Here is a 72,089-nt window from a genome sequence, read left to right as displayed (position 1 = left end):
ATAATGTCAGTTACGCATTCTATCCCTTTACACTTTTATCTGTGGAACTAACATTTTTCTGCAAGTATTGACATATTGTTGAGTGTCATTTATGGCCCTCATTTGGCCTCTTTTTGGTGAATTTCATTTGCTTTTCTAGCTATTTATCTCTTTTTCCTTAGTTTTATCCTTTATTTTTTTAGTTTGGTTTTTCTTTAGTTATTTTTTCATTTTCTTGCATTTCTTAGTTTATTTCTCCTTTTTTCTCTTTTATTTGTTTGTTTTCCTTTGATTTCAAGAGAAAAACGATATTCGATGTTCCCCAAGTCTCTTTCTCAAGGGTTTACAACGCTTATGATGCAAGGTGTCTCTCCTTCGAAGCCCAAGTATGGAGATGTAAAAGTTTCAAGTTTCCTAGACTATGCACTCATGCTGCTTGGACACCAAAATGTGGTGTTGAACCCACCGTGGGAGCCCTTGGAGTCTTCCATTTCCAGTGTTCATCAAGTGAAGCGCACGGAAGCATCAAAGATCGCACGAGGAGGAAGCCCCCCACTCCCAAGCGCGGGCGCGCACGTCCCTTGAGCGGCTACACAGTCTGCCTCCCCTGTTTCGTACCCTTTTCTTCGCGGTCGCGCATTTTGAGGAGAGGGCGCGCATGTACGGGTCCTATTGGACGACTAACTAATTTCTCCTTTGTTAGTTTTACTATTTAAAGTTTTCTTCTATTTTCAGAGGTAGAAGGAATTAGAGGTTGTTTTTTGGCAAATTTTAGAATAGATTTTTAGAGAGAGAAATTGAAGCTTGAAGTTCTTGTTCTTAGATTCTAGAGAGTGAAACTTGGTAATTTGATGATTTCTCCCTTTTGATCTTCATTCTCTTTGATGTTGATCAAAGCTTTTAAGGATTTCTTACTCTTTAATGCAATTTCAGTTGATTGATCTTTGATATATTGTTGAATCTTTAGTATAATTGTTGATTTGATTGTTGAACTTTTATTGCAATGTTGATGATGAAATTTGTGATTAGTTTAGTTTTGATCATAGATTCTACAATGTGTTGTGAGTAGATTCCTTGCTAGGGATGTGGTGAAGCATGTATGAATGATAGATCATAGCTAATTGGAGGAGTTTGATTGATTTGATATTGTGATTAAATTGGGTAATGTAAATTATGCATGTGTATGATTCGTTGAGGAGTAGCTAATCTTGATTGTCATGCTAGATTGCATTATGATTCTTCAATGATACGGACCATTGATTTGGAGATTACATTTATCGATTGAGCTTAATTTGTGATGTTCCTAGTTAGTCATTCGTAGAGACCACTAGTTTGACCTCTAGGAAATAACTCTTTGAGTTCTCTTGATTGCAATTACTATTTTCCCTTGCAATGTTTGATTGATCAACTTCCTATCCAATTAGTGTGTCTATTGTGAATGCATGTGGATCCTAAATCCCTGTGCTTTTGATATTGATTTCTAATTCTTATTAGTTGATTGAACTTAGACGAAACCAAAGCTTTTTAAACCTTTTGGAATAGCTTAGCATAAGAACTTAGCACACCATTCCTCGTGGATCGACCTGGACCTACCCTATACTAAGTCTAGGTGTAATAGAGTTTATAAATTTTGTTGATGAGATTTGAGCACTTAACAACATGATTAGATCACCCATCACGTATATAGAATGATTTAGGACCGCATAACGTCTTAAATCATTCTCCGTCCCAATCAACTACTTTGACTATCGTTTTCGAAATTGACGTTTCTACAACCTCAATCAAAGTGGGGGCTTCTGTAGACACCTAAAACTGTCTCCCCAAAACCAAACCCGATGATGAACAACCTTTCAACACCATTATTGGTCGAGTTAAGTATATAATCTTTGGAGTGCTTAATCCATATTTCAATTCAATACATTTCATAAACCAACTTAATTCTTAGCCCATTTCCCCACACCATAACTTACTTTCCATTTTTCGTATCCACATCACAAAAGCGAGAGAAACTAATTTTTTGGCTATATCTTTTTGATCAAATTATTATTTGGTTTGATAGGCCTTTCAATAAGCTTTCAAACAGTACATCATAACCCAATTCCGATTTAAAATGAAGAAGATATGAGCAAAACACTAAACTCGGCCCAAAACTGACCTCCTTTCACTAAAACGACCATATATTAACATCTACAAATGATTTTTACCTGATTCGAATTGGGTGGGAAATTAGACTTGATAAGCTTTCCAACGATATATTATATGATTTATTCCGAGTTACAGATCTTAATTTATCATAGTTTTAAGAACGCATAAAAAACAAGAATTACCTCGCAAGAGCTAAAATACCGCGTCGCGACAATAGCTGACGTGTCACGGTGCCTTGAACCATGACACGGTATTCTGTACTGTGTCATGGTACAGATACTGTGACACGGTGCTTTTTTCGTGTTTTTTCCGCGGTTTCTCACCCGTTTATGAATCAAGACGCATTTTTGGACTAACTGTACACCGCAACACGGTGTACTTAATCGTGAGACGGTGCCCAGTACCGTGTCATGGTGCCCAAATTAGGGTTTTTCAGCGGCCGTTATGTCTTCTAGGGTTCTGTGCATCTCCCTATTCGTCTCCTCAATAAATATAGACCTCATTTCTGCAGTTCGGGGCGCAAAATCATTCTCTCTTCCTCTCTTATACATCAAATAATTCTCTCTTCTCTCTCTCTTGCTCTAGCCTAAACCCTAGCTACCATATTCTTCCATAATACTTTTTTAAGCACTCCAAGGAGTCCATACTTGACCCGAGGTTCCGTCCTTAAACCAAGGCGTGAAAGGTATAATTATCTGAGGGTTTGGACCAAATCAACTCTACTTTTTATTTAATTTAATTATTTCAATTTGATTTATATTTTTATTGAAGTTACTAACAATTTACTTATGATGTATCAATTCAAGGAAGCACGGAAAATGAGTAATTAATCACTTAATTACTCTTATTATTTCTATTGCTAGTATCATGATTAGGGTTATTATTATTTGATTTGGACTAACATTATTATGGTTAAATTGCTTCCAATGTTGATGTTTATTCTATTATTATTATGATCACCATATTTCATGTTTAAAGGGAATATGTAATTGAAAATCACGACTAATAAGATAATGTGGACAACCGGTTTAGGTTCCTTTTTAATCTTGTTCTTTCATCAAGTGGTCACAATATTATAGAATTATATGTTGCATTAATATTCAACTAATTTAGCATAATAAAAGTTTGGAGCGAATTGAACGTTTTGTTTGTATGCCTTTGAGATCACATGAATGCTTTTCACTATAAGAATCGAGTAGAGGCTAATACGGGCGAATGTGACTCCATGACTCACTTCGTACCATCATCCTCAATCCTCCTTTCATGGTTCAAAACCATATGGAGTTAGTAATCTCATGGATTATGAATGGGGTGTAACCTTCACGGGTCAATCGTTGTTGCCTATCGTTGTCCCTCAATCGTGGTTGCCTTTATGATCCATGAACGGTGTACAAGTTCCTTAAAAACTTGTTGACGGCTCCCTACTTTCCTTCTCCATAATCGTGTCCCTAATCGTATTATATCAATTCCCACTTCCTATGAGTTCCAAGCATATTCACACATGCTTAACGTATGCGCACTTCGAACGACACCTACAGTTAGCAATAATTGGCTAAGTAGAAAGTATAAGATTGTCGACTGTTTGTAGACATCTACTTTTGGCCTCCTGTCCTGACAAGAAGTTCTATGACGATAAATAAAACCATCTTTTTGTTGGATCAACGTGAAGAATGCTTATGGACAACTAATTAAGTCACAAGAATGCAAAATGACTAGCCTAACCCAAAACAAAATGAACTAAGGTATAAACTAACTAAACCCGATCATAATTAGGCTTAAGCCCGAGGTTAAAGCCTAATATGAGGGATTTAGAGGCGCCTAGGTTAAAATAAATGCTGCAGCAGAGAAATCTGGGCGCATCTCAACGAGTCGCGCTGGTCTGGCGCTTGCAACTTAATCAGTTGTGCGTGGCACCCAGCGCAACTGCTAGTGATGCGCTTGCAAAAGATTTAGAATTTCAGAAAAATATACAATCGAATCGTACCATAATACTGCGCTGCTATGGGCAGCGCATTTGAATAAGTTGCGCGCGACACCAGCTGCAAGAGAACGCTCAAAACACTAAACGCATCCATTCCCTATAAATAGAGGCTTAATACGAGGCTTAAACAGACAGAAATTAACCTTAAACTCTGACAGAAACTTTGTGAACTTGTGAACTACCAACCCACTAGTCCTAAACACTCACCCCCTTTTATACTTGTTACTACGGTGAAGGTTACCGAACAAGAAGAAGTCCATAAGTGTTCTTGACGAAGATCTAGTAAAGAGAAGTGGTATATTCCTGAGCACTTAGATCAATCACCTTTATTTTTCTTGTTTAAATAACTTTTAATCAATTAATTAGTGTTGTTTGATCATTGTAAACAAAATTTTAATTAATTAATTCCACATAGTATCTTGCATTAAATAAAGAATAAAATTGAATAATTAATTGTTGATTGATCACCTAAGCCAAGGTGAATCTTGCTTACTTATTGTTCTTTTCACGAATATTGATTAAATAAGAATAACGACTTTTGCAATGTAATTCCTATGTGATTGACGTGTGTAAATAAAATCAACTAACTTAGTTTTTAGGTATCACGTTGCATAGATTGTTTGGTGATGAAATTGTGAAAAAGGAAAAGCTATTAGAGACCGCACTAGGGTTAGGATAGCGATTCCCCCCTAAAGAGAACGTTATCTTGGTACCCTCGCTCCCGAACTCATTTCTGGTATACGTAGACCAATTTGGGCATGGGTAAACTTACGATTTGTGCTAAATATCCCTTGAACTCTACTTGGGAGAAAGGCATGAACGAGGTTTATGAGTTTTCCTAAAACTCATTGGCGACTCCTTACTTGTTTCTTATAAAAAAGCGTAATGATAGGATCAACTCTAATTCAAGGTCCCCTAAACAATCAGAAATTCAAATCCTAATACACCCTAACAAGAGCAAAGTCATATGCTTTTAAAGGGCAATGGGCATTTAAGGAGAAGGATCCCCTACGATGGGCCCACCCTCCTTACAGTGGCAACTCAACTGGGGACTTAGAGGTTATAAGATTAATTTTTAGTTATGGTCCAAGGTTTCAAACACTAGGTTGCTAATGGGTTGTAACTGGAATTAACGTGGATAATCTCTAGCTAAAGAACAAGACTTGAACACATAATATCTTCCTTTTTAGCAAAAGTAAAAACCAAACAAGCAACATTGCATCATGCATAATCATAGCAAACTATAACCCTTAGGGATTGGCTCATTGACTAGGGGTTGCCAACACTAGGCTTCTATCCCAAAATCAATAACAATCATCCCACCCATATCGCCAACAAAATGTTGGGAGGGCTATGTCATGAGTCAACACGTTGAGTGATTGATTTATGCATCGTTTTTTTTAAGATATTGTACCTTTGGACACCCAAGCTTGCAACCTTAGAAAGGCATTGTGTGAATCTTGGCTTATAGTATGCTTATGTGATTACATGACTATGTGTGATGTGTTTAGGATAGCCTTTTTTTTAGTTTGGTTTAGGTTCCCAATAACGAAGTTGTCCCTTCGTAATTTTGAGTCGCATTCAAAGGGTAACATAAAAAAAACCGTAAAAAAATGATGATGAGACACAAAAAAAAATGTTTGAAAAAAAAATTTGCATGAGCTGGTGGCGCGCGCAACTCATTCAGTTGCGCGACCACTACCAGCGTAAGAGCCAGGGATGCGCGCGCCTTCCGCGCGCAACTTAGTTACTTCCGCGCGCCTGCTGTTACGAGATCTTTTTTATTCCTCAAGAACAATTGACTCATATAAACAATATCATTATTAATGAATTGTTTAAAGGTAATGTTATTCATTCGAATGCATCTTGCGTCTTTTCTTTCTTCCTTTCTTCTTCTTTACCTAAACAAGTGTATCGATTTACTTAACCTTTCGTACTTCTTTTTTGGTCGGTTTCCAAACTTGGGAACGAAGACTCCCATGCGCTTGCATTCTACGTTTATTATCAAACAATTCACCCCTTTCAAACCATAGAGAAACTCCAAGAAGAGATTGTTCGCTTGAGAGAGGAAAAGGCTCAAGAGGCAGAAGAGAGAAGATTAAAGAAACTTGAAAAAGCTGAAAAGAAAAATGCCGAACCTTTGGATTTGCAACAAAAGATAGAGGAACTATCCATCAAAGAAAAGTCGTTGGAGAAGCTTGTTCTTTGTTCCACAATAGGGAACAAGTACATTGATGCAAAAAAGTTTGCTTCTACTATAGGACTCACTTTACCAGAAAAGTTCTTAGCTACGGACTTGCCAATATTCAAGGTGACCAATAATCCAAAAAATCATTTAATGAGTTTTACTGGCACCATGGCTTTAAAAGGAGTTGATATTAAGGTTTATGCTTTGACTTTCCCTTTATCTCTAGACCCAGCCGTTAGAGAGTGGTACTATGGGCTAGATGCTAAGTTCAAGACATCATGGGAAGATATAGTTTCGGCTTTCATCACCCAATATGAGAGTAACGTAGAGTTTAAATCAACTTTGTGTGAACTTGAAATGCTTAAGCAAGGCGACGATGAAGGTTTCCTTGCTTTCTATGTAGATGGAGAGAAAAGGCGACCCACCTTGCCCAAAGGCCAACTGAACTCGAGTTAGTACAAAAATTCATTGACAATTGTCATGAAAAGTACAACAAACATCTACGCTACCTTGGTTTAGACACTTACAAAAGTTCTATTCTGTGGCTACTAGGATTGAAGATGATCTTGCTAAAGAAAAGGCAAACAAGCCTCATCATCATCAACCTAAGAACAACTACAAAAAGGGGAATGCAAACACTTCATCCTCTATTGATGTATTTGCGACTTCCACGCAATATAATAGCACAACGCGATATAATGATACTCGAAGGACATGGACAAGAGAAAGAAGGTTTACACAATTTCCTGTGAGCTATAAAGAATTACTAGAAAAATTAAATGAAAAAGGATTGCTCGCACCTACAGGACCAACACCACCCACTTCTCAAGAAAAAAGAAACCCTCAATGGGATGGCAATGCCTATTGTGCTTATCATAGAGGTATTGGGCATGATATTGAACGTTGCTTTGTCCTAAAGCACAAAAAGTCAAGATCTAGTAGACGATGGGAGAATTCCCACGCCTAAACCTAATAATAATGTATCCCCATTGGGGAAATTTCACATTGATGAGGATCATATGGGAAGCGATACGTTCAATCCTTTGAATTTTATCACTTCCATAGGGAAGCCTCTAACCACAACACTCTTAGGGGCAACTAATGAAGTGTGTGGGTTATGGGACGACGACTTCCAAGACTTATATGTCTCTATGTGTGCCGCCGTCCCGAAACAAGTGGAGCGCTTGATTGGGATCATTTCTTGGGGGAATCACAAGATTTATCAAATCTCTCCTTGGATGAACAATGGCATCAAGCACAACTCATGGAGCATCTTGAAATGGAGGCACACTGAAAGCCTCTAGAAGAAAGTTGGTTCACGAGTCCTACAACTAACCCAAACGAAATAGATAATCTAACTCGTTCTAGACGAGTTTATCAAAGGCAACCAAATGGATCTTTGACCACTCAAAATCAAGATCAAAATCCAGTACCACCTCCACTTGAGGTGGAAGATCCATTGGTAAAACAACTTCGCTAATCTAAGGTGAATGTTAGCATTTGGGAACTCCTAAGTACTTCTAAAGAACATAGGAATTCTCTTATGAATGCCCGAACGATTTTGTTTGTAAGTACGGACACAACTCCACAGGATCTCGTTAGCTTGCTTACTAGCGAAAAATCCGACAAATCAATCACCTTCACTAGTGATGATTTTCCCTCAAAAGACATACCCACAGCAATGCATTATACCTAACTGTAGGGTGCAAGGGATACAACATCCCTGTTACTTTAGTTGACAATGGGTCTGTCATAAACGTATGCCCATTACGAACTGCAAAAAATTTAGGCCTTAATCCAGAAAAAGACTTTCAATCAACAACACAAAGCATTAAGGCCTATGACAATTCAAGGAGATCGGTGTATGGGACTGTTAATCTACCAATTACCACAGGCCCAATACAAAAGATGGTTGAATTCCATGTCATGGACATTAAACCTACATTCAACCTTCTTCTTGGACGTCCTTGGATACATAAGCTTGGAGCAATACCATCCTCGCTCCGTCAAATGATTAGGTTGAACTAACAAGGTCTTCCTATGACTATACATGTTTCTTCTCTTAAAATAGCAATAAATTATCAATCACTTTTGGAAATAAACCATGATAATGATGAAGAGGGTATGTGGGGATTTGCCGCAGAGGAAATTTGCACTCTAGAAATGGAGGAAAGCCTTGAAGAACCATTCAAGCTTGATCCATATTCCACCCCAATAGTAAACAACATCTTATTCAAGAGTAATTACTTTCCTAGGATGCCTTTAAGAATAGGAATAAAGAAATCTCTTTTAATTCCTATCCCAAAGAAAAGCTTCTCTTTTGGATTGGGATATAAGCCAACCAAAGAAGAAATCGATCGAGTCTCACGATGCTAAGCTCAAAGCATGTAGAGACAATAATAAGAAAGGGATAATCTCTTTACTCCCTTCCTACAATCAAACACTCAACGGTCAATTTGTTAGGGTTGGAGAAGATTACCTATGTTATTACTTTCCAGAACCACTATTCTAGAAGGTAGCAAGAAGCTTGGGTTCAAAATATTCCACGATTGCTATTTCTTGAATGAGGATTTCGAAATCGTTTAGTCAAAACACCTAACTCTAGGGTGTTATGATAGGCAAGCATTCAACTTGCTATTTGGACTAGAGCAAAACCATGTTGCTACAAAGACTAATCAAAATTCCATCCAAGATGAAGCTTTTGACCCAACCTCGTTGATCACCTCTTTTAAGGTAACCTTTGAGCATGGATGGAGGAAGACTTTCAAATGGATTAACCATAAAGGTGACAAGCTGAAAATCACCACAAGCGAAGGGAAGATGTTTGAAGAATCTGACGATGAGTTTAGTTTAGATTTTAAGAAAGCTGAAAGCTTAGGCCTTGTGACCATTACTGAGTCTTTATTTTCTAGTTCTAAGGACGAAGATCCCAAAAAGGGTTCTTCTCTTGATGTACTTTCTTTTGATTACAATAATATGAGCTCTATTTTCGAGTATATGCCTACTCTTGAATCTTTTGAATGCTATAATAATCAATCTAATGAAGATGATAACACTAACAAAATGGTTGAATTAATGAATGAACGAGAACAAAAGAATCTTGTAATTGAAGAAATTGAAACAATCAATAAAGGAACTATTTAAAACAAAAATGAAGTCAAAATTGGCTTAAACTTAAATCCGGAAGAGCGATCGATCCTCATATTGACGCTGAAAGAATTCGAAGACATGTTCGCTTGGTCATACAACGACATGCCTAGAATAGATAGGGAAATCGCGGAACATACCATTCCCTTGCACCCTACCTCTAAACCAGTAAAACAAAAACTTCGACGAATGAAACCTAACGTCACTTTAAAAATAAAAGAAGGACAAAAGGAATTAGACCCAGGCTTCATTCGCGTATGTAATTACCCAGAATGGGTAGCAAACATCGTCCTTGTCCCTAAAAAGGATGGAAGAGTTCACACGTGTGTCGATTTTAGGGACCTCAACAAGACTAGCCCTAAAGACGATTTTCCTCTACCTCATATTGATAAATTGGTAGATAACACGGTTGAACATGTGATGTTATCCTTTATGGATGGATACGCAGGTTACAACCAAATTTTAATGGCAAAAGAAGACGAAGAAAAGACATGCTTTATTACCCGTTGGGGTACATATTGCTATACAGTCATGTCATTTGGTCTGAAAAATGCAGGTGCTACGTATCAAAGAACGGCTACGACTCTCTTGCATGATATGATGCATAAAGAAATAGAATTATATGTGGATTATATGATCGTGAAGTCCAAAGATAGAATGGGACACATAAAAGCTTTACGCAAATTCTTCACTCGCATAAAAGAATATAAAATGCGATTGAATCAACAAAAATGCGCCTTTAGAGTGACTTCCGGCAAGTTACTCGGATACGTAGTAAGCACACGTGGTATTGAAATCGATCCCTCTAAAATAAAGGCAATGTTGATATGCCTCCCCCTCAAACAAAAAAAAGAAATTAGGGAGTTTCGTGGCAAACTACAATACATTAGTCGATTAATCAATAAGTTGACGATGACTTGTGAGCCAATATTTAAAAATTTGAAAAAAGAAGAAAAACATGAATGGGACGATCAATGCCAAGAGGCCTTTGAGAAAATCAAAGATTATCTCAAAATTCCACCAGTTTTAGCACCACCAGTACCCAAACTACCTCATAGGCTATACATCATAGTTACAGATATTGCCACAGGAGCCATGGTAGCACAAGAGGTAGAAAAAGTCGAGCGTGTAATATATTTTATAAGTATAAAATTCATCCAATATGAAACAAAATATAGCACCTTGGAAAAAACTAGTTTAGCATTAGTATGGGCTACTAAAAAACTACGACATTATATGCTAACCCCCCACCACTCATGTGATTTCACAACAAAATCTGATAAAGTATTTGTCTGAACAACCACCCATACAAGGAAGAATATCCAAAGGGTTGGTAATGTTGGCCGAATTCGAACTAAAATATATTCCTGAAAAATCAATAAAAGGAAAAGTAATATCCGATTTTCTGGCTCAACATCCTATTCAAAGAAGTCATGCAGAAACTACTCATCTTCCGGATGAAGAGATTCTCATGACACAAGATGACAAATGGGTAATGTACTTCGACGGTGTATCCAATCAAAAAGGATATGGTGTGGGAGTGTTACTCATAAGTCCAGAGGGAGCACATACTACAATCTCTGTCAAACTAGACTTTGAGGTTACTAATAATGTCGCGGAATATGAAGCGTGCATTATTGGACTTGAAGCAGCAGCTAGCATAGGTGTGCAAAAATTAGGGTTTATGGAGATTCTAGCTTGATAATAAATCATATACTTAAAAAATGGAAAATTAAGAACTCCACAATGATATTGTACCAAGCACACCTAGAGCAACTCATCGAGCATTTTGATTATATTGACTTCAAATATCTCCCAAGGGATGAGAATCAATTTGTCCATGCGCTAGCAAAATTAGCCTCAATGATTAACATTCCAGATCACTTAAATATGATGCCATTATGCGTTGATATTAGAGGCGAACCAACTTATTGCAACGCAATAGAGGAAATAAATGACATCAAATGAGAAAGTCCTTGGTATGATCATATCCTCCAATACATTACTCATGGCACATATCCTGAAAATACTTCACCAAAAGACCAACGAGCTTTGCGAACACTCGCAGCTCAATATGGCTTAGTAAATGGTCAATTATGCAAAAAGGGACCCAATGATCAAAGCTTATTGTGTATAGATCAACCCGAATCCACGCGCCTTATGGAGGAACTCACAAAGGTGTTTGTGGACCTCACATGAATGGAAAAATGCTTGCTAAAATAATCTCACGACAAGGGTACTTTTGGTCCACTATGGAACGTGATTGCATAAAATATGTCAAGAAATGTCCAAAGTGCCAAATATTCGCTAATTTACAACACCTTCCACCATCCGAACTATATAACCTCACTTCCCCTTGGCCCTTTTCGACTTGAGGAATTGACATAATCGGTAAAGTTTCTCCAACAGGAGCAGGAGGACACGAGTATGTACTAGTAGCCATCGATTACTTTACTAAGTGGATCGAGGCCGCTTCTTACGTTAACATCACTTCTAAACATGTTGCAAAGTTTCTCGATGAAACATATTTTGTAGATATGAAGTTCCACATGAATTAATTAGTGATCAGGGATCTCAATTTAAAGCAAAAGTTAAGACCCTCTTAGCTCGTTATAAAGTAAAACATCATCATTCGTCTCCATATAGACCCCAAATGAATAGAGCAGTAGAATCGGCGAATAAAAACATAACAATCTTTTTTAAGAAAATGGCAGAAAATTATAAAGACTGGTCGAATAAACTACACTTTTCCCTATGGGGTTATAGAACATCCATACGAACATCAATAGGGGTAACTCCATACTCCTTAGTTTTCGGAATGGACGCACTTCAACCAGTTGAACTAGAAATTCAATCCCTACGAATCGTACTCGAAAGTAAGCTACCGGAAGCTGAATAGGTACGAGCGAGGTATGAAGAGCTTTTATTTCTCGACGAACGACGATTAAATGCTTTGCATCATGTACAAGTCTACGAACGACACATCGCGCGACACTTTAACAAAAGGGTACGACCTCGTGATATTAAAGAAGTTGACTTTGTATTAAAAGAGGTTAGGGTTCCACCAACCGATCCAAGAGGGAAATTCAAACATAATTGGATAGGACCATACTGCGTAATTGAAATTATATTAGGAGGAGCTGTCCGATTAATGGATATTGGTGGCGATGAAATCAGTCAATTAATAAACATTGATCGACTTAAAAAATATTACATATGAAAAATCCGGATAAACTTGTTCATCCATAATTAACAATCATGTCTCTTAACATTCAAATAAAGATTCTAAGTGTTATGTGCTTTACCGAATCACACGATAAAGCTCATAACACTTGGGGGAATAATAAAAAAAACACATACAGTTCAAAGTGTTCAGAATTTTTCGAACATCACGAAAAAACTCTTCACACTTGGTGAGGGGGGTAATAATATGATTAAAAAAAATTTAACACTCGTAGCACAAGTGTCGCTCGCAATTAAATTAGTTACGCCCGGATGTCACGCGTAACAGAATTAGTTGTGCGCAACAGGCACGCGCAACCTTGGATGTTGCGCTCGCCACCTGATGACGAACTACGAACCCAGAATTTTACGCTCGAATAAAATTTCGATTTTTACTCGCAATAAAATAAGGGCGTTTTTCAAACATTATGTATACTCGGAAAACAACAAAATTAAACTTTGATTTAAGTTATTAAACAAAGTTTGATTAATTTTTTCATTTAATTTCTACAAGTAGAATTAAAGAAAAATTACAAAAAAAAATATATCTTTTTTGCAAAGAACTATGGAAAGACCTGATTTCATAATACGAATACGTAGGCAATCTTTATGATTCGGTCATATAAAAAAAAAGAACTCATTTTTATTCCAATCAAAATTCAAAAGACATTATAGAACTAATCAAATTCTTGTAGGATTGGCCAATTTATGAGCTTTTCCCGGCCAAATAGGCAAATTAATTGTGTTTTATGTGAAGTGGATAAGTTGAAATTGATCAAATACTTGTGGCATTGGCCAATTTATGAGCTTTTTTCGGCCAAATAGGTAAATTGAATGTGTTCTTTTGTTTTTTGGATAAGTTCAAATTGATCAAATACATGAGGGATTGGCCAATTTATGAGCTTTTTCTGGCCAAATAGGCAAATTCAATGTTATTTTTGTTTTTTAGATAAGTTGAAAATGATCAAATACATGTGGGATTGCTATGTATATATTGTTTATATTGATCAAATACTTGGATGTTGTCTACTTATTGCTCGTAGTAACAAACAAAAATCATGTCAGCTTAGCGATTTGAATTCACAATGGATAATCATCGAAGGTTACGAAATATGGTTATTTGAGCAAGCTACTCATTGCTATCTATTGTAACAACACATAACTTGATTTGCTAATGATTGCTATGAATTGGTAACAGCCTCTTCCAAAGCGTATGAGTAAATAGCTAAAAGACGTATGGACTAGGAAGAAGGGTTCAGAGGATGTTATACGCCTTCACCGGGGTACTGAGAACATATTATACATATTATACTTGGTGCATTTGACCCATGTTGTTAAGGGTGGAAGTATAGTTGAAACTGTTCTAGGTGAAGGATGGAGGGAGTTTGTCAGCTCAAACAATTTACGCCTTGAAGACCGTATTCAGTTTGCCTTAAGGACAGGGATGAAATGTTATATCGGGTTAGGATTTGGCGTGACGATACAGAAATAACAGTTGTTGACCCTTCTATACTCATAGAGAACGACCGATTAATCAGCGATTGCGACACAGTGGAGTATGTGCCCATGGAGGTTCTGTTCAAACAAGCCTCCTTCAAATTCAAGTTCGGCAAAGGCAATATGGGCAAAACTGGAATTTTAAGTTGAAATTTGTTACTTGTTTTATTTGTAATTGTTTTATTTTATACTATCGTATAATATTGAAATCCATTTTTGGTGTAGAACATTCCTGTACCCTTTGCAAGAGCATACTTCCAACGTCTTGAAGACCCCACTCCAGTCGAATTGTTGGTTAATCGGAAGTGGAAAGCCAAAATGCGCATTAAGTACGATAGAAATCAAAAGATTATAGCTTGCACCATAAAGAAAGGAGTTCAAAAGATGATTCTTGGTGAACGGATTGAAGTTGATGAAAAGGTTGAGGTTGAGTTAGAAGGTATGGATCCCCCGATATTAAGCTTAACATTTATTTGATGGTGTATATGATTGCTATTTAGCTTGTTTTCGGATATTATTCGCAACGTTTGGTGTTTTTGGACTTTTATTCCTCCAATCGAGCATGTTATTGCTTTTGGTTGTGTAATTAAAATAACATGTAGCCATTCTAATTTATATTATTAATGTAGCCATTCTGGTTATGTATTTAAATGACTGTGAAACATTTTCCATGTTGGTGAAATCATCTTTCTTGTATTTTGACTTAATGTAACGCATTACTGTAATGACTTAAAGTAAAATCATCAGTTATGGCCTACATTGGGCTCATCATAACAATATTTCATAACAAATAGTGATTGAATTTAGCCTATCATTCTAAATCAAAACAATTACTATCTGATAATTAAGCCTCATTATAATTAAGCGTAGGACATATACATGGGACAATCAAGGCCATACCAAATTGGGCTTACATGACGAAATGCCCATAAACACTAAATAACTAATACTGAGTTGTGCCAATAAAGCATCTTGAACACAAGAGGCTAATTCCAACTAAAGGGCCTTACATGACAAAAGGGCCCAACAGACCAAATTAAGGCATCTAAACAAGATTGCCATTACTATCTAGGATTCCCATGACAAAATGGGCCAACCAAGGCTACATAAGAGATTAGGCCAACTAAAGGGCCAACCAAGGACACACAAGAACTACACACCTAATACTACATAAGCTGCTTCATTATAACAAAATATTGGAGTAACCTCACACATTCAATTTCCTGGAAACACAATGATATAGTCGAAGTTCTTGATACGAGCTTCTAAAATTGTTTGACGTCTGGTGAGCTTCCTATCTTGATGCATCAACTGCAAGCACCTAGGATCCTTGTGAATTTCTACACCCCACTTTTCAAACAAATTCTTTAGCCTCGAAGTGAGTTTTCCATAAACCCTAAGCTCATGGGGAGGTGTACATGTGTTCCGGATGTAGAACAACTTCACATGTGTGTTCATACTATTTCCTAGAACCTACAAATAAGTTCATAACAAGAGTTAATTGAATATTTGTCACACATGTTAATGAATAACATACATCGTTCAAATTTTAAAATACATACCACACCGGACACACCAATTAAGTCACCGGTTTTGATCCTTGCAGCAGCAGCAGTCTGAGTAGGCGCAATAGGGATGCTACCTTTCTTCAAGATGATATCCGGAGTTGAAAGATACAAATGGGATGCGTAATCTGTGTAGATTGCCTCGAATGTTTCGTTATCTCGCGGTTCATAAACAACTCCATTGTCATGACGTTAATTGCTCTTCACAATTATGGTGTGGGTGTTAATGCCACCCCCTTCACTCACTGGCTGTTGCATGACACCCACATCCAACACAGGAAACCCACTTAGATCAGGGTCATTCTTGTCATTGGTTGCCCGACCCTCTTGCACCCTAGATAGAGCTAAGCCACCAGCCATCTCCCGTTTGACTTTTTTAGAGACACCAACCTGCCTTGTTTCACCACCCACACCCCTGTGAAATTTCCTCATAAAGCAATTAGTGGCGTTACGAGTCAAAGTGGAAACCATAAGGTTACATGGCTTTTTAAAGGCCCTATTGAAGCGACGTTTTTTTGGAGGGTTTGGTTTGGGAACAATGCAATCAATAGGGAGTTTGTTTTTCTTTGGGAGAACCTTCGTTGAGATTTTTGAAGCCATAGAGAAATCGATGAGAGAGGACTTTAGTTTTAGAATGATTATGTTTGGAGGGTAAGAAACATCTTCCCACCACGTTGTATGCTTATACCAAATTGACACCAATGAAAAGCTTCCAAGTTCTTAAAAAATTGGCGAGAAAAAATCCCTCCAAACATACTTTGTGTGAAATACCTCCTCATATTGTTGAAAGACACGATTATTGTTCTGTTAGATGCTTAGATGCTAAAATGAAGTCTAATCGTAAATTATCTACAAATTATAGATCATTAATTTTTGTTCAAAAAATAGTGACAGTACTGCCAAATTATAATTATTAAATTACAAAGTGAAGAGCCTACACAAATTAAAAATATTAACATTCTGTCCAATAAAAAAAATTACAAATTGAATTTGGATTTACATTCTGTCCAAAAAAAAAAAAAATTAAAATCTTAGGTTATTTATCTTGCAATTGACAAACAAATTAGATACCCACAAAACATTTCATAAAAAATTAGAGTGGGAAAATGTTTCAGTTGTATTAGCAAACTTTATGCCTTGGGGAGTAGTGCAACCCACAAATTAAGGATCTACTTATGCCTTGTCCAACCTTTTTTCTCTATTGAAGTGACTATTCACAAATTAAGGAACAAACCTAATCCAACCTTTTTTCCCTAATCAAGTGACTATTCACAAACGAGAGCAATTTTGTCCAGTTGAAGCTTACTTCTTCATGACCCTATCACAGCCTATTCGTACCCTATGTGCAACCTCAGAAGTGACTAATCACAAAATAAGGTAATTTTGCTTGTCCGGATGAAGCTCAATACTTCATGACCGTATCATACCCTAATCTTACCCTATTCAACCCTTTCATGACCCTTTCATAAGTATCATGACCCTAGTCCCTGGCTTCAGCTTTAACCTTAAGCAAATATAGATTTCAAACTAGTATATTGGTGTAAACTAGTATATTAGCTGTAAACTTGGTTGTCTAGACAACAAATATCTATATCAAAATGAACAAATAAATGAATTCTGGAATAAAATTTTTAATTTGTAGCAAAATTAACATTATAATATGTAGTTGTAAATATAACAATTCAATTTTTGACAATTCAATTTCCTTAAATATTACCCTCCGAGTAGATGTCTTTGCACCCTAAATGATAAATGAGATTACAAATCTAAGTATAGTTCAACCCTAAACCCCCTAAACCCCATAAACCCTAAACCCTAAAACCCTAAATCCTCTAAACCCTAAACCCCCTAAACCCTAAACCCTCCAAACCCTAAATCCTAGCCTAAACCCTAAACCCTAAACCATAAACCCTAAAACCCTTAATCCTCTAAACCCTAAACCGTAAACCCTCTAAACTGGCGAACCCTCTAAACCCTAAACCCTAAACCCTAAACCCTAAACCCTAAATCCTCCAAAACCCTAAACCATAAACCCTAAATCCTAAAACCCTAAATCCTCTAAACCCTAAACCATAAACCATAAACACTCTAAACTTTAAACCCTCTAAACCCACAACCCTCCAAACTCCAAACCTTCTAAACCCTAAACCCTAAACCGGAAATCCTAAACCCTAAAACCCTAAATCCTCTAACCCTAAACCATGCCAATCTTGATTAGTTGTAATCTAGTGGACCCTAGTCAAAACAATCTCCATTTAAGTATTTTCAACATAATTTACGTAATAACATCCTTTTGTCTATTACATATGTCTTTTAATAACTAGTTACTAAATTATAGACAACTTTTGCTATCATTTTATTTCTTAGTTTTGCATATTCCATTATTATTCCCTTCTAACTCAATCTACAATAGCTTCAAACGCAACAATATTCCAATAAAAATTATTCCGGTTACAAATTAAAAAATTATTCTATCATTATTCCAATATTATGCCAATAAGTTTTGCATATTCCAAAATTATTCCGCTTCTAACTCAATGTACAATAACTGCAAACGCAACAATATTCCAATCCAATAATATTCCAATAAAAATGATAATGGTTACAAATTGAATCATTATTCCATCATTATTCCAATATTATGCCAATAAGTTGTAACTCAATTACATATAAAATTTTAAAACAATATCTGCCTCAAAATTTCTACTTTTCATTGCTACAAAAAATGGTTTAGAGAATGGTTAAAATAGGCTTTATAGATCGCCTCAGGACCGTTCTTCTGCTAAGCGATGTATAAATTATATAGAACGGTTCGAAAGGCATTTTGTATACTCAACTATAGAGAACGGTTGTGTTTGATCACCGTTCTCTATTCCCTACCTACAATTAAAAAATAATAAAAGAAAAGAGAACGGTCCTCATACGTAACCGTTTTGTTTTCCTTTACAAAGAGAATGGTTAGGTATGTTAACCATTCTCTATTCCTCCTATTTTTTAAAAAAAACAAAAAAAAAAACAAAAAAAAACAAAAAAAAAAAAAAAAAAAAAACAAATTATTTGCGAGATTTTAGGCAGCTAATTTGCAAATTGAAAAACTTACTCACAGTAAATACATATATAGTGGAGTCAAACTAAAATACCAACTGCCAAATTATCAAGTACAATTTATCAAAACTTATAATTAAATTGATAAAATTTTCATACAACTCTGCAAATGAAAAAGGAATAACAAGATATCAAATAAAAAAAATTCTACAAGGATCTCTCTTTCTTTCATTGATGTTGACCCGTAACAAACCATATATGCAGTACTTGATCTTCTCATTTATGATTAATCCGCATCAACATGAAAAAAAAAACAAATAAATATTGAATCCTCAAGATATGTCCAACAATTATAACAGATCTTCTAGACTGTTAAAAAAATCTTCCAAATTGAACAACTGACGATGAAAAAATCAAAGCAAAATCTAAAACTCGAAGTTTGTGAGAAATATATTTTCAAAATAACGTCAAAATTAAGATCTGATTAAGAATCAAGCAAAATCCAACAATTAAATCGAAATAATAAGCATTTGATTATATCAATATTACACAATACAAAATTTACGATCATATACCAAACATTGTTGGATTTTTGCAGTAGTGTTCAACTAAATTAAAAAGACTTAATTAATTTGGATTAATTTTGGCACATGTTAAAATAAAAAAAATAAAAATAAATTAAAAAAACTAAAACCTTAATCATATTACATGTGAAAAAATAAAAGTTTAAAAAATGATAAAATGAAACTGGATTAAAATAAACCATAACAAGATATGAAAAAATTAAATTGAAACAAAATTTAACGAAATAAAAGAGGAATGATTTACCTTGAAATCGGATCTCATTGACTTCGATCTGTTGATATTGCTTTGAAATTTTTCAAATGGACAAGCTTATGACTATCAACCGTGGCCATGGGAGCAATGGGAAATTACAGGGATGATATTATCATCCTTGTTGCTCGCCATTGTCAAGCGTCTTTGAGGTCAAAGCTTCTTTTTCCTTATTAATGAACCAATCAGTGTTATAATGGAGGTAGGAACTCTAATTGGGTCTGAGGAGAAGAGAAAGAGGAAATTTGTGAGAGGGGATGAGAGTGAAGGCAATGAGCGGCGGTTGAATAATTAGAGCAAAGAAAGATGGAAAGTCGTGCTAAGGTTATGTTATCTTTTTTTTTTTAGTAATCTTAAAATCAAATAGAACGGTTATCTATGAAAGGTGTTCTTTATGTAAAATCATATTTTTGTAAAAAAAATAATAATAATAAATAAAATAGAACGGTTAGCCAAGGAGGCGTTATATAAGATTCAATATAAAGAACGCTCATCTAACATAGGAGTTCTATAAAATCCTATAGATCGCCTATCATACTTAATCGTTGTGTATTATGTGTCCCTTTTTCCACTTTTTTGTTGTAGTGTTTTTCAACAACAATTGATATTCCGTACTTGTAAACCTCGGATGCTTTCATGCAAAAGACAAAAGATGTCTTCATTGGAAGAAACTATCAAAAAAAAAAAAAAATTTTACAATAACTATTATATACTTTCAAGCTATTCAAAAGATAAAGTTATCATATAGTTATTATCCCTTGTTAATGTGACTATTCAAGTATTCATTATCTACAAATGCGTAGGTTTCCAGCTGAAATACATCCCTTGTTGACCCTGCTAAGCTCACTTTTTTCCTAAAATATTGTTACAGCTTTTACCAAACGAATATGTTCTCTATTCTTTTTTCATATCATAACCATTACTACATAGCATTCCTTATAAGAGATTACCACGCACAAGTGATTTCGACATTAGCTAAACATTATTCTAATTAATATCCCTTGTACAATTATTCACAATTAAATTTATAAAAGAAAAAAAAAAAAAAAAAAAAAAAAAAAAAAAAATTCCACATAGATTATTAATTTAATTATTCACATTAATTTTCCCTGTACAATTATTCACAGTAATTTAAAAATGATACATAGATTGCAATACTAATGTAGTACTAACTTATAGGCACATACCAAAACAAATTAGAAATTAAAAAGGAACAACTTTGAATCCAAAACAGGCTTAAAATTAGCGATTCGATAAGATACATCACAAATGCTTAAGTTCTACATCATAATTCAAAAAAAAAAAAAAAAAAAAAAAAAAAACTAAAAAGGGACTACATTGTCAATAAGGTGAATTTAAACATCATTATGTAGCCAAAACAATTGTCTAGCCTAGAACTGCTCATAACCATCGTCTTCTGACTCGTCTAATGATTTTGCAACTTTTGGTAAACCAATTGCTTTGGCTGTGGTTATCCATCTAGGCTGCAATACAATGTAAAAACAAATACAAATAGATATTAATTAGCTATTCAATTCAAATAAATATTTGAAAAAGTTAATCAACATAGTTAATTTGTAATTTAATTTAATCGTTGTACATAGGACATGCCCGTATAATGTGGATTGCTTGTGATGAAAATACGAAATTGCTCGATTATCCCATACAATGAGAAGTCCACCTAGCCCCTTGTTCGGTCCGATAACCTCAACAAGATATTGACTTGGTAACTGCTTCCGAACGTAATTGATATAGGGCTTGCTCACTCTAGCCTCCGTCACTACCACCAACATAGGGATGTAGTATTCAAATAATGTAGAAATATTTTCAAAAAATGACGGTCTATGGACACTTTGTGCGTTCTAAATTATGACCTTCGATCCCTTTGGAAAATTGATATTCGATCTAGACATCTCTGCTAATTGTGAACTCATTGACACACTGAAATACCTTGTTCCACTTAAACTAGTAATGCATGAATATATATTAATATTTATATGCGATATTCCGTGATCGACCCACATTACATGGACACCATGCATGTTGGCACCAAGTAAAACTTCCTTCAAGTTAAATGGGAGTGTGTATATGGGTATTTCATTAGGATCAATTATAATTTTCAAATCAAACACCTTTACTAACTCCCTTCGTATAAAATCAGGCATCATTTCGGAAATTTGATTATTTCAATGAACACAGTGGCACCTTTATGTAAGTAAGCCTCCATATCCTCTATGATGGGCATGTAGGCCGGTTGGTGTTCCTTGGCATTAGGCAACATCATCGCTCTATATGGTGAAAAATACATTGATCCATTTTCTAGTGAAAAACACAGTTCTTCAAATAACAAGCGTACTGGGCACTGATTGTAAATAAAGAAATCTGTAGCGTCAAAGAAATAACTACTCCCTCTGTGTTTTTAAGTGTTACACTTACCAAATCTGACCGTGTTTTAATAAGTGTTACACTTCCTTTTTTAGCAAAAAGCTACATTAAAATATTATATCTTTCTCCTCTCATGGTCCCCACCCAAACCCATTACTACTTTTTTATTATATCTCTCCTCTCACATTCATTACTTTTCAATAAACTATTAACTCCACTATATTTCTTTTACAATTTTTTAATACTCCAACTACCCCACTTACCTCTTATTTTATTTAAGTCAATTAAATTGCCTAAAACTATGTGCCAGTCAAACTGTAACACTTAAAAAAACACGGAGGGAGTAGTACAATTGAAGTTCATTTCAGCTTCTTTGGAAGGAAGTACAGGCTTAAGATATAGGGTTTCATTTGAGGGATGGAACGAAATCCTTCTGCAGCCATTATTACCTAGTTGTAACTTTGCTATTTGAGTAAAAATGGAATTTGGATTTTTGTTCGTTGTCAGAGAACATAAAAGCTCCCAACTAATTCGGGTTGGAGAAAAGCAGGAAGGTGGAGGGTTGTAACTTGTGAGTGGAGAGTGGAGATGTGCCTATTCTTGAATAATGTTTTGAAAGTTGTGACAGGAGAGTTGTATGTCATATTTACGATTGTACCCTCTCTCACATTTACCATTATTATAATAATTTTATTGATAATTTTATTGATGATAACAATAATAATAATAATAATAATAATTATTATTATTTACGAAATTATTATTATTATTATTAATATTATTATTATTATTATTATTATTATTATTATTATTATTATTATTATTGCTTAGGTAATTTTAGATGTTATTAAGTCATGGTAATGTATGGTAATCTGAGGAAGCAATCCCCAAACAGTAATGGCATGAATACCTCCACAGCCTATTTTACAATCTGTCATGCCATTGTAGAAGCCTAATTAGCTTATTTTAGATTAGCTTATTTATAATTAGGGCACTACTCACACAATTAATAATTCACACATTAATAATAACATAATTCATACATCATAAGGGCTTCATAGCCACAATAAACATAGCAGTCTTCATTCATAACACAGTTGACGTGGAACATAATACTCTTAGTTAATACATACCACAACTACATACGAATTACAATAACTAGCAAAGACATTAATAAGAAAACACTACTAGCACATAACAGGTATTGAAGATAGCTGCATGGATATACTCCCACTGCCACAATTTCCACCACACTCCCTTCTTAAGCCTCTTCACCTTCAACATCAGCAGCCGCGACAGGAGCACTCGGTCCAGCAACATCAATGGATGGTGGGGCAGGCTGTTTAATATGGCAAGAATCAAAATAAAGCATATTAGTACAGGTTTTAAAGCTCAAACGGTTTAATGTAAAAGAAAAAAGCATTGAGGTTGTACCTTTAGCCATCCAAGCACCCTTAAAGGGCATTCTGGTAAAGGCAGTAATTACAAACTCAGACGAAGCAACCTTTTTGCCGTCCCATATTACATCCACACCGCCACAATTTCCAACCCTCTCATCAAGTTGCCAATTTACCTCATATGGGAAGGCCTTCACGACATCCTCAAACAACTTCCTACCCACTCTAGCCTCCGTAATTATGAAAATGATTGGTTTGTGAACATCGACTATGTTCAGAGCATTGTTTCTAAATGATGGCCGAGTTACACCCCAGGCATTCCAAAAAACGATTGAGGAACCTAAGTCAAATGCTTCATTGCCTTTTTTATACTTACAATCTAGCGTGACATCAATATGCCTTATAAATGGATCAATTCTAAACCTACCAGCACATGCAATTATCTTAATTTCGCTCAATTTAGCATGAACATAGTACACTTGAAAACCATCACTATAACAGGCTAGTTCAGTCACTACCTTCCTAGCAATCAGTGGGTACACGGGGCCTTGGACCTCTAAATTTGGACATGGGTCAATAACATCTTCAAGAATAGTTGGAATGACCTCACTTATATTTTTCCGGTTATAAGACAGCTCATTATTGTTAAGTTTGTCAAAAACCTCAACGATGTTAATAGTACCAACAACATCAACTAAATTGGGCAAATGAGCAGGAACAGGGATTCCTGATGGTCCTATCATGAGCATTCCTTGCAATTTAGACTCCCAAGGGCTTTCAGGGCTTCAGATGATATTCCTTATTGTTTGATCACTAAGCATTTGGAGGGCGCCATTAGTACCTGTCAGTGTAAAATAGGCGAACATGTTGAAATTCATTTCGGGTATGCCAGTGGTGTTAGTGTCACGAAAAATGACTTTGTTTGGAGTTGTTACACCATAGCAGCCAGGTGGGTAAACAGGATTTTTGAGGTAGAAAGCTTGGTTTTCCATGTGGTTATTTGATTCCAAGGGGGAGATGCAATGGCAAGCAAATTTTTCACGTAGCAATAGCCTTCCTTTTATGTAAAGGAATACTACAACGCTCAATTGTTCAAACATTGTGACTAGGCAGACCGACACGTGGAAATTTTTAAGAGCACTTAGTTGGAATTGAAAAAGCAATTTCGTGGATTGTTGTAATTGCTTTACTTGCTTTGAAAAAGCTTGTGTAGTCAACTCAATTATAGCTAGCTAGGAGTAAGGCACCAGCTGAACTTGCTTCTCAATAGGCTTAACCTACTAGATACACTTTTCTCATAAACTTGGGTAGTACAATTGACATAGTAGTACTTTATATAAACCCAATATTTAGACTAAAAGATAAAACACTTTTCTTGGTGGGATGGTGCATTGGAAATATGTACAATTATATAAAGACAAAGGTGATATAGTATAATTATATAACTATGAAATCATTGAATTGAAATATGAGTCCTACATACAAAAATCAACCAATGTATCATTATAAAAGGGAGCCTGTTCTTCCATCAGTTGTGTAGTAGCCTGAAAACTAAAAAAAACTAAAAAAAAAAAAATTAAAAAAGCCAAAAAAAAAAATCACCAGAAAAAAAGAAAAAAATTATCACAATGTTAGTATGTCATTGCAATCGAGTTGTTGTGAAGAGAGTTTCAAGAACTAATAAAAATCCTTTTAGAAGGTTTATTACATGTAAGAATTACAAGCTCCATAATGGGTGTGATTTTTGGGAATAGGTTGATGATGATTATGATTGGGAGATAAAATATGAAATGATCAACATGATTAAAAGAAATGAAGAACTTGAGGATTCTGATTTGCACATCAAGAAGAGTTTATCATTTCATAGAGCTATAATATTCGGAATGCTTATGATTATTGTTATGTTGTTATTTAAGTGAATTAGATTTTGTTTGTAATGAAAATTTATCTATAGTTCGATTTGACTATGGAGTTGATAAATATTAATTATAAAGACAATGTCATGATTATAATTGTTCTTTCACATTACAATAGAGGTTCTGAAGTTAAAAAACATTTATAGGAAAAATTAATTGAAGTCCTTATGAAATGGATGAATATAATTACCATTTATCTATAAAGGTTGATAGAGTGATTTGTTTGATGCTCATTGTATGCTTGTCAAAAATTAGAAGATATAGTGGCCATTTAAATAAATGACAATCCGTGAACCTGGTCAAATAGGAGAAAATGGACCGTTGATCAATGAGGCCAAGGATGAGTGACCTGGAAATAAGATTTCAATTAGAAGGAACAATAATTTAAAAAAGGTTCCAAACAAAGGAAAAAAAAAATGGGTTTAACTATGACCCGTTGTTAGCAGTTGCTTATAATGGTTATATGTAATTGTAGTTCATTATTCAAGATTTGATGTGTAAAAAAAAATATATATAAGTCACATTACAAACAAAGATAATTTATGTAACAGATTGGATCGGTTTATTATTAATTCGAATAGGATCCAAACTTTCGATCAGATCGGATCGGTTTGATATTATTTGTAAATTCTGGTTTCGGATCGATCGAATTGACCTTGTTTGGATCCAAAAAACTATGTATTTAAGGACTATGCTTTTTTATAATTGCATGTTAAACCCTAAACCGAATTTAGATCCAAAAAACTATATATTTGAGGATACATTGAATCATGTAAAATTTTGTTTAAGACTATGCTTTTTTATAATTGCATGATTAAACCCTAAACCGAATTTCCAAAAACCCTAAATCAGTATAAACCCTAAACCGTATAAACCCTAAACTCTAAACCCTAAACCCTAAACCCTAGATCGTATAAACTCTAAACCATAAACCCCCTAAACCCTAAACCCTCTAAAATATAAACCCTCTAAACCCTAAACCCTCTAAAATATTAACCCTCTAAACCCTAAATCGTATAAACCCTAAACCCTAATCCCTTTAAACCATAAACCCTCTAAACCATAAACCTTAACACCTTATTCCTAAACTCTAAAACCTTACCATAAACCGTAAACCCTAAAAACCATCTTATCTCTAAACCCTCTAAACTCTTAACCCTTTAAAATGTTAGTCATCAACCCTAACCATAAACCCTCTTACCTTCACCATTTTATTGATCCCTAAACTCTAAAACTGAAAATTTTCCGGGATTGGTTAACCATGACAATCTTGATTTCGATTCCGTTGATTGATGAAGATAAGTTTTTTTTATTTTATCCGTCATCAAGATATTATACTGTCTACGTAATTATGTTACATTAGTCCATGGTATACTAATTTACATATCTTAAAACTGGGAATAATTATTATTACATACGAACTGGACGATCGTGTATTCCAAGTTAAAACCGAAAACCTCATTAATCGTTGAGTATACATAATAAACGACAGTACAAGTAAGAGTAGTGAATGTCATTAACTAGTGCAACTCATCCATCTTAGAAACTCAATGATCAACGGTCATTATTATGCCAAATTTTAGTAAACACAAATCCATAATTATTATCCATCATTGGTTTTCATAAAACAAAAATAAAAAATAAATAAATAACTTTATCCTTCTTTTGCAAACAATAATGATACCAATATTCCGTACAGTCCTAGATTGTAGTTCATATCTATTAAAAACAAAAACAAAAAAGAAATTCAATTTTTGGAGTTCATTTAATTTGTATTGTACTGTCTTACACCATTGTTAATAGTTATTTACAAGATCATAGTAAATTAAAAAATGATAATGTTATTGCCAACCTATATTATTATTGTTTTTGCTAACCCCTATTATTAAAAATCAAAATAAACTGAGTCTGCCATGTGATTAAACAACTAAATTTTGGGATGTTTCTACAGCGGTCGTTTGAAATATGACTACCTTATTATTTTAATGATAAACAATATGAGCGATCCATTTTTTCACACTATAAATTGGACACAATTAGTATTCTAATTTCTATGGTGCAAATATAATTTTTGAAAATTTTAATCCAACAAAAAATAAATATTTTTCAAGAAACTATAAAATTAAGAGTAAAAATACATAAATAAAACTAAAAATTTGATAAATTAAAAAATATTGATAATAATATTTTATAGCAAAAATAGAGTAATATAATTAATTAGTTGGATAAAAATACGTTTATTATGAACTATATAATCATTAAAATATTATGATAGTCATATTTCAAACGACCACAATAGAATTTTCATAAATTTCGACTAGGGACGTTGATTTAGTAAGTAAGTCTGCCATGTGATTGAAATTAAGACACGGACTAATTAAATTAATTTAGGGTTCGTTTGGCATCACTGTGGTTTTCTGTTTTTTGGTTTTTTGTTTTTTAAAATCATATGATATATGTCACATAATGAATCAAAAATTAGTCAAACTTATTAAAACCATGATAATTATGAAAACTGACAACAGAAAAGTGGAAACACCTTTTTCTTGTTTCCAGTTTTTGGTTTTTTGTTTCCAAAAAAACTGGAAACTGAAAACAAAAAACAATGCCAAACAAGCCCTTAGCAATTTATTTTGCTACTATCAGGTGCGACGTAATCAAAAAATAATTGCACTTAACTTATGGAGGTAATTGAACTAAAAACGTTTAACAAGAAACTACTCATGTGTTTCAAAAAAAAAATAGATTACTCACGTGTTTCTGATAAAAGCTGTGTACAACGTTGTTTACTCAGTGGGTAATGCATGAAAAAAAAATAGAGTACAACGTTGTTTTGGCAGCTAGCTTGCGCCAATTATCAAACAAATTCAACTGGCGCATGCTGAACTACTAACCCTAGTCCATGGAGTGGACAAGACAATGGATTAGACTAAAAAAATAGCTCTAGTGCCTGAACATCACTTTAAGGATTCCTCAAATATTGTTACAAATGTTAATTTTAGATAACTTATTGAGTTGGAGTAAAATTCAAATATAAAATCTTAGCCGTATACATTGGTAATAAACCATTTGATGTCGTTTTTCAACCGAAAATAAAGGAAGTGATTCCCTCCTTGTACGGTCATTTCAAACTTTTTATGACATGAAGTAGTTTGCCCTTCCCTATAAGAAGTTTGCATATCATGGCCTCATGTGTCAAAAATTTGACAAGAGTGGTGGGTGCTTAGAACGATTCAGTGAATACAAAACAACAAAACTCAAGGTTTTTTTAAAATTACCAAACGATTCAGTGAATTATAAGCTGATTAGGCATGAATATATGGGATTATCCTAGTTTTGAAGTTGTAATCAACGAAAGAAGGCAATTTGGGGTGGTAAGTAGCCAAATTAAATTTTTGTTTAAGTATGTACACTTAAAATTACTTATAAAATATATATGTACCATGACTAATGTCAATGTCCGCAGCGTATTCCGGGAACCATGGAAAACTACGTACGTGGAACCAATGGGCCAATTTCAGTTTATCGCGGACTAGCTAACTACCCGTGGAATGTTATTGTTCAAACCGTCGAACTAGGTTCAAAATGGAAATATTCTATTGATGACAGGTGGGAAAACTTTATTCTCGACAATCAGATAATTCTTGGGGACTTGCTAAGGGTTTACTTGTGTGACAACTCTACCTTTCGTCTCAGAGTGTTTAGAAATGGAGAAGAAGTAAATACTGAAGAAATTGAGGAAATAAGTAGTGATAGTGTAGAGAAAATTAATAATGATAGCACGTTGGAGACAGAACCAACAGCTTGGTTTAAGACTTCCTTAACAAGGTGGTACATGCAAAATGGCAAGTTGGTAATATGGTTAACACATCATGTACATACATTATTTATTTAAAGAAGTAAATAAAATGAATATATGAATTTCCTAACATGTTGAGTATACAAATTAATGCAGAATGTGCCCCTAAGATTTGCACGTGACCATTTTTCAAGCTTACGAAAGGAGACTCGGATCCGATTTCGTTTCGGGGAGGACGAGTGGAATGCGATACTTAGAGTTGATCGAGATCTTAATAATAATGTAATTCTTTTCCAGATTAATTGTATATTTAACAACATCGACATATTCGTTTAAGGTCAACAAGAGATGATTGTTGAGTATTATGGGGCACTTGATCCCCCAAAGTTTCAAATGTATTATCACTAGACTAAATTGGCTAGTAAAATTATTATTTGTAATTCGTTTTCTACGTATTGATTTTTTTTTTACTTTTTTTTTATTTTTTATTGTAAGATATAGCTAGAGTTATCCTAGAAAATGTAATTTTTGAAAAATTAATCCAATGATTGTACTCTGTATTTGAATTTGGAAAATTTGGCTCATTAAAACATTTATTCAAATACTTGATAATAATAACGGTTTTTATTGTTTAAGAAATCCAATTAAAATAAGATTAAACATAATATATTCGGAACCATTCTCAAATTTAAAAAAGTAAGACAAAGTAAAATCTACTAAAAAAATTTATGAAACCCTTATTAACAAAACACTGAAATTGTAGAAAAATTGTAATTTCTAAAGTAATAACGTTGTATTTGGAAATTTTAATTGTATACAACTTCGTTTTGGTATATGATTTTGTCAATATAACCGGTTCTTTACAAGGTCCTAATTTTACCAATCACTAAATCAACTTATTAGCATTTTAATACTCCAATAATTAAGTAACTTGGAGCAGCTGAGAATTTTTTGCATTACAAATCAATTTGCTAATTGCATTAGAGCTATTTTTGCTAAGTTTAATCCATTCTCTTGTCAACTCCATAGAATAGGGTTAGTAGTTCAGCATGCGCCAGCTGAATTTGTTTGATAATTGGCACAAGCTAGCTGCCAAAACACATCATCTCATAGTTATAGACTTGTAGTTACCAACTTACCCTATTAAGTAAAGTAGTTAAATCCCAACTACCCCAAACCCGTCTGGTTACAATCCAAACATGCACTACTAGAAATAGGCTAAATAGCGACGGAATTCTTCCGACGGACCTATTACTCCGTCGCAAATTTCAAAATTTCCGACGGAATAAGTTTCGTCGCAATATAGCGACGGAATATTCAAGTTCCGATGCGTTTTCCATCAGAATTATACTCTTCCGACGAAATTTTCCGTCAAAAATTAGTTGTTTACCTCCAACATCGCTTGCATTGTAGCAATCCGTGTCCAATTTTGTTTTGGCATATTATGACCGTTGATCATTGAGTTTCTAAGATGGATGAGTTGCACTAGTTATTATTCCCAAATTTAAGATATGTAAATTAGTATACCATGGACTAATGTAACATAATTACGTAGACAGTATAATATCTTGATGACGAATAAAATTAAAAAACTTATCTTCGTCATTCAACGGAATCGAAATCAAGATTGTCATGGTTAACCAATCCCGTAAGATTTTGAGTTTTAGAGTTTAGAGATCAATAAAATGGTGAAGGTAAGAGGGTTCATGGTTAGGGTTGATGATTAACATTTCAAAGGGTTTAGAGTTTAGAGGGTTTAGAGATAAGAGGGTTTTTAGGGGGTTTAGGGTTAACGGTAAGGGTTTAGGGTTTAGGAATAAGGCGCTAGGGTTTATGGTTTAGAGGGTTTATGGTTTAGAGGGACTAGGGTTTAGGGTTTATACGGTTCCGGGTTTAGAGGGTTTATATTTTAGAGGGTTTAGGGGGGTTTATGGTTTAGAGTTTATACGGTTCAGGGTTAGGGTTTAGGGTTTATACGGTTTAGGGTTTAGGGTTAAGGGTTTAAGGTTTAAGGTTAGGGTTTAGGGTTTTCAGGGTATCTGTAATTACATTTGTAATCTCATTTATCATTTAGGGTTTAGGGTTTTAGAGGGTTTAGGGTTTTAAAATTGATATTTGTTATTAGAGCCGTTAATCTCATTTATCATTTACGGTGCAAAGAGATAACTTTATTCATATAGTAATAGTAATTCAGCTCAATCTAATTTTTTTTGTATGTTTATGTACATTTGTTTATTTTGATTACGTGACACAGATACTTGGCACCTATTTAAATATTTAATAATCTAAACAACCAAGTTTACACCTAATACACGAGTTTGAAATAGATAAATTCGGTTTATATGATAATGTAAGAGTATAATTGTGCTAACATTATGATTAACGGTTTATTGTGTTTTGATAAAATCATTAAAGAATTAGGTTTTTTGGAAATAGGATTTAGGGTTAAGGGTTTAGGGTTTAATCATGCAATTATAAAAAGCCTAATATTAAATGCATAGTTCTTCATGATTAATACAATATATATATATATATATATATATATATATATATATATATATATATATATATATATATATATATATATATATATAAAGGGGAGTTTTTTCCCGAAATTTTAGAGAGCCGCGTAGGATTTAATTTTCTTAGCGCGCCATGTCAGATTATAAATTTTAGTTGTAGCCAATTAAATAAGAGATTATAAATTTCTTTTAGAATCAATTAATTCAAATGCCAAGCAAGCAAAATTGACGAATGATATTTTTAACTTTAAATTAATTAAATATAAAATATTATCTTTTGATATTAGAAATTTTATATAAATATGTAACAAATTTTAGCACAAAAATACAACAAAAGAAATACTTTTAAAAATTTAAACAAACCGTGCATCGCACGAGCTTCATGAAATTATAAGGGTTTAGGGTCTAGGGTTTAATCATTCAATAATAAAAAGCCTAATATTCATAATTAATACAAATATTAAAAAAATAATTTTTAACAAAATTTTACAAGATTCGATGTATCCTTATATCTAACAGTATGGTTTAAAAACGGTTTTTGGATCCAAACAGCATGGTTTTTTGCTAAGTCCAGCTCTTGCTAAGTACAACCGTAGGTGAAACACCCATAATTCGCTGCACAAGTGTCCAGTAGTTTTATTAACAACATAAAAAAGGCGCATAGTCTTAGTTCCAAATCACATACTGCTTTCCACTCTCTCATTCATAAGCCAGACCTCCTCTGTTTCCAACCGACACTCCACATGGCAAGACAAATCTTCGACCCAAAAAACCCCGTGTATCCTCCTGGCTGCTATGTCGTGACCACCCCAAAATTGCTGACTTTCTGTGAACCAAACACTTCAAGCAACCCTGAAATGAACTTCAACAAGTTCATGTACTTTGCACCAAAAGGTGAATCCTACCAAATTATCCCTGATAAGGTCATTAGGGACATAATACGTGGCCCTGAAACCCCTTGGGATTACAAGCTGCAAGGAATGGTCATGATTGGCCCCTCAGGTAACCGTGGTCCTGCCCATCTTCCAAATTTAATTGATTGTGTTGGAATAGTGCATATTGTTGATGTGGTTGGGAAGCTGAACAAGGAAGATAACAAGGAAGATGTCGTGTATGATACCTCTAATATTAGTGAAATTATTCCTATTTTCCTTGAAAGTGTCATTGACCCATGTCCTAACATAGTAGTTAAAGGTCTTGTTTACCCTCTCAAAGCTAGAAAGGTTGAAACCTCGTTGGCTTGTTACGGTGATGGATTCAAAATTTTCTATGTGCATGCTAAGATAAGTTAAATTTTCATATCAATTGTCGCTAGCAACTTTAAAATTGATTGTAATTTAAGGTATGTGGATGTTAAGCTTGATTGCAAGTATGACAAAGGGAGTGAAGCCTTTGAATTAGGTTCTTCAATTGTTGTGTGGAATGCTAGGAGTGTGACCCGTCCCTTGTTTAAGGACAATCTTCTAAAGTTTGTGAATGTTCACAAGCCCATCATTTTCTTAATAACTGAGGCTAGGGTGGGAAGGTAATCCTTTGAAGAGGTTGTCAAGGCATTTGAGTATGAGGTTGATTGGTCACTTGATGAGAGTGTAGGGTTGAGTAGGGGTGTTATTGTGATTTGGTATGATAAAAAGGTGGATTCAGGTGAGTTTATTGTTGCTGCCGAGGGGGATTGCCCTTTGAGGACGCTTGGGCTCTTGTAGGTATGTACAATACACCTTCCTCACTTTATTTAACTAAATTTGACTCAATTAATTAAAGTTAATTTCTAGTATGGTTGACTAACTTTTTTTCTATTTATAACTGTAGCCAAAGCCAGCCCCGTAACCAAGTGACTCCCCCAGGTTGATGGTGCGTAAAGAAGGAATGTTCTACCAGCGTTGGAATGTGTGTTAATGGCTGTTTGTAATGGAGCATTTGTAGTTCTTCATGATGTGTTATTAAGTTTTGTCTAGCTGTTTTAATGTAATTCGTAGGGTTGGCTTATTTTCATGTAGTGGTTATCTCCGTTCCCATGAACTAATTCTCGTAATGTGCGGCTAATGATGATCTATTAATAAAGGCAAATGTATTTGCCATTTGGTTTAAAAGACTGCTATTACCAAATACAATGTTTGACATTGTGAAATGATGTTTGTGACATGAGATTAGTGATAAAAAGCAATTACACACAAACTATTGTTGAATATGGTAATCATTGAATTGAGTAAATATGGTAATCATTGAATCGAGTACACCATTAACACAAAGTATTGTTGAATATGGTAATCATTGGTGAAACTAATCCGGCGATACCACTCAATGTACGTATTGTTGAAACTAATCCGGTGATAAAACTCAAATTATTGTAGAATAATAAGATAATCGTTAAATGTACTTAGAATGCGAAGTAAATAAGTGAATGAACTAATCCGGTGATAAAACTCAATTTGTTGTTGAAACTAACTAATCCGGTGATAAAACTCAAAATTTTTATAGAATAATAAGATAATCGTTAAATGTACTTAGAATGCGAACTAAATAAGTGATTAAACTAATCCGGTGGTAAAACTCAAAATTTTGTAGAATAATAAGATAATTGATAAATGTACTTAGAATGCGAAGTAAATAAGTGATTGAACTAATCCGGTGATAAAACTCAAAATTTTTTAGAATAATAAGATAATCGTTAAATGTACTTAGAATGGGAAGTAAATAAGTGATTGAACTAATCCGGTGATAAAAACTCAATTTGTTGTTGAAAGTAATCCGGTGATAAAACTCAAAATTTTGTGAAATAATAAGAATAATAAGTTAATTTACGAGTCTGGTGTCCCAAACCTAAATTGTTAAATGTACTTAGAATGCAAAGAATAATAAGCTAATTTACGAGTCCGGTGTCCCAAACCTACCCGTAATTTGTTCTATGTATTGAATTTTTGCAAAATGAAAAACTTGAATTTAATATTTTTACTCTATATAACCTACAAGTAGCAAGCAAACCACACAAATTACAACAGCATGTCTCTAAATGTAGACGATCAGTACACGGTAGAGCTGTCAAAAGCTGACCCGACCCGAAATACCTACCCGAACCCGATTATTAACCGACCCATCTGAACCCGAAAAAAATGGTGACCCAAACCCGACCTGAAACCAACCCTAGACTCGAGTTGACCCGAGTATTTGAGACCCGAACATGAACCGACCTAGAGATGACCCGACCCGAATGAAACCAGTAAATTATTGACTTGAACCGAACCCGACTTGAACCGAAATTGACCCAAACCCGTTTTAACCCGTCAAAACCTGAATTTAACCGGACTTGTTACTAACCTGACCTGAATTCAACCCGACCCGTTCCTAACCCGGCCCGAATTTAACCCGACCTGTTACAAACCCGATCCGAAATCAACCCGACTTGTTATTGACCCGACCCAAATTTTACCCGACCTATTACTAACCCGACCCAAAAATTCAACCCGGTCTGTTACTAACCCGACTCGAAATCAACACGACTTGTTAATGACCCAACCTAAATTCAACCCAAATTGTTCCTGGCCCGCTTTCAAATCACCTTAAATTCAATTTAGACCACCTTATTATTGTTGATCAAAACATTTTGTCTAGGGAGACCAAGTCGGTCCAGGCCAGCAAAAGAAAGAAGCATCATCCCCAAATTTAAGAGTTAAATATAGTATATATTTGTTGTATGGTCAAAGGAGATAATTATCTTCCTAAATTATAGATTATAGTTCCTTAGTATGTTGCCTATATTATAGTCAAAGGAAATAATTAGCTTGATAAAAATGATAATTATCTATTTATAGTTAGTTGAACCCGAATATGACCCGACTTGGAAATGACCCGACCTGATTGTAACCCGCAAATTATTGACTTGAACATAACCTGACTTGAACTCGAGAATGACCCGACTTGGAAATGACCCAACCTGATTATAACCCGCAAGTTATTGACTTAAACCGAACCCGACTTGAACCCGAGAATGACCCGACCTGATTATAACCCGCAAATTATAAACTTGAACCGAACACGACTCAAACCTAAGAATGACCCGACTTGATTCTAACCCGCAAATTATTGAGTTGAACTGAACCCGACTCGAACCCGAGAATTACCCTAACCCGTTTTAACCCGTGAAAACCCGAATTAAACCCGACCTATTGTTCACTCGACCCAAATGTAACCCAACCTGTTATTAACCCGACCTAAACCCGATAAGATGTATGACCCGACTCAAGCATGACCCAACCCGAACCCGACCCGCATAGGTTACGGCACTAATCCGAATTAACCCAACCCGAGTTGACTCGACCCACTCTTACCCAACCCAAACCCAACCCGTTTACCCGAATTGACAACTCTAGTACATGGGGCTTGATGAACTTCGACAAGTTTATGAGAGTTGGGAAAAGTAATATAATAAGTACAGATTGGCCTAAATTCAAGGCCCATTTTATTAACCCCAAATGATACACCAATAAATCCAACAATAATCTGTTACACATCCAAATTATTAAGTATACATAGGCCCAATACCAATGGCCCAAGTGGAGCTAAACGGTCTACTATTAAAAATCTTAAAATCCAATCCAACGCAGTTTTTAGTACAACATTCATCGTCGATCACATTATTAGGAAAATACAACAATATTCCGGGAAACATTATTAGTCCGGAGATGGTTGAGCCATCTGTCTTGTAGCAGAGCAAGCATTTGACTTGGCGCACCTCGCTGCACAATTAAAAGAAATTTGCAATTATTTAACCCTGATATCATATACAATGTAATGGATGCACTGCTCATACTTACAATTATTTGAAAGAGTTCAATAGACGGTGAAGGGTTGCCGACACGTAATACACACAACTCTATTGGCTCCCCAAATTTGGCGAGAAGCCAAGAACTTCTCCAAGTACGAGCTTCGTTACCATGTCGATCATACATTTCACACACTACAACCATGAATTCAGTAAAAGGAGATTGTAGGAAACTATTCAAAGCACACAGCATCATATGTAACCCCTCCAGACCTCCAGTAAATAACAAGACATGTGTCAAAGGCAAAACAAAACTACAGTCAACACTAATACTTACACCCCTAAATCCTAAAAAAAAAAAAAAAATAATAAAAAAAAGAGCAAATAGCTAATGGTATAACCTCAGCAGTAGCATCCAACTGCATCGCATATAAGCAACGAATTTGTTTTCAAAAACATCAGTCCACTGCAGTTGCCAATTAATCTGATTATAGTAAACGTAATTCAAATACAAACATACCCAAGCAATGAGTCGAGTTAACACATGGACCAATTCTGATGATAAACTCCTTCAAGTATGACAAACGTAGAGTCTTGTCAGTTAACAACTACAATAGCTTGAGAGAGCATGTAATGAAGCAACTAATACTAATCAAAGCATTAATCTTGATTAACTCCTTACCACCTAGATAAGACTAAACCATTAACCACATTGGGGACGTTGCAAGTAGGAGATATCAATGAATCACATCCTGCTGTACACCTCCTTCGGTTAGGCCGTTTCCTTTGCTGTTCAATTCAGTGTTTTAGTGGACCACACCTCTTCTTCATGTTATTCCTCGTCTTCATGTTATGCCCAAACTGATGATAACATAGTATTAACCACACTAACAATCATTATTAACCAAACAATTTAAGTAATCATTATTAACCAAACAATTTAAGTAATCAAATAAAACATAACTAATCTACCTCTGCCACAAGGGAAGGCCCGTTACTATCCCGAGCTTCCTTTGAATGCCTCTCCCTGTACGCTATGTCCAAAGTCTGTATAAAAAAAATACTATGACAAACAAATACCTAAAAAACCAAATTGATCAATGCCAACCTTATTCACAATCACTAATCCCCAACTGCCCATAATCACGTCCACTAGCAATTTGATCCTCTTTAGTGGCAATACCTATCATGTTATTGTCCAAAACCTTTATTCTGGGAAATTCACCCCAATTCACAGGGAACCGGTTTAACTTATCCAAATAAAACACCTACATTTAACCATCACATAAATCACATTGCATATCAACTCAATTTAAACAAAGTTACCATCAACTCAATGTAAACAATGTGACAACAAACACATTAATATATCGATTTAGCAAATAAATATACATACCACTGCAAATATAGTACACCCACCACACCCACCGGCAAAACCATTTGAGTAAAACCGAGGAGCATAACTGGCAACGCTCTCCATCAACTTATTCAACACCAGTTCACACCAGTTGTACGAAGAAGCGTCCATAGCACAAGTCAAGGCAGGAAACAAATCACATCCCAACCTAGGGGACTGTGTAGGGCACAACACCATTTCAAGTGACAACAACAAGAATAATGTCTTGAATTCCTCCTCCTCATGTGCCTCCCATTTCCATCCACCCTTTCCATCAACTTTGAATTCACGAGGATGCCTACTGATGTATTAACTCTACCAGCAAACTTCCTTGAACTTGTGTTAGTGGGTTGACCATATTTGTCCAGGATTTTATTCACATTTTCTTGCAAAATAGATGACTTACACTTACCTGTCGGGACAGTTAAACCACCATTAGGAATGCCTAAGACCCAATGAACTTGATTAGTAGATAACCTAAATTGTTTCCCATTAGGTGCAATAAGCACCTTATTCACAGGATCTATACCACTCATTATCCAATATCCCAACTGCCGAGGTAAGAGTATGTCACTTGGAGCTGTTAACAACCCACCCAAACCCATTTTATTAACCCAGCATATCCTTCTATCATCAAAAGTGTGACATATTCTAGAAAAGGTCTCAATACGGCAATTCATATTTGGTGGCTGCAAATTTAAGATAGCAGATATAATTACTAAAATCAGTTCACCTTCTAAAGTTCGGAGATAAAAAGGAAAAACAAGACACTAACTTAAAACATACCCTCCCATACACTTCAACTTGCTGCTTAATAACCTCACCCTTTCTCTTCACTTGACCACCAACACTAATAGAACCATCCTTGACAAGATCAACATCATCAATTTGATATGGATCGTTTGAAATTTGAATTGGGTTCAAATAAACTAATCAAATCAATACAATATCTAACCATAGCCATACCATAAACAATTCAGTTCGGAGAACTTTAACTTGAGGACTTGATGAATGAGTCCTAACCTGTACAGATCAAAATTGCACAAATCCATTGTTCACTAACCAATTGACTACACTGAACACATTTTCAATTGGAATTGAAGACCAAAACTATTATAATTTACCATTCTTGGAATCCCACGACGAGTTTTTGAGAACTTTCGCATTATCTCCAATTGAGAACCTAGAATCATTCCAAAATTAATACACTACATCATAAACCAGTTATTATGATTAGCTTAGGATTATTCAGCTTAGCATTTCAGCACTTCACCAGTTAAGCAATTCAGCAATTCAGAAATCAAGAAATTCAACAATAGAGCATTTTAGAAATTGAGCAAACCAACGGAGCAATTCAACAATTGAGCATTTCAGCAATTGAGCCATAGAAGAAATTGAGCAAACCAACGGAGCAATTCAGCAATGAACAAAGTTAAAACAACATGCAACTCATTGACATAAAGTTCATTTTGAAAGGAATGGTGTCCTTTGAATAAGTGGGGAGATGATAGGGGTACACATGGTATACAAAAGAATTTGTACACCGTTAATTCTATTGGTTAAAATGGAATCTTTTTTTGGTGGAATATATAAATTTTCATTTAAATTTTAATACCCAATTTCTGAAAATTTCAAATTTAAATTTCAAATTTAATTGGATTTCAAAAGTCTCAACCATCTATTAATGATTTTACTGTTTTCAATAAATTAATTTTAATTAATTAATTTTGTATTTTTGTCCATGTATTTTTCATGAAAACCAGTATGATGTACTACGTATAAAATTTCATTTCCTTTCAACTTTCCAAAAAAAGCTTCATTTTTTTAATTCGTCTACTTTTAAATTTTTAGGTTTTCAAAAAAAAAAAAAAAAAAAAAATTTAGGTTAATGAGTTTTAAATTAGAGATTAAACATAACAAAATTATGGTTAAGCACTTGAGCGTGAGCTTCAACCAATTGAAAAAATGGTGATAGGTGTAATCTATCCATAACTCCATAAGTTTCATCGAAATAATAATTTCGGTAGATATAAAATCTTCCAAAACGACTGAAAATGTGTTATTGTCTAGGATTCATGATGAAATTATGGTATGGGATGTATCCTGTATCATGTAACTTCATATTATTCTATGTTGGAGCTGAATGGGTTTTAATGTTTTATGTTTCCATAACAATATCTAATGTTATGAGTATATTGAATGTTGCGGCAATTGATACTTTGATATATTTGTGATAACCTTAAGATTAGATAATATGTTGATAAAATGATAAGATATAAAATACAAATAGTATATCCTTTCTTGTTCTTTTTTCTTTTTCTTTTTCTTTATTTTTTTTTTTTTTTGTCATGATTAAGGTATGACTATGGCCGACAAGTATTGTTAATTTTTCTAATTAGCAAATACTAATAAAATGCCTACATTATGCGTAAGGGAAATGAATTGATTTGATATTCATGAAGTTTTATAAAATAGACATGAAATATAATGAATCGACTCATCAAGTATTGAAAAGTATGAAATATATTAATACAAAAATATATATATATATATATATATAAGCAAGGAGATAATTAGACATGTAATAACCGGAAATGAGCAAGATGAACTATACAAGTCTTAAATCCAATTTAACATCTTATGAATACTGCAAATACAAAAATGTTCTTAAAAAATGTTTAATGAACCTTTAAATAATGTTACAACTAGTGTGTATCTCGGGCAATGCACTGGGTTTTACTTTGAATATTAACAAATATTATTTGACCTATAATAAATAAACTAGATAATTAAAATAAAAGTGAACAATAATAACTATATAACTAAATAAGTGCTCTCAAATTGATGTTTAATACAAAGTATTTAGTATATTTTAATTGAATATGAAACATAATTAAAAGATACTCCGTAGCAAAGATGGTTAGAACATTAGATTGTTTCTTATTGGTCTTGTGTTCAAACCTAATAAACATTTTTATTGCATTAAAACATGTTTATAGTACGATGGATGATGTGGCATATAATACTTGTGAAAGGTGATGTGGCATATATCTAATACATGTGAAGGGTACCACGTGACACATATTCCGTTTTAGGAATGCTTTTTAATAGATAAGTATAGATTGTGGATCAATTAATAGCCCAAAATTTAAAATTTGGATTTCAACTTATAAACATTTAAATTTATAAGCTATATAAATTAATAATGGTTCACATTGCATAAGGTGCGACAAAATAATTTTCAAGTGTAAGATCGCGATGAGATGTGCCAATTGATCCATTAATACAAATGGTAGTGAAGGATTACAAGCAATTTATCAAGAGTTACAAAAAGATAACTAGGGTTATAAATTATTCAACATGATACTAATTAAAAAGGGAGGTTAAGTCCAAAAATGATCGTATATATAAAGTACTTTATTATAAACTAGATTAGATCCCGTGCCATGCACGGTGATCTATAGTTATAACTAAATTAGCCCCGTACGATGCACGACATAAAAAATTTCTTTAAAATAAATATATTTTATATATGTACCTCATATGAGAAAAAAAATATATATATATATAGAAACATAACCATTAATTCCAATGGTATTTAGATCTAAATAATTTTGAAGATAGTAAAAAATTTAACCAAATTATACAATACAAAGTACTAATAAACTGGAAGTAATTATTTTTGGAAGCCAGATAGTTTTTTTGTATAAATTTATAATAATGTAAAAAAAAAAAAAAAAAAGATAGCATAATACTCCCTCCGTTTCAATTTGTTAGTCCTATTTTGGTGTTTTAAAAAAATCTACCCATATTGAATGTATTCCACTTTTAACTTAGTTTTTATTTCCTATTTTATACATATTAAATTCTGATTGATTTATATAATTGATTATGAATTGATGACATGACTCTAAGTATTTGAATTATTCCCTTGAATTATACAAGTATGTTTGATGGTTTCCTAAAAAAATCAAAAATAATTTAAATAATTAAGCAAAACTATTTATGAATTATTTTTTTACTTTAATGTTAGATTCCAAATATTCTTGTTTCCTTATTTTATGTGATTGATATGGGACTATCATATTAAACGGAGGGAGTATACTAATTGTCTTCTACAAAAATATACTCCGTATATATAATTATTTAATAATTTAAGGTAAAAAATAAGAAGGTTTCGTTCAAAAAATAAGTAAAAATAAAAATAAAAATATGATGTCAGCAATTGATTTAGGCGGGAGTTTTTTTACCACAACTTGACATTTGTACAATTTAAATAGGGGATGATGTCAGCGGTTGTTAGTTTAGTTATATTTATAGATATATTCGAATTATAGATCAACTAGATGAAACTCGTGCGATATACGGTTTGTTTTATATTTTGAAAATAAAATAAAAAAAATATAATATATATTTTCGTTTAAATGACAAAAAAGATAAAATCAAATATATTTTATTTGTTTATTCGCTCTTCAAGCTCTTGAAAAACTCAAATATATATATATATATATATATATATATATATATATATATATATATATATATATATATATATATATATATTATTGCTTCATTCTCTACTAAGTTATGGTTCACATTGCCTCTTATGTCACTTGATATATTGAGCTCATTATGTATTGAGTTGATGACATCACGTTGCAAATATAAATTTTATACCACATGATATATTATTGATACAAAATTATTTTTTATAAAAGATACGACAACTAATCCATTAATATTAAGGGTTATTAAATGATACACCAAAGTTATGTAAAGGTAGCGGAGGGTGATAAAAAAAAAATTAAAAATGATACTAGTTAAAAAGAAAAGCTAAGTTCAAAATCAATAGCATCTCTATAGAAAATACAAATATGCTCCTAAAAAGTGTTTAATGATCCTTTAAATATTGTCACAATTGTATACCAATTCTAATACATGTTTTTTTAATTTTGATTTCAAAAAATTTTAAATTTAAAGTTATAGGCGATAAAGACGTGGCTTATAAAATAGAAATAAAAAATTAAGGCTATGTCAAACATTAACAATTTTGTTTGTTTAAATTACATTTAAAATTGTTTTTAGCCCTTTAATTCTTAATACAATTATACGAAGTACAACATATAATCCAATAATCTTGTTTGTAATATATTGTAGAGAACACAAAAATAGTAGTCGTGTTTTGATAAAAAAGTTTACCTCATCACTATAATATCAACAGTAAAAAATTTAATATTTTTAATTTTTTTTATTAATACGCTTCGAAGCACTCAATTAAAGTATAGACCACATTACCATTCAAAAAAAAGAAAAAAAAAAAAAAGAAGAGTATAGAACCACATTTTTTTTTTTAGCTGAGGAAAAGTATAGACCACATTATTTCCTCATTTCTTAGCAAAAGTCCTGACAATACTGCAAATATACAATCAAAGCTAGGAAATAAGTCGTAAATATCATCAATTATCAAAGGATAACTCAGAGCAACTTGATGATCAACGCTCCAAGATATGACACACCGCTTGACCGTCACTTTGATGATTAGCTTCTGCAACATGGATCTCCCACTTCTCACAAACCTGAATTGTAATGTACTGTCGGACATCTTTGACAACCACTCCGAAGCACATTCCCACCTCTTCGATCATCAGTGCATCATCATTAATTTATACAGAGTATCATATTATTAAATGGTCATTTCCAAATGATGTTTTTTTAATCATAAAACATTCTAGAAAAATACTTTACTTTATGCTAAATTATTCAATCAAAAATTTGTAATTAAAAGCTTAGATACGGTAGCATAGAAGAACTAATCCCCTGCTTTACATAGTCGTCAAAAATAGCACGATACGCCCAACGGACTAAATACCAATAATTGTTGCAATTGTGACAATGACAGATCCGAAGGTAAAGGAGAATTAAGAAGTACTTCAACAGCAGCAAAATAAGGGGGCGTTTGGTTCAAACAATGGTATGGGTTTGGAATGAGGAATGAAACCTGGGTGGTATGGGGTTGGAACTTGATACTTGATTTCATGTGTTTGGTTTTTATCTAGGAATGATGGTTTTCCTTTTAATTTTAAACCTAAAGGTATGGGTATGAGCCATACCCACCTCCTCCCTTGGGTTTCAAAAACCCATACCTTGAGGGTTTGAGGTATGGGTTTGAAAAATGAAATTTCAAGAAACAAACACAAGGTATGGGTTTTGGTCATTCCAAACCCATATCTTATACCTAATATGCTTGAACCAAACACCCCCTAAATAATTCTGAGGTTTAGAAATGAAAATTGTGAAGAAGGAATTAGGTTTTTCTATAAACATTTCCATTGTCTCCGATTTGCTTTTGCAATAAACATAATTAGCGCTCAATCTATTATATTTGTGGTTAAAAAAGTATCAAAAAACAACAAACAAAATTACCCAAAAAAAATGAATTCCCAGAAAAATTAAAGAATTGTTGATTAATTTAGGAAAAAGGTGGAAACCATTGAACATGATTTGAAGTTGAAGCTAATCTGATTGTTGGTTAGCAATAAAAATGGAGGTTCATAATTTTCTCTCTCCTAATACATTTCCCAATACTTAAGTTTCCCGCTTACACTCTCTTGTTCTCACCTAATGCTAAAGACTTTGTCGCTCATATTTCCCTCTCTTTTCCCTCCTATTACTTAGTAGGACATAGTGACTTGGCAAAATGTGATTAGTGGTGTACAAAAGTATATTGTACACCATGTGTACCCCTAGCCTTTACCGAATAAGTGCATTATTCCGATAGAGGGTTCGGAATTATTAGAAAGCTAATTATTCAGTGAGGCCAAGTGATCGGAATGCCTGGGTGGAGGCCGCTTTCGATCAGTAATATTAATGTATAATTAATATTACAGCTTAATCTTAACTGAACCCTTCGGGTCACACCCAAGCAATTAGCGAACCGAAGCAACGAATTAATTCGGAAGGAATTAATGAGTCGGCCGAGTAATTAATATTCAGACGTCGGAAATTCGAGCTTGGAGCGTCGAAACCGAGCGTCGGAAGTCGAGTCAAAAATGATAAAAAGACGAGACGAGAAAATAATTAATAAATTAACATAATGACCAAAATACCCCTAGCATCGGAATGCCCCAAGAAAACCGAGTGCTAGGGGCATAAGGCCTAGCTAGGCGGCTAGCAAGCGCACCAAGCCGAGCCTAAGCTGGCTGGTGCGTGCTAGCGCACCAACATTGGCAGTGCTGCTGGTGCATGGCTAGCAAGCATTGCTAGCATGCGCTAGCAGCAGCTGCATCAAGCCAGCAATGCTAGCTAGCCAGCATCGCACTAGCGTGCTAGCACTGCTAGCAGTGCGTGCGTGCTGGCGCGCAGGGGCTGCGATGCATGCGCATGGCGCGCCACGCCCAGCAGCAAGCAGCTAGGCTGGCACGCGTGCGATGATGCTGCTAGGCCAAGGCAGCAGTGCCCAGCCGCAAGCACCAAGCGCCAGCAAGGTGTAGACACCCAAATGTGTCTCCCCAAAACCAAACCCAGTGAAGAATACCTTTCACGTCACTTAATTATCGAACGAAGTGAAAGTGTGAAAAGTTTTGAGATGCGGTCGTTTTAATAAAATATCTTTCTTTCTGTTTTTGAAAACATTTCTTTTCTTACTCTATTTATGAAAGTAGGCAGTCCAATTTAGTTTAGTCCATGATAAGGGTCTAATAATAGTGTAGTTGGATCAGGCTCGAAAAGAGCTTTCCAGCGATATATTATAAGCCCAATTCCGATGAGTAATGTGGAAGTTATGGTCAAAATATTAAATTGGGCTCGAAATGAATTTTATATGCGGCCTGATGATCTAGAGGAGGGCCTATTAATTATTATTCCTAAAGTTGTTAGGGTTGATTTTAATCTTCTAGAATATTTAGAAGGTTCTTTTAAGTTCTAATAGAATTAGGATTGATAATTATTATTTTTAAAGAGTTTTATTTGGAATAAAATAAGTGTTTTATGATAAACCCGATTTTAATTTGATAAACACGGAATTTGCTGCTTAATCATATTAAGAAGAGGATTCCGCGTACAAAGCGCGTTTTATCTTTTAATTAGCACCAAACGACAGAGTTTGTCGCCAGACGACAGAATCTGTCGCCTGGCGCTAATGTCTGTCGCCTGGCTACAGATGCCAGTTTTATTCCATATAGAACTTGAAGTATTTTCTATCGTTTTCGGACTATTTTTCTATAAATAGGGGTTGAATCTCCCCGTTTTTATTCATTCACAACCATCATCTCTCTCTATTCTCTCTCTAAAGCTAGAAGCTTATTCTCTCTCTATTCTTTTTCTAAACCTTCCTTCATACAAAATTCCACATTCACAAGTCCTAGACACACCTAGCGAAGTTCGAAGTTGCCTTTGTCCTCAAGGTGAAAGGTTGATAATTTTTGAGGGTTTGGTCCCAAATCCCTATTTCAATTATTTGATTTAATTATTTGTTTAATATTTTCATTAAAGTTACTAACGCGTGTATTTTGTTATTAGAAAGAGATACGAGGCATCCAAGTAAGCAATTTAATTACTTTTATTATTCTTTTGATATAGAAGTCATGCTTTAATTATTTTAATTCCTAATACCATGTTAGGATATCTTTATAATTCCTAGTATCATGTTAGGATGCTTTTATTGCTTTCTAGTATCATGTTTAGGTTGCTTCCTATTTCTTTCTTCTATCATGTTAGTATCATGTTAGGGATAAAGCTTTGATTCTTAATGCTCAGTGACATGCTAGGATTTGTTATTAATCTTGTTAGTATCATGCCTAGGATCTTGCTATTATTATTATACTTTATTGAGAATATTATTATTATGATGATGATTGTTATTATGTTGCTTGATATATATTATTATTGGTATTGCTTGATCACGCCCTCTCTTGCAGGTTTAAAGGGAATTTGTACTTGTAATCACGCTTAATAAGATAATTAATAATCTTGTTTAGGCTAATATGATTATAATTCAAGTGATCGCCAATAATAGTTTTGCTTGTGCATTAATATTCAACCAACATAGATTAAACAGGTTTAGGGTCAACCTATTGATTGTATGTTAGTCAAAAAGTGCACATGGATATGAGAAGAATAAAGTAGAGGCCTATTTTTAGGGCAGGTTCAATCTCTTTTAGGTTGGATTTGTACCTTCATCCCCGAATATCCAGTCATGGTTCTAGACCACTATGGAGTTAGCGATCTTATGGATCGTGAAGGGGTGTAACCTACACCCTGTGAACAGTTTACAGGTTCCTAAAACTTGTTGGCGACTCTTTTACTCTAGCTTCCTTCCCTTTGGACGCCACCATGCTTAAGTGTATGATCACCGTGGGGCTCAAGTGTGGGATGCTTGAAATATTCCCTACACAAAGCTGCTTGGGTGCCATGGCCGGGGCTGCCATGTGGCGCAAGCTTATAAGGGGTTGGGGGTGTGTGTTGGCCGGTTTTTAGAGAGAGAGTGGGGAGCAAGTTTGGTCCCCCCTCCTCCAAATGGTCCTCACCTAACCTTTCATGTGAGCTTGACACTTGTTGATTTATTAGTAGCTTGATTATTTATTTTATTTTAGATTTAAAATAAAATGGAAAAATCAAAATCTCCCACATGGAAAGATGATGGGAAATTTGTGAGCCTTTGCCTATAAATACCAACCTTGGGAGTGGGGATTCTTCACTTGAGTAAGTGTTGAAAAAGGCATCACGGTGTGAAAACCTTTGAACACAATTAATTACTCGGGTTTAGGTCGGGCCTTGCTAACTCAAAGGCAATAGACCGAGTTCGGTGCTCGCGTTGCGGGTGGACTTCGAAGGAGGTTTCCGTGTAGGGCTGGCAATCGGATCAGGTCGGGTCGGGTTCGTGTTCGGGTCAGGTAATTTCGGGTCAGATACCCCCTGACCTGAACCTGATCCATTTAACATTTCGGGTTGAAAACCTCAACCTGAACCTGATTTTTTCGGGTTCGGGTCAACCTGAAAATGACCTTATTTGACCTGATTTTTTGTTAAGATTTAAGTAAGGTTATTTTAACCTAAAATTAACCTGAATATGACCTGAAATTAACCTGAATATGACCTGAAATTAACCTGAAACTGACCTAAACAACTAAGTTTCAAACCACAAAGGCACAAACATTCAATGCTTCAAACAATCAAATCTAACAAAAAGTCCAAATAAAACCAAAAGTAGTCTAAGTAAGGCACCTAATTATCAATTACAAACCAGAAATTACAATCCAAACAAGTTCAAATATCTAAGTTCTCAAATAACATTAGAGGATTCAAAAGGGCTTTCAAGTTTTTCAAAGTCGGGTGATGTAGGTTGCGTATCATTCTTGTTCTCTATGTCAAGCTTCATAATTTATCCACAAAGCATTTCCAATTGAGGATCCATAGAGTCTACAAAACACACACAAAAAAAAAACAAAACAAGTAAGTTACCATCAATAATACATGCCAACATAAGAAATAAAATCAGATTACATTATATATAAGTTACCTTGCCCAAAGGCCCAATCCCTTAAGCAAATTATAGCCTCCACTGTATCTGGCTTCAATGAACTTCTATAACAATCAAGTACCCGACTCCCGGTACTAAAGGCTGATTCAGAAGCCACAGTTGATACGGGGACAGCAAGAACATCTTTAGCCAATTGAGATAAAACAGGGTAACGAACTGAACAAGTTCTCCAATAAGCTAAAATATCAATGTTGCTGGATCGAGGCATAAGTGGCTCTTCATAATACATTTCCATCTCTGATTTCATAGCCACAGATGTTTGCTCAACAGAAAAATCATCAAAATCCTATAAAAACCAAATCATAAATATCAGATTATATTATTATATAATCAGATTAATATCAGATTATATAATCAGATTATAATCAGATTATAATCAGATTATATAATCAGATTATAATTAGATTATTTAAAATCAGATTATAATCTGATTATATAAATCAGATTATATAATCAGATTATAATCAGATTATATAATCAGATTATAATTAGATTATTTAAAATCAGATTATAATCTGATTATATAAATCAGATAATAATCAGATTATAATCTGAATATATAAAATCAGGTTATAATCAGATTATACAAATCTGAAATCAGGTTATAAACTTATAATAAGATTATATAAATCAGATTATATAAATCAGATTTCATAATGCAACAAAACATTAAATCATATTTCATAATACAACAAAACATAAAATCAGATTTCATAATATGATAATACAACAAAACAGATAAGGGAAGAAGTGTTTACCTTCATAAAATCATCACAAGGTTCCTTCAAAACCTCAGAATCAGTAGATTTGACATTTACATTGCTTGATGAAGAATGAGATGCGGCATACGAATCGTATAGTTCCTTTATAGAATTGCTAACTTTAGAGAACTCAAGCTCATATTCAACACCATCCCCATAGATCCTCTTGTAACCCCATTGGACACATTGAATCTTATATCGTGGATCCAACACCACAGCAACAGCCATAAATGTACTAAAATCAGCCCAATACTTTCCAAATTTGTCAAGCATCTTGTTAGCCATTTTTTGCATAAAAAGATCCGAACTTATCTTTTCATTTTTTAATAACAATCTAACCTTTAAAACATTAGAAAAGTAAAGATTGGAAGTAGGATATTTGGTTCCGGAAAAGGCTAGTGTGACATCATGAAACACTTTCAAAAACTTGCATATTTTCTCTACTCTACCCCATTCTTCCGTGGAAGGACAATGAGCATAGTTGGCATCAACTTTTTGAAAGTGAATTAACGCTTTTTTGAAATACAAAGCACTATCAAGCATCATGTAAGTAGAGTTCCATCTAGTGGGAACATCATGTTGTAAAGATCGAGTTGATTGAAGTTCAACATGTGCTACACAACTTATAAATCTTTGTTTTCTAGATTGAGAACTCTTACAATATTTAACACTCTCCCTAATCTTACACACAGCCCCATCAATCTCTTTTAAACCATCTTGAACAACTAGATTAAGAATGTGAGCACAACACCTTACATGAAAAAATTCCCCACCACAAATCAAATCAAGTTCCCCTTTAAGATTTTCAGCAAAAACATCATTTGAAGAAGCATTATCTAATGTAATTGAAAAAATGTTTTTTTGAATACCCCATTCCTTTAACAACCCATACACATGATCACATAAATGAATACCGGTATGAGGGGGAGCAATGTAAGAGAAGTTCAGAATCTTTTTTTGCAAACACCAATATTTATCAACATAATGAGCAGTTAATGAAATGTATCCATCAGTGGTTATGGAAGTCCAACAATCAGAGGTCAATGAAATTCTACCAGAAGAAGAGGCCAACACATTTTTCAATTGCTCCTTTTCTTTTTTTTGCATCTTAAGCACATCAGATTTTATGGTGTTTCTTGTGACAGGTTTGAAACTAGGATTCAGATAAGAAAATAACCTCCTAACACCCTTATATTCCACAAATTGAAAAGGCAGATCATGCTCAACAATAGCAAGACACAACAATTCACGAAAATAGGAAGCATCAAATTCAGGCAATCTATTCCCTAAACCAGAAGATGTTTTCTCTAAAATCATTTGACGAACATCCCTAAATGACCTTTGTTTACAATTTTTAAGATGACGATGAAGATTTCCTGTTCCATTCGTACTATTACCATTAAAACTTACACCACACTTTTTACATTTGCAAATCAAATTACCATTTGCATTAGGCTCATCCAGAAACTCAAAGTGCACCCAAACATCAGAAGTAAGGCGACGTTGGCGTTTCTTACCAGTAACAAGCACACGAGGTTTACCAGGGGAAGCTTTCTGGCTTTTGCTCTTCCTCTTAACATCCATTGTTGAATTAATTTCTTCCTCCTCTCCGGAAGAAAGTTCTTGAACATTGTTGGACATAATTACTTCCTGCCAAATTACATTAACTAGAATTACTTCCTTTATCGTCCAAAAAATTCATATAATCCATAACAAAATCAATAAATCAATTTGTATAATTAGCATAATGCTTATATCATTTTGTATAATTACATAAAATCAATAGATAGCATGAAAATAACAAAGTTAATTCGAATAATCAATAAATAACTTCGTATAATTACATAAACTAGAATAAATACGCATAAATCCAGAAATCAATTCATATAAGTACATAAACAAGCATAAATTCGCATAAATTTGCATAAATCAGTTCGTGTAATTATATAAACTCGCATGCATTCGCATAAATCCATAAATCAATTCATATAATTACATAAACAAGCATAAATTTGCATAAATCCGTATAAATCAATCGTGTAAATGTGTAATTACATAATCTAGCATAAATTCGCATAAATCAATTCATATAGTTACATAAACTAGCATGAATTCGCATAAATCCGTAAATTAATTCGTATAATTACATAACCCAGCATAAATTCGCATAAATTAATTTGTATATACTTGTAAAATAACAAAATCGATTCGTATAAACTCACAAATTAAGAACAATAAGCAAGAAACGTACCTTATAAGAGTGAGAAGATAAGAATTGTAGTCGAATTCAACAATGGTGAAGTGATTTTAGGGTTTTTGAAATTTTGAGTGTGCCGTTTTTGAGGAGAGAGAAAATTAAAGAGAGAGAACAGAGAAGTGGGTAAGGAGTAAGGACGGCTGATCTAAAATGTGGTAGAAAATGAAAAATTAGGGTTTTCATTTTATATGTAGAAGTAGAACCCTCTTAAGAAATTGGGCTGGGCTGCCTAATTTACAATGTTTACGATTTTTTTTTTTTTTTACTTAAAATTGTTCGGGTTCTCAGGTCGGGTTCGGGTTGACCCGACCTGATTTTGACCTGAAATTTATTTCGGGTTAAGTGGGTCGTTTTCGGGTTGAGATTTTCAACCTTAACCTAACCCATTTAATTTCGGGTTCGGGTTCGTGTCAACCCATTTAAGTTTTCGGGTCGAAAATCTCAACCCTAACCCGCTTTTTTCGGGTCGGGTTCGGGTCGGGTTTTCGGGTCGGGTCAGTTTTTGCCAGCCCTATTTCCGTGTGAGCGGAGCTAAAGGGCTTTCGAAGTAAGAGCTCAATTAAGTGAGCGAAGCACGCTACAAAGGTAATAATCTCTTACTTAATCTTGTTGTTTAAGTTATGCTTTATGGTTATAATTATTGTGAGTGTGATCTTGGCTCGGGTTTCCTTCCGCGGTGGATCAGACTCACCGAAACCCAACAGCGGTATCGGAGCCTTGCTCATTTATTTTTATAATCATATTTTTCAAGGTGTTTTTTATGGCTTAATTTTTCTGGTTTTAAATTGCTAATTAGATTAGTAGCTCGGTTTTGTTATTTTAAACCCGTATTAGAGCTTATTTCAGCCTCGAACCCAGATTTTTGCCCAAAAATAGTGAATTTTGGGTGGAAAAGGCGTTTTGGAAATGGTTTTACCCTTTTAAGTATGTGTTTTTAGCCAAAAAAACGACCAAAAATGCACTTTTTGAGAGATTTTTCCTTTTGACGAAAAATTTTAAGTCTTTCTAACCTTGAAATATTATTGCATATTTATGGTGGTTATGTATTTGGTTCATTTCTTAATTTATATGCAATTTTAAATCTCTTTAAGCATGGTTACTGATATGTCTATTATGTATAGTGTTTTACCCCCGTCCTTTGGTCATAATTAGTAGTGTTTTTGGCTCTTTAGAGCCACTTTTATTACTAATTGGTGTTTTCTAGTGTTTTCGTAGTTTTGGTTGAGTTTTGTAGGAAATTGCATCTTTGGAGCTTTTTCCGGGATTATTGTGGTACAACTACGAGCATTTGAAGGCATGACCGATTGCATTTGGACACCGAGTATTCAAGACCCGAAGTGGAGATTCGAATTGGGCCAAGAATGAAGCCCAATCCAAGTCCAGCATATAGCCGGGCCCGATCGGGCGAGCTTTAGCCCGATCGGGCGGATGCCCAGAACGAGTGGGCAAAGAAAAAGGCGGGCCCGATCGGGCGCGTGTTTCTGAGGAGAAGCTTAAGCGTCGTTTAAGTTGTTTGAACTTAGGATTTTCGAGCTTAGTATAGATACGTTTTTGTTAAGCAAGTTTAGTATTTTTTTTCTCCCTCCCCTTACTCTCTCTCTCTTTCTCTCTATAACTTTTCTCTCTCTCCTCTTAAACTCTAGTATTATTTTCTCTCTCTACAACTCTTTGTTTAGTTCCATCTCTTGTTTCCTTCAACTTTGGTAACAATTTCTTCTCCTTTAATCTCAGTTATTTATTCTCTCTCTTTCATCATGATTTGTTTAATTGCTTTGTTTAGTTTATATTTAATTATGTGTGAGTAATTTTCTTTCTAGGGTTATGGGGATCCTTAAATAATATGAAGGGGTAATTTATTATTGTTAATTGTCAATGCTTGATTAATTTCCTATTGATTGATTTAATGCTATGCGGTTAGCATTTTGCCAGATTTAATTCGTATGAGTTTAGTAATATTGATTCGAGATTCGAGAGAGTTTAGGCTTAGTTTCAATAGGCAGACTAATTTATAAATGGTTAGATCAAGATTCGAGAGATGAGATTTAATACTGGTAAATTAACTCTGTGATTGTAATACGTAGCGAAAGCCTTTTATGATCTGATTAATTAATGCATTGATGATTGATTGTTATGTTTTACCCTGGAATATTATTTATTGATGAACCTATGCCCTAGGTCTTTTATCATTTGATTTCTCCCTACTCATATTCTTCGTAGTATAGTTCCTTTAAATAACAACTTTTGGTTACTTAATAATTTAGATTATAATAATTAATTAGGAATAGAAAGACTTGTTTCCCTGTGGATTCGACCCTACTTCCCTATCTATTATTAGTTAGCGGTTTTAGGAATTACTTTTGATTAGGTGATACGACTTTAGCCTGTCAGTTACTTGGTAGTAATTGATTCTTGAAAGTTTGGTTTTATTTTTCACATAATTGCAAATAAATTGCATTAAGTGTGAAAAGTTTGTTCTTTGTTGCTTCCAAGTACTAAAGATTCATTCTTTAATTGTTTTAAGTGATTGAAACTTTGAGTTACTAAATTCCATGAATTTTTGGTTGAACTTTTGATTTAATCATGTGTTAAGTTGATTGGAATCATAAAGTTTGAATCTTGTGATAGAAATTTTATTTATCTTCATATTGGAAGATATAATTTTTCAAGGACTCACAAGTGTTAAAGTTGGAATTTTTATTGAACTTGTGTTCATATTTCCAACTCCTTTTTAATTTGTCAAAATCTCATGATTAATTTAAATTAATTAAATTAATAGTGAGTTATTGCCCTTATTATTTTATTGCACCAAGTTAAACCAACTTTATTAAAGAATGGTTCTTGGAAATAATTTTGGTTGTGTGCACTTTTATGAATTTTTAATTAAAGTTGGACTTGTTTAATTTTTCATTTTTTCTCACTAAATTGGTTCTAAAATAAATTTAGAATTAATTATTTAGTCACGCAAAAACTCGGATTTTAAATCCCGAGAGTATGGCACGCAAACCAAGGCAACACCCCTTGGCTAGCCGGGCTGCATTGCAGCCCGCATATGGCTGCCAAGGTGGGTGATGCGTGGTGCGCGCCACACAAGGGCAGCGTGGCTTAGCGCCCAGCCGCACCAGCGGCACAGCAGCACCAGCCAGGCAGCAACGCGCTGCGTGCGTGCGTGCATGCTGCTATGTTGCGGGGTTCGTAGGCAGCTGTGCGCGAGCTTGGTGCTTGGTGCGAAGGGGCAAGCAGCCATGGGGCATGTGCCTAGCACCAGGTAACCCGTAGCAAACGCTACTAGGCTCGTCCTAACTAGTGTTACGTGGGGTGGTGGAGGCACATGCACCAAGCCGCGTAGTCCGGGGTTGCTAGACGACCTTGGCTTACATATGGCACGCAAGTAGTGCGTAAGCCACTTGAGTGCGGTTGGCTTCGTGTTTGCTTATTTTTCCGTTTTAATTATTTTATTAATTTAATTTGGTTTTAATTATTTTGATAAATGTTGGAGGTTAGGCCTTGGTTTTTGAGTGGCATTTGCAAAATTTAATTTTGGCAAATAATTGGGTTTACTGGCTTAATTAATTGAATTAATTAAGATGGATGCGGAATTTAGTGGGATCTTCAATAATTAATTGCGTTAAATTACATAATCAATTAAACAACTTTGACTGGTTTTAATTAGGCATGTTAATTGGATTAATGACCTAAATTAGTTACTAGTTTACGCGCATTTTATGCATTGTTACTTGTTTTATCGTTGTAAAATGCATGGGCCATTCACAAATAGTGAATGGATGAATGGAATGTATATTCTCTCACAGGTTTTATAAGTGGGGCCCAATTAGGATAGAAAATACGGACTGCGATCCGTGATGTATTTTTGTAAATCTAAATACGGTCTGCGAACTGTTGAGTATTTTTATACCTTAATATTTAGATTAGTCCTAATCGTAGATACTAGTATTTGCATAATTATGGTTATGTCTTGAAGACGGAGGTTCTTAGAAGACGAAGCCATGAAGTTACAAAAGTCGTCCCTTGAAGACTTGAAAATTCAAGGGGTCATGCTAGTTGCAAATGCATCTTTATTTATGTTTTCGATATATATTTATGAGTATTTATATATGAATTATATGTTAGATGCATTTTTAGGATTTCGAATGTTGTGATGATTAATTAAGTTCACTTAAATCAACCAACATAGAAACCCTAGGTCCCTAAAATATTGAGTGAAATTCCCATTCCAAAACAACACTTATCAACCAATTGAGAGTAGTGATAGGCTACGCCAAAGCGAGGCATCACTATTACTCCCTAGGATACGTAAGGCATACCGGGTATGCAAGTTGGTTTTGGTTATACTCAACGATATGCGTGATGGAGTCCTAACATGTCATGGCAAAGTGGATATGTTGTTGAGAGAGCATTAGATGCGACGATTTATCCAACCAAAAGTGGCTTGGAGCCATTAGCAAAGCGCTGCTTACCTTAGGAGATTGAGTGTTAAGACAAGCCAAAGCATGCTTAACCACTCTTTGTTTCTTTGGATCTTGGAATCGACTTATTCTCACCAAAACGGGGACAATTTTAATGTGTGAATAAGACGTTTAAATAAGTTTGATTAAAATGCATGATTTCAATCTTATTTAAGTATTATGAATGGTTTTTCATTTCAAATTCTTTCAATTGTAGAATCGTGTCTTCAAATAACTCAAACAACCAATTCTCGTTGCGCTCAATTCTCGATAAGGAGAAGTTGGGTGGGCCAAATTTTTTTAATTGGCAAAGGAACTTGCGTATAGTTCTCATGCAAGAGCAAAAGGAATATGTCCTTGATGAGGAAATGCTCGAGACTCCCAATGAGGAGGTGACTCAGGCTTCCCTAAACCGATGGCAAAGTGCCAATCGGGATGTCAAATGCATCATGTTGGCCACAATGTCTCCCGAGCTTCAAAAGACTTTCTTTGTAAAGGAGACAGCTTTTGAGATCATTTCTAAGCTGCAGAACATGTTCCAAGAGCAGACCCGAACTAAAAGGTTTGAAACCCACAGGCAGATCCTTAAGAGTAACCTCAAGAAAGGACAGCCAGTCAGCCCACATGTACTCAAAATGATAGGATTGTTTAAGAACATGGAAAGGCTTAATGTAGGGTATTCAACTGAGATGACAATTGACATCATTCTCCACTCGCTGCACAAAGGTTATGATCAGTTCAAGATGAACTATAACATGCACAACATGGAGAAAACCCTCACCGAGCTTCATGGTATGTTGAAGCAAGCCGAGCAAACGCTCAAGGATGAGGGGAAGCATGCCATGCTCATGATTAAAAGGGGCAAGCCGTTCAAATTCTCAGGCAAGAAGAAGAAAGGTTTTAAGGGGAAGGGTAAGAAAAAGACCTTTCCGCCTAAGTCTAAAGCTACCAAGGACAACAAAGAGAAAAAGGTAGCGTCTTCTAAATCTGATTCCGAATGCTTCTATTGTAAGAAGAAAGGACATTGGAAGAGAGATTGCCTCAGGTTCAAGGAAGATAAGAAGAACGGAACCGTTGCTTCTGAATCAGGTATATTCGTTATAGACTTAAACTTCACTAGCTCAACATCATGGGTATTAGATACCGGATGTGGCTCACACCTTTGTTCCAATTCTCAGGGCCTAAGGAACATTAGGAAGCTAGCGAAGGGAGAGGTTGAACTTCGGGTCGGCAATGGAGCCAGAATTGCAGCCGTATCCGTAGGAACTCTCAGTTTGTCTTTGCCCTCTGGGCTTGTTTTGGAACTTGAAAATTGTTTTTATGTTCCCAACATTACCAAAAACATCATTTCAATTTCGGTGTTGGACGCCAAAGGTTTTGAATTTCGAGTAAAGGACAATGAATGTTCGTTTTACCTCGATAATGTTTTATATGGCATTGCACATTCTGAAAAGGGTCTTTATGTGCTTTCTTTAGACAAACAAGTTTATAATGTGAATAATACTACCAAAAGAGCTAAGACCATGGAGTCAAATCAAACGTACTTGTGGCATTGTCGTCTTGGCCACATTAACATCAAACACATCAAGAAACTTCTACAAGAAGGTGTTCTTGACTCTTTCAATTTAGAATAGTTTGAGAATTGCAAAGGATGTTTATTAGGCAAGATGATTAAGCAGCCATTCTCCAAGCTGGGAGAAAGGTCAGGAGACTTATTGGGTCTAATACATACCGATATATGTGGACCAATGAGCTCCGCCACAAGGAATGGACATCGATATTTTATCACCTTCACAGACGACTATAGTAGATATGGCTATGTCTACCTCATGTCGCACAAATCTGAATCATTTGAAAAGTTCAAAGAATTTCAGAGTGAAGTTGAGAATTAGCTTGGCAAGAAAATCAAAGCCCTTCAATCAGATCGAGGCGGTGAATACTTGAGCCAAGAATTCGATGACCATATGAAAGACAAGGGTATACTTTCAGAATTGACACCTTCAGAAACTCCACAACGGAATGGAGTATCCGAAATGAGAAATCGAACCTTGTTAGACATGGTACGATCTACAATGGTTCTTAGTGATCTTCCTATCTCTTTCTGGGGACACGCACTTCTAACCGCGGCACTAACATTGAAACGTGCTCCATCAAAAGCTGTAGAAAAGACTCCATACGAGTTATGGACGAAGAAACCTCCTAGGTAGTCTTTTCTAAAGATATGGGGATGCGAAGCATATGTCAAGAAATTGATTTCTGACAAACTTCATCCCAAATCTGACAAGGTTTACTTTGTGGGCTACCCAAAAGAAACCAAAGGGTATTACTTCTACAACAAATCGGAGAATAAAGTATTTGTTGCTCGCAATGGTGTCTTTTTGGAGAAGGAGCACCTTTCCAAAATGACAAGTGGGAGGAAAATCGAACTCGACGAAGTTCATGAGGATGAGCAACAAAATTAGAATGACAGTCAAAGTGCTCAAACAGCATCTGTTGACGCAGGTCAAAATGATCAAAAAGTGCAAAGTCAAACCGACAATGCAAATGCTCAATCAATTACCCTATGTAGGTCTCAAAGAACGAGATCTCAACCTGATAGATATCTTAGTTTAGTATTAACCGAGAATCAGGACGTCCTGATCATGAATGGAGATGAACCGGCAACCTACAAGCAAGCATTGGAAAGCATCGACTCTGCTAAATGGCAAGAGGCCATGAGATCTGAAATGGATTCCATGTTTGAAAATCAAGTTTAGGACTTGGTTGACTTACCCGAAGGTAAACATGGGCAACGGGTCGTGCCGTGTCGCCGCGGGCCGTGCCTGGCCATGCCGCGGTGGGGGGCGTGCCGTGCCGGCTCTGCGGAGTGTCGTGCCTAATTTTGGCACACCCTAGCCTACGGCACAGCACGGCCCACGTGCCTGGCGGGCCGTGCCGTGCCGGGCCGCGGGCCAAACCGTGCCACTTAATCTTTTTTTTTTAATAATAAATGTAAGTAAAAAACGATATATATATATTTTAGTACAACTTAATTTTATATAAATAATGTGATTAATTTATGTTTATGTTAATGTTAATATATTTTGTTTTGAACAACTTTATTTTAATTAAGGTTATATAAATTATTTATCTAATTATGTTTAAGTTTATATAAACAAATAAAAACAATGTTATTAATTTAGCAAAACAATGCATATAATAAAAAATAAAAAATAAAAAAAAAATTATGAGTGCGATAATCCGAAAACACAAAAAATTGAAGAATAACTTATTTTATTATATACTGTTAGCCGGTACGATAAATCGATAATACAAATAATTAATGATAATTAAAAATCGTACAATATTTGGTGAATAACTTCATTTATTATACGGAATACGAAGTTCGATAATACAAAAATTGTACAATAGTGTATAATGTAAATATGTAATAATGTAATTATTATTGTTCGTCTCCGTCTTCAATTTCATCTTCGTCTTCGTCTTCGTCTTCTTGTGGTTCAAGTTCATTGGCCAATTGAGTTGATTGAGAAGTATGAGAACTAAAAGAAGTCGACGTTCCTTCATCGTCGTCGTTTTGTGCATAAGTACGATCTTGAGAACGAGTTTCGGCATCCAACCAATCCTTGAAGCAAACACACATTTCAAGTGTTTCGGGTTTTAGTCTTGTTCTTGTATCGTCTAAAACCCGTCCGGACGCACTAAAATCTCTTTCGGAGGCAACGGAGGAGACTTGGATAGCAAAAATATCACGAGCCATTGCCGACAAAATTGGATGTTTCATGGTTTGTGATTTCCACCAATCAAGGATGTCGATGCCAAACTTCTCTTCATCGTCCATGCCTTTCATGAAGTCGTAACTTAGGTACATTTGCAACTCCGAAACATCGCTTTGTGTTCTCCTAGTTGATGATGATTCCGTACCTGAAAACTTGGACATCATGTTAGCAGCTTGTGCAAATAAACCTTTAGCCCGTTTACTTACGTTTTTGGATGTTTGAGAAGGGGCAAATCGAGACACGGTTCCATATTTACTTTCGTAAACTCTATATAAAGATAAAAACTCATTAGTCACCTTATTTTTAAAAGTTTCAACATCATCTTCAAAATTCATGTTACTATAATAAATATCAATTAATAAAAAAGTGCCATCATATTTTTGCCTAGGATCTAAAATAGAAGCAAAAATATAAATCATAGGAATATCAGTGTAATATTTACGCCATTTTTCCTCCATAGCTGGAAGATATCCATGATAATCATGTTGTGATCGGTGTTCGGCAAAAAGTTGTGCAAGTAAACATGTATTGCTAAGAAAAGAATGGGAACAAGGATTATATACAGAAGAAAAACAATGTGTCATACTATATAGTAATTGTAAAAACTGCATATATTTTTCACAATTAGCCCAATCATCTTCTAGTAAAGCACATTGTGGAAATTTCATATTATAAAAAAGTGTTAAATGAACCTTGTACTCGATTGCCTGACTCAACATTTCATAGGTGGAGTTCCACCTAGTTGGACAATCCGGTGCTATTGTTATAGTCTTTATCCTTTGTTTCCTGCAAAAACCTTTCCATTCTTGATATCTCAAGTTAGAGCTATTAATTGACATAATAGCATTCCTTATTTTGTGATAAAATGGACCAATTGCTTGTGTTCCATCCTTCACACACAAGTTAAGAACATGACAAATGCATCTAATATGAAGTGCTTCTCCATCTAATACTAAATCGGTCAATTAGGGTTAACCAAATTCGCACTATATGTTATAGAAGTTGCATTATTGAAAGTCATAGACATGATTTTATTCCTAAGAATATATGCATCAATGGCTTCCATTAAATGATGAGAAATGTTAAGACCGGTATGAGGGTATTCAAGCATAATAAAATGAATGATGCGTTTTTGTAACAACCAATCATTATCCAACCAATGACAAGTAACACATAAATAGTGAAGTCCGTATCCACTATCCCATGCATCGGCGGTTAAAGAAACTCTACTAGGAAGATTAGCCAATTCATTTACTAATTTCAATTTATACTCTTGATAATTCTTCATGGCAGCAGATCGAACGGTTTTTCGGGAGATTTTTTTGTGTTTGGGTTGTAGTGCTCGGTTAATGTAGTTGTTAAAGGCATCATTTTCGGCGAATAGAAAAGGTTGTTCGGCATGTACAATCATTCTCCCAAGTTCATCCCTATCTCTCTCATAACTGTAAATGAAGCCTTGTGGATTGAATTGAGAAATTTTAGGTTGGGTTGGATCATTAGATGGTCCACCACATCTTTTTGAATGTCTACTAAGACGTCCCTCCCTCCCTTGGTATCGGCCGAGAAAATTTTACTACAAGTCCGACACCGGGCTTTGGTTCCATTTTTACTCAATGGATAATGTGCCCAAACTTCACTCTTTCGGTTGGTTTGAGCAAATTCCTCTTCGGTACACCATTCTAATATGTTAGGATTTTGGGTGTTAGGCATTTGGGTGGATTATTCACTCGACCCGGAGGCTTGTGTTTGGCTACCTTGGTTACTAGGAATAGAAAATTCATGTTGTGATCCGTATAAATGAGGTGAGAATTGGGTTTGTTGAAATCCCGAACTAGGCATACTCCAAGGAGTCATATCAGCCATTTGTTCGTGCCCTTCCGTGGTTTGGGGATGAAAGAAAGGGGTGGAAGTGTTTGGAAAGGGCATGTTAGGGGAGTGAAAGGGCATGTTAGGGGAGGGAAAGGTGTTGGGGGGGCATTGAAGTGTTTGGGTTTGGTGATTCCCTACATTTTGACTTGGCTTTTCTAGAGGAGGAGGAAGTGTTCGGGTTTGATGCCATGATATTTAATAATAATAACAACAACAATAATAATACAAATAACAAATTAACAATAACAATAATAATAACAATTAACAACAACAATAATAACAATAGCAATAAGAATTAGTAAGGAGTTTTTATATAAATTAAGTTTTCAAAAATAATTATAATAATAGTAGATTACTTAGGACAATGAGATCCTAGGTAGGAGAGGTTAGGAACGACGTTGTCCTGAGCCCAAGTCCCGCCTTAGACAGATTTCACTAACAATCTAAATTATCCACAATAAAAATAGAAAGTAGTTTTTATATAATTAAGTTGTTCCAACTTCCAAGAAAACAATAATAACAATAATAGCAACAACAATAGCAACAACAATAGCAATAACAATAACAATAGTAATAATAATAATAATAATAATAATAATAATAATAATAATAATAATAATAATAATAATAAGAATAAGAATAATAATAATAATAATAATAATAATAATAATAATAACAATAACAAATTAAAATAAAGTTGAGTTAGATCTTACAATGACGCTTCAATTGCTTTCCCAAATTTATAATTTCCCGAACTTATAATTTTCTAAATTTATAATTTCCCGAGTGTAAATATAAGAATTTTTTTTGTTTTTTTTTTTTTGTTTTTTTTTTTTTTTTTTTGTAGTAGACTAATAATAGATAGTAGGAATTTTTTTTTTCTTTGCACAAAAGAGAAAGATTGTAGGAATTAGAGAATAAGAAAATTAGAGAATAAGAGAGAAGAGATGAGTTGATGAATTGTGAAAATTTTGGACGAAGAAATGGGGTATTTATAGGGATTTTAGGTGGGAAAAATGGCCAAAAACTAGTCGTTTTATAGCCGTTTTAGAGCTGTTGGAAAACGGCTACTTCCAACAGCTAGTTGGCACGTGCCGTGCCGTGCCCGGGTGTGCCACGTGCCGTTCCGGCGGGCCGTGCCGGCGTGTCGGCCCACGTGCCGGGCACCGTGCCACCCGCCGTGCCCCGTGCCGTGCCCGTGCCAAATCTTGAATTTGTGTTCACGGCACGACCCACGGCCCACAAGTGGGCTGCCGTGCCGTGCCGGTAGCCTGGTCGTGCCAGGCCCGTGCCGCCCGCATGCCGGCACGGCCCGTGCCCACCTTTACCCGAAGGTTACACACCTATCGGATGTAAGTGGATTTTCAAGTTGAAAATCGACAAAGACGGAAATGTATTCATTTACAAAGCTAGATTGGTAGCAAAAGGTTACAGGCAAGTTCATGGTATTGACTACGATGAAACCTTTTCTCCAGTCGCAATCCTTAAATTCGTTCGGATCCTCCTAGCGATTGCTGCATATTACAATTATGAAATATGGAAGATGGACGTCAAAACCGCCTTCTTCAATGGTATTTTGGAAGAAACTGTGTATATGACACAGCCTGAAGGTTTTGTCGACCAAAACAATGCTGGGAAAGTTTGTAAGCTTAAGAAGTCCATTTATGGGCTAAAGCAAGCAAGCAAGAGTTGGAATCTGCGATTCGATGAAGCCATCAGTAAGTTTGATTTTATCAAGAATCCAGATGAATCTTGTGTTTACAAGAAGGTCAGTGGGAGTGACATCGCCTTCCTAGTCTTATATGTCGATGACAGCTCAATGGAAACAGCATTCCGTTGTTAGAGTCTGTAAAGGACTGGCTTGGAAAGTGTTTCTCAATGAAAGACTTGGGAGAGGCTCAGTACATACTGGGCATCAAGATCTATTGGGATAGATCGAAAAGGATGATTGGATTGAGCCAAAGTACTTATATTGATAAGGTACTGGCTCGATTTGGCATGGAGGAGGCCAAGAGAGGTCACCTGCCTATGTCACATGGCATAACCTTAAGCAAGAAGCAGTGTCCATAGACACCTGATGAGCGGGTAAGGATGAATCAGATTCCATATGCTTCGCTTATTGGATCGATCATGTATGTCATGATATGTACTAGGCCAGATGTATCGTATGCCTTGAGTGCTACAAGCCGTTACCAATCAGACCAAGGAGAGGCCCATTGGACTGCGGCCAAGAATATCCTAAAGTACCTGAAAAGGAACAAGGATAAATTCCTAGTGTATGGTGGTTCAGAGGAATTAGTTGTTGAAGTTATACCGACGCGAGCTTCCAGACAGACAGAGACGATTTCAAATCGCAATTTGGATACGTGTTCTGTCTAAATGGAGGAGCGTTTAGTTGGAAGAGTGCCAAGCAGAGCACAACTGCAGATTCTATAACTGAAGCCGAATACTTAGCAACTGTTGAAGCAGCTAAGGAGGCTGTTTGGATTCGTAAGTTCGTTGGTGAACTTGATGTTGTACCCTCAATCAAGGGTCCAATAGCCCTCTATTGTGACAATAGTGAAGCTATTGCTCAGGCTAGAGAGCCAAGGGCACATCAGAAGGTCAAACATGTCAAGCGACGATTTCACATGATTCGAGAATGGAAATCAAAAGGTGACATCAGAATTTGCAAAGTTGGAACGGATGACAATGTAGCCGATCCACTTACAAAACCTTTGCCTCAAGTGAAGCACAACAAGCACGTTGAGGCAATGGGAATCAAGCACGTTGGAGACTGGCTTTGATTTCCCTATTTAGTAGTTTAGTTAAATTTGAACATTTTAATGTAAGACACTAAGAAAAACTATTCAAGTTTTTGGAGTAATATAAATTTCATGCAATATTTTATCACTCCATTTGCTATTTAATTGTGGTTTAGGATTAAATAATGAGTCCATTTGATTCTGAGAATATTCAAAATAGGGTATCAAGACCAGTCTTGGTAAGGAAACACCTATTAAGTGAACATTGAATATTATAATCGAAAATTATCCCTAATCGAGGTCATTTAAACAATGGACGGTTAATGACCATTTGAGATTAGTGTGTAGTTTAATTTATAGCACCGTTTCTTGTGCTAGAAGGACATGATCGTCATAAATCATTTGCACAGGTATTGGTTTAGAACCATACTGGATCGACCTATGAGAATACTTTAAGAGATTAAAAATCGTCATAAGTATAGTTCTCATTATGGCTATCGGAACCTATTTCCTCGACCATGAGTATTGTGAGTTCTCTTGTTTGAGTACTAGTCCGCTTTGATGTTGTCAAACGTCTGACGTTATAGGGGATTATAACGGTAACACTCGGGCGGCTAGGTCCTCTCAGTAAGAGAAGCTACATTACAAGACTGGGAATGTCCCCCTACTAAAATAGGGAAGATGTCTTTGTTGTTTACAAGGCCTCTCGAAGAGCGAGACTGTAAAATGGATGGCCGTGCTCGGATGGATTTTAGAAATCATCTGTTTATTGACAGTCGGACTCGCGATCGAGAAACACTTCTGGACATAATAAGGATGACGAATAAATCTTACTTTATAGTTCATGAAGAGACATTAAGTGACATAGGAAAAAGGCTATATACTAAATGCGCACTTGTCCGGAAGGACAAGTGGGAGATTGAAAGGAATGGTGTCCTTAGAACAAGTGTATTATTCCGATAGAGGGTTCGGAATTATTAGAAAGCTAATTATTCAGTGAGGCCAAGTGATCGGAATGCTTGAGTGGAGGCCGCTTTCGTTCAAAAATATTAATGTATATTTGTATGGGAATATTTCAAGCATCCCACACTTGAGCCCCACCGTGATCATACACTTAAGTATGATGGCGTCCAAAGGGAAGGAAGCTAGAGTAAAAGAGTCTCCAACAAGTTTTAGGAACATGTAAACCGTTCACGGGGTGAAGGTTACACCCCTTCATGATCCATGAGATCGCTAACTCCATAGGTCTGGAACCATGAATGGATATTCGGGGATGAAGGTACAAATCCAACCTAAAAGAGATTGAACCTGCCCTAATAATAGGCCTCTACTTTATTCTTCTCATATTCATGTGCGCTTTCTGACTAACATACAATCAATAGGTTAACCCTAAACCTATTTAATCTATGTTGGTTGAATTTAATGTACAAACAAAACTATTATTGGCGATCTCTTGAATTATAATCATATTAACCTAAACAAGATTATTAATTATCTTATTAAGCGTGATTACAAGTACAAATTCCCTTTAAACCTGCAAGAGAGGCGTGATCAAGCAATAACAATAATATATCAAGCAACATGACAATAACAACAATCATCATAACAATCTCAATCTCATCAAAGCATGATAATGTTATTAGCAAGATCCTAGGCATAATACTAACAAGATTAATAACAAACTTTAGCATGTCACTAAACAATAAAGATCAAAGTTTTATCCCTAACATGATACTAACACGATATAAAGAAAGAATAGGAAGCATCATACATGATATTAGAAATATTAATTATTACCCTAAACATGATACTAGGAAGCAATAAAGGCATCCTAACATGATACTAGGAATCAAAATAATCAAAGCATGATTTCTATATCAACTACTTACTTGGATGCCTCGTATCTCTTTCTAATAACAAAATACACACGTTAGTAATTTCAAGGAAAATAATAAATCAAACAATTAAATCAAATAATTGAAATAGAGACTTGGGACCAAACCCTCATAAATTATCAACCTTTCACGTCTAGGGCAAAGGCAACTTCAAACTTGGCTAAGTGTGTCTAGAACTAATGAATGTGGAATTTTGTATGATGGAAGGTCTAGAGAAAGAATAGAGAGAGAGAAAGCTTCTAGCTTTAGAGAGAGAATACAAAGAGATGATGGTTGTGAATTGGTGGTGATTGTTAATAAAAAACGGAGGTCTAGGACCCTATTTATAGAAAAATAGTTCGGAAACGATAGAAAATACTTCAAGTTCTATATGGAATAAAACTGGCATCTATCGCCAGGCGACAGACATTAGCGCCAGGCGACAGACATTAGCGCCATGCGACAAACTCTGTCGTTTGGCGCTAATTAAAAGATAAAACGCGCTTTGTACGTAATCCTCTTCTTAATATGATTAAGCAGCTAATTCCGCGTTTATCAAATTAAAATCGGGTTTATCATAGAACACTTATTTTATTCCAAATAAAACTCTTTAATATATAATTATCAATCCTAATACCATTAGTATTTAAAAGAACCTTCTAGATTATTCTAGAAGATTAAAATCAATCCTAATAACTTTAGGAATAATAATTAATAGGTCCTCCTCTAGATCATTGGGTCGCATATAAAATTCATTTCGGGCCCAATTTAGTATTTAGGTCATAACTTCCTCATTATTCATCGGGATTGGGCTTATAATATATCGTTAGAAAGCACTTTTCGAGCCCAATCCAACTACACTATTATTGGACCCTTATCATGGACTAAACTAAATTGGACTGGCTATTTTCATAAATAGAGTAAGAAAAGAAATGTTTTCAAAAACAGAGAGAAGTATTTTAATAAAAACAACCACATCACTAGACTTTTCACACTTTCACTTCGTTCGATAATCAAGTGACGTGAAAGGTATTCATCACTGGGTTTGGTTTTGGGGAGACACATTTGGGTGTCTATAATAATTAATATTACAGCTTAATCTTGACTGAACCCTTTGGGTCACACCCAAGCAATTAGCGAACCGAAGCGACGAGTTAATTCGAAAGGAATTAATGAGTCGGCCGAGTAATTAATATTTAGACGTCGGAAATTCGAGCTTGGAGCGTCGAAACCGAGCGTCGGAAGTCGAGTCAAAAATGATAAAAAGACGAGACGAGAAAATAATTAATAAATCAACATAATGACCAAAATACCCCTAGCATCGGAATGCCCCGAGCAAACCGAGTGCTAGGGGCATAAGGCCTAGCTAGGTGGCTAGCAAGCGCACCAAGCCGAGCCTAAGCTGGCTGGTGCGTGCTAGCGCACCAACATTGGCAGTGCTGCTGGTGCATGGCTAGCAAGCATTGCTAGCATGCGCTAGCAGCAGCTGCATCAAGCCAGCAATGCAAGCTAGCCAGCAGCGCACTAGCGTGCTAGCACTGCTAGCAGTGTGTGCGTGCTGGCGCGCAGGGGCTGCGATGCATGCGCATGGCGCGCCACGCCCAGCAGCAAGCAAGCTTGTTGGGCTGGCACGCGTGCGATGATGCTGCTAGGCCAAGGCAGCAGTGCCCAACCGCAAGCACCAAGCGCCAGCAAGGCTGCTTAGGTGCCATGGCTGGGGCTGCCATGTGGCGCAAGCTTATAAGGGGTTGGGGTGGTGTGTTGGCCGGTTTTTAGAGAGGGAGTGGGGAGCAACTTTGGTCCCCCCCCCCTCCTCCAAATGATTCTCACCTAACCTCTCATGTGAGCTTGACACTTGTTGATTTATTAGTAGCTTGATTATTTATTTTATTTTAGATTTAAAATAAAATGGAAAAATCAAAATCTCCCACATGGAAAGATGATGGGAATTTTGTGAGCCTTTGCCTATAAATACCAACCTCGGGAGTTGGGATTCTTCACTTGAGTAAGTGTTGAAAAAGGCATCACAGTGTGAAAACCTTTGAACACAATTAATTACTCGGGTTTAGGTCGGGCCTTGCTAATTCCAAAGCAATAGATCGAGTTCGGTGCTCGCGTTGCGGGTGGACTTCGAAGGAGGTCTCCGTGTGAGCGGAGCTAAAAGGCTTTCGAAGTAAGAGCTCAATTAAGTGAGCAAAGCACGCTACAAAGGTAATAATCTCTTACTTAGTCTTGTTATTTAAGTTAATTATGATTTATGGTTATAATTATTGTGAGTGTGATCTTGGCTCGGGTTTCCTTTCGCGGTGGGTCGGACTCACCGAAACCCAACAGATCTCAAACAACATGTACATACCTAATAGCCATAAATACATACCTCAATAGCGACAAACTACTGACCACAACACAGCGAACAAATCAAGCACAGCGAACAGCTCAAGCACGGGTTTCGATATCGCGAAACCTCAGTCACTTAACAAAAGAATGTTAACAACATTGCGAGCTCAGAATTAGTGGAAGGAAGCCGAAATCATCCTACACCATGAAGATTCAAGTTTCTCCCTCGCCTTTTCTTGCTCCTAGGGTTTCGATTTCTTAGTTTCTCCCTCGTATGGTTTTTGTTGTTTTCCACGTTACTTACACCATTAATCCGTTAGTGTAAATTAATGTTGTAATTACAACTTCACCCCATACTTTATGTTGTGTTGACGATTTTAGCCCTAAGATTAACATTTTTTGTAAATCACTGAGAGCAACTGTAACACCCCAATAATTCTCCATTTTTCCAAACCACTTAATTTAAATAAAATAGTGGAGAACCATTGGCATGTTACCGCCACGTGTTAAAACGTTAAGGCTTTATCAAAGTATTGCAGCGGAAATCCAACTTAAATCTTAAAATAATATAATTTAGAAAACCAATAAGTCAAAGCTTACAAATTGGAACCATAAAGGCCCTTATTAAACCAAACTAATATTTAAAATCCCAAAACATAATTGAAATAGTAAAACATAGATAAGTTCAACACAAAGAACGAATACTCTCAATCACACCAATCCCTTGACAATGAGTATGTCAAATCCCCGAACCTCACATCATCAAGCTAACCTGTGCAATACTGCTCCCCAATAATACAAGTGTAATAATTGGATCGTCACAGGGTCATTGAAAGGCGAAGGTCATGACCAAAAGAAAACACACAAAAAGCACGCAATCAGCAAAGCTGAGTACATACAAGCTACAACGTACAAAACCTAACATGCTCAATTAATTAAAGTAAATAAACATACAAAACGAATTCATTAATCAAGACTCCACACTTAAACAATTCAATTGACTCAACATACTTAGTAACCAATTCCAAACACTTGACTCTTTATATTTAGTTTGATTAATTTAATTTGGAGTAAGCAATAGACGAGGTTGTCCACCCACCAAATCATTTTGGTCCCAAATGACCATTTAAAATAAAAGTTTAGCGCAATGCAAGAATGGGCGCGACTCCATTCTCACAAAGTTAGTCTAGGATCCCATCTAACTTTCATTATAAAATAAAAATGTAAATACCAAAAGAGAAGAGGACATGTTGATCAAACAAGCCTCGAAAAGCCACGGGCTACCACCGTGTACCCCAACCCATAATTGTCAATACTCTAGAAGTGCACACTTTCTAGAGTTTTATTGCTCATCCTTGTTTCACTTTACGTGATTACAATTTTAATTAATAGCCGACTCATTCAATTAGACCATACATAACAATCATACATCAATTCACTTTTAATCTTATTTAGGACAATGGTGATCACATCACAAATTGACCTTTAATTCCTTTAAACTTCCAAATTATCCAAAAGTGTTGAACATAGTCAACCCACCTAGCCATTTCGGCTTAATCCACTTTTACTCAACATACTAACAAGTCATGCTTGAGTAATAAATAAAATAATAATAACCTTGTGGAATAATTAATAAATTCATTCCACTTAAACCATTCAACTCCAATCCTTCAATAATCCAAATGTAGTTAATAAACCAATCCAATAAAAATATGCTTGTATCAATATTCCATACAAACAATTAATCCAATATAATTCAACATGCTTGCATCCATAATTCCATACAAACATAATCAATTCACCAAAACATGTCTCATAAACATAAGCACATGAATTAATTAAACGTGTAACCAAACAATTTCCATCCAAGTGTTCTCTAAACATGAAACTAAGTTCTTTCTTTTTGGTACCTAAATATGATACTACTTACAACGAAGTAGACATGTACGTACCTCGTATAAACAATCCTTTGTGCCACTTTTAATCATTTAAAAGTCTCCTAGGGAATAATCACTTCCTAGAAAACAACCAATAACAATAAATTAATACTCAACCAAATTTCCAGCAACTTAAATTTACTTTAGACTACTTAAAAAAAATCTGAAAATTATTTAAAAACCCCTAATTAAACTCCTTTTTAATGGGTAATCACACCCTTTCATTAAAATCACAATTATACTACTTTAAATAAAATTCCAGCATTTTAAACTAATCAAAAACCCTTTAAAACTCAAGGATAAAATTTAAAGCATAAAAAAAACTTCGTTAAAAATCAAAAACTGCCCGAAAATCATATTTAGAGGCTGAATTTGGCCACGAGAGGGTGGTTCTCATTACCAAAGGTAGAGAATCTTTCTTAAAACATTGTTTCCACATGGAAAACACTACTTTTTTTATCAAAATTGGATGAGTTCAGAACCTAATCGGGATTAAAACGGGATTAATTTTAGCGAATGGAAATCTAAGAATTAAAACACGAATTTACGTGTTCAAAATATTCTGGGATTAAGTTAAACTAATCAGTAGTTATAATCACCAAAATTTCAAACATCATTATTATAAAAGGCTTAAATCAATTGTTCGTAAAAACCCTAAAATCGTGATTTTCAATAATTAAAAACCCTAGGTTATAAAATTTACAAAATCTGAAAATTATGACATTATAAAATCTGAAATTATAAAGTTTAATCATCAAAATACAATTTGATACTAATTAAATTAATTTTAAACAATAAAATCAAAACCCATAAATCAATAATTATAATTACACAAATTAATAAAAACAAAGGAGAAAATAAGACTAACCTTTTGTGTGGGGAAAATTTTGGGGATGTATGGGGTATTTATAGGGGAGAGAGTTGTAGGGTAAGTAGGAGTATTGGGCCTCATAAAATTAATGGGCCGATTAGGTAAATGAAATGGACTAGGCTTTATTTGTATGGCATATATTATAGAATGAAAGGTTATAAAATAATTTGTACTAAAATAATTTTCGACCAAAATTAATAATTTGAAACTTTTTAAAATAAAATCCGAAAAAATACAAATAAATATTATAAATAAAATAAATTTTCATTTATAAAATATTTAAAAATACGGGGGGATTACAGCAACTTGTATTTACCGTTTAAAAGAAAAATGAAAATAATATTTTTTAACTCTGGTATGGGGCAATGACCGCCTATACTAGGTAGTGGCATATACTTCCCCCCATTAGGATTTAGAGGAACATAGCCTTGCGCCCTTGCCTGGCTAGTGACTCTGCTCCCCTCTCTCTCTCAGTTCTCCATTGAAGCGTACTCAACATCGCACTTCACGTTCTCCATCGAATACTTGTATCCTCCATTGAAGCAGCTTCTGAGGTAAGTTGTTGTTTCTCTTAAAATCATCATATCAATTTCACAATCTAGGGTTCATCTTTGATACTGTGTAATTTAATTTAATTGTCAGTGCAGTAATTTAATTCGGATTGGTACCCAAAATCGTTAATCGAACCAACTAATTGACAGGCCGCAATAATGGGGAGTGATCGAAAATCCAAGGTTAAAACTAGAAAAAGAAGTGCAGATCAAGGTTTTCTCTTCCTAAATTATTGCTTCTACCATCTTAATTAATTACTTTTCCGTTAATATTTGCAATTTAAAGGTAATTTGTGTTGTTGTTGATGTTGTAATTTTGCAGATGAAGGTCA

At 34.9% G+C, this 72,089-nt stretch overlaps 2 protein-coding genes across 16 annotated transcripts in view; one reads left to right on the top strand and one right to left on the bottom strand.

The window, feature by feature from the left end:
• Positions 1-36,077: 36,077 nt before the first annotated feature.
• LOC145590733 (uncharacterized) lies at positions 36,078-39,251 on the bottom strand. Of its 13 annotated transcripts, XR_014102142.1 has the most exons (7): positions 38,902-39,251; positions 37,354-38,800; positions 37,064-37,242; positions 36,902-36,950; positions 36,783-36,800; positions 36,434-36,654; positions 36,078-36,355 (listed from the first exon to the last, which is right to left on the bottom strand). XR_014102142.1 is itself a non-coding variant. In XM_081647135.1 (6 exons), the coding sequence occupies exons 2-4, from the start codon at positions 37,973-37,975 to the stop codon at positions 37,180-37,182; spliced, it is 336 nt and encodes a 111-aa protein (XP_081503261.1). In that variant the 5' UTR covers positions 37,976-38,800; positions 38,902-39,251; the 3' UTR covers positions 36,078-36,355; positions 36,434-36,950; positions 37,064-37,179. The 13 variants fall into 13 exon arrangements, 3 of the variants coding, with proteins under 3 accessions (XP_081503261.1, XP_081503262.1, XP_081503260.1); XR_014102143.1 differs by lacking the exon at positions 36,902-36,950 and having other exon boundaries at positions 36,783-36,847; XR_014102140.1 differs by having other exon boundaries at positions 36,434-37,242; positions 37,354-38,189; positions 38,744-38,800; positions 38,902-38,960; positions 39,051-39,251.
• A 32,351-nt stretch (positions 39,252-71,602) lies between these two features.
• LOC145590732 (style cell-cycle inhibitor 1-like) overlaps positions 71,603-72,089 on the top strand; it is a 4,232-nt gene continuing 3,745 nt past the window's right edge. Inside the window, exons 1-3 of one of the 3 annotated variants that reach the window (XM_081647131.1) lie at positions 71,603-71,760; positions 71,908-71,971; positions 72,080-72,089. The exon at positions 72,080-72,089 is cut by the window's right edge and continues 107 nt beyond it. In XM_081647131.1, coding sequence (XP_081503257.1) covers positions 71,917-71,971; positions 72,080-72,089 — 65 coding nt within the window. In that variant the 5' untranslated portion in view covers positions 71,603-71,760; positions 71,908-71,916. Of the gene's footprint in view, positions 71,761-71,848; positions 71,972-72,079 lie in introns of all 3 variants that reach the window. The other 2 variants (XM_081647132.1, XM_081647133.1) reach the window with 2 other exon arrangements.

The sequence above is a fragment of the Chenopodium album genome, chromosome 18 (assembly GCF_948465745.1).
Source record: "Chenopodium album chromosome 18, dcCheAlbu1.1, whole genome shotgun sequence".
NCBI classification, from domain to species: Eukaryota; Viridiplantae; Streptophyta; class Magnoliopsida; order Caryophyllales; family Amaranthaceae; genus Chenopodium; species Chenopodium album.
Note: the sequence above shows the minus strand (reverse complement) of the source record. Positions and strands in the feature narration are given on the sequence as shown.

Coding starts and splice junctions, on each gene's coding strand:
- LOC145590733 (XM_081647134.1), bottom strand. CDS start 37,975: ATGGTGTTGTGCCCTACACAGTCCCCTAGGTTGGGATGTGATTTGTTT. Junction 37,429..37,777: donor GGTGTACTATATTTGCAGTG/GTATGTATATTT, acceptor TTTTTTATACAG/ACTTTGGACATAGCGTACAG. Junction 37,243..37,353: donor GGCCTTCCCTTGTGGCAGAG/GTAGATTAGTTA, acceptor TGTTATCATCAG/TTTGGGCATAACATGAAGAC.